A 72089-nucleotide genomic window follows, 5' to 3' on the forward strand; every position below is an offset into this window, starting at 1 on the left:
ATTGCAAAATAACAATGGACTGGGATGCGGCCCGAGTAAGTACCAGTGACTGGGATTAATTCAAGCATTCCATCCATCACTTTTTGTATACTTTAGTATGTCGACCTGAGTGGGACAGTATGCCCAGACATAGGTCTTGTGCACAGTATGTCACTAGAACCAAGCTATTCACAGATGATGAGCCCTTAACAAGGGCTAAATCGGTCCTGGGTTGCTTGTGTTCCGCTTCTGAGAAGACCTGCGTTGGCTGTTTAGGCTTGACTGTTCTGATTGTAGCAGAGTCAATAAGAATTTTCTTATAATTTATGTGGCACGGTGTGCAAAATAACCATAAATGGGGGTACAACCCAAGTAATTTCTAATGGCTGAGATTGATTCTAACATTTTATCAATCACTTTTTGTATACTTCATGGACTCAAAGTGCCTGGCTGCAGATGGATTATTAACTCCCACCCTGTACACCACCATTAGGTGTCATGTCACAGACACAAGGGGCCCAACTAAGGAGGGGCTGGTAACTTCTACCTTGTAAACAATCATCAGATGCTAGTTTCACCGGCTCAAAGGACCTGGCTAAAGAGGTACTAGTACTGCATGCCCTCTACACTACAACTAAGTGTCCTCAAGGTGCCAGGCTCTGAAGGCAATAGTGCAAGCTTTATGGGCGAGAGGAGCCCACCTGCTGAGTATCCAGTTCTGTAAGCCAAGTATACCACCAACAGGTGGAAGGTTGACAGATATAAGTGGCCTAGCTGCAATGGGGCCAGTACTGACCACCCAGTACACCACCATCAGGTGCAAACTTTATGGACATTAGGGGCCCGGATGAGGAGATGCCCACTTGGTACCCCAGCACAGGTCTTAAGCATTGCTTACTCAAGGGACCTGGCTGCTGGAGTCGGTAGGATTCTCACTCAGTATACCACCACTTGGTGCAAGCTTGACGAACTCATGGGGCCTGATGCTGAAGCACTAATACCCCCTGCCAGATACATCACTACCAGTTGTAAGTTTCAGAGACTTATAGGGCCTGGCTGTGAAGGTACTAGTCCCATCAACCTATACATCATCACTGGGCGCAAGCTTCATAGTCTAGTGGAGCCCAGCGTGCTGAAGTGGTGCTAGTTCCCACCGCCTGGCACTCCCAAAGGCGGTACCACCAGGCTCTAGTCAACCCAGCATATCTACACCAAGACAAGCTTCAGAGACAGAAGAGGGACTGCCAGGTCTGCAGACCACCCCCTGCTAAACATGGCCGAAGTCTGTCTGCATTATGAGCTGAATAGCCAAAGAGGGTGGGGTTCAGGTACTGGCCAAAGGGCCTGAACAGTTTCCAAGCCCTGATGCCAGAATATGCAGTATAAACCTGTGAGACCATCCGTCTCACCCTCACAGCAGACAATAAAAGGCTGTGCAATGTGATTGTGAAATGCAAACAAAGGATGGGTTGAAGGGACTGGCCAGAAGCCACACATTTTGCAACACCTTTCGCTGCACAGAGTCAGAGGTCATTCAATGACATTGGTGCTCAGTCCTGGCCTGCGAGGCACTGCTCTCTACTCCTACTTCATGCAGTCAAAATACACAGTGAAGCTGTTGGCATAGGTTTGAGAGCAGCTTCTACACACCCTATCCCTGGTGTAAACAAGATACAGGGCCTACCATAACAACCTAATATGCAGTGAACCTTTGAATCACATGTCTACAAGTCATGTCGTGTAATAGATAATTTGTCTATAAATGTTTTCTAAATTGATGTCAGGTATTCCCTATTAGTTATAGCCAAAAATGTGGCCACTCCACAACAATAGTCAGACTTTAACTTAGGTTGAAATTAATTAAAAAACATCATAAACTCATTAACAAAAAGCTTAAAGTTTAAAGTGAAGTTATGGTAAGGTTTGCTGAAAACTCAATAAAGTGAGTTTACGGGAAAAAACTCTGATATTCACTTAAAAAGCCACAATTAAAATGCAGTTATGCACTGTTTTTGACATCACATATTACATAACTCATGACATGTTAAATTGCATCATTGGTGACAACGCTGATGACATCTCAAATGACTTAGGGCTAGATGTAGGTAATTTAGATTTACCGATTCTAAAATACCGAATTTTACCGATTTGGTCTTTTAGAATCGGTAAATCTGATGTGGGTAATAATTCGGTATTTTTTACCGAGTCTGTAAGATTCGGTATTTACCGATTCGGTAAATACCGAATCGGTATTTGCTATTGAATCCTATGGGCCTTGAAGCCCATGGGATTCAATAGCAAATACCGATTCGGTATTTGCCGAATCGGTAAAAATACCGAATTGCAAAGGGGGACAGGGTGTCACTATGACACCCTGTTGCACCCCTGTAACTGGCTTGTGCGCCATGTGGCACACAGACATGCCCTCAGGGCATGTCTGTGTGCCACATGGCACAGGTGTACAAGCACAGATGTGCATGTACACAAGAATTCGTAATTTACCATGCAATTGTATTGCATGGTAAATAACGAATTCTAAAGGCCCTGTAGCACTGTTAGAAGTGCTACCTACATAGGAAAATACAGATTCAGTAATTTTACTGATCGGTAAATTTACCGAATCGGAAAAATTTACCGATTCTGTAAATTTACAGAATCGGTAATTTTACCGATTTGGTAAAATTACCGATTCGGTAAAATTACCGAATCTGTATGTTTTCAGTGCCCCTACATACCAATGTCACAATACCGGTCGGAAACGGGCGAAAATCGGTATTTTCGGCCAATTCCGACCGGTATTTTGACACCTACATCTGGCCCCAAATAGATATACTTTCATTCATTGATCTATTCATCTGTCATTCATATAGTGTTTCTTCCCACCACAGAATAAGATAAGGTCCATTGGTTAGCCCACTAAGGCCATTTGTTCCTTTCTCTGTGAGAGTTAGCATTCTGCCCATCAACACTGTTGTACATCAGAGAGAAAGTAGTACCTTTCAGTGCCAAGATCCTGTGGCCTTCTTTACATTCATTTTCTTTACTTATTTTTGGTTTGTACTGTATGCTGCCCAGATGCACCTACTGGGCCCTCGCTGGTGTACGCACTGCGTCATGTCCCACACACACTTCTTGAGCTGCGTTGTTTAGAAATCGACTTTTAACCTATTCCAAAATTTTCCCCCTCGTGTGCATCAAATGCACAAATGGGTTGTTATCTTGGAATGGATTTTCTACCCATTCTAAAAAGGCTGCCCCAGAGTGCGCATGTGTGTACGTGTGCCCACATGAGCAGACATTTTTTAAATGTTTTTCAAAACTTAATTAGTAAACCACTGAAAGACATTGGCCAATGTGAGGGCATACTTGCACGCGCAAAGGAGGCCATCTTAAATGTTTTTGCTGAATTTTATTTTCCAAAAAATCCAAAGGAGACCTATGCATCCACACGTGTGCATGCATGGTCAGCCATTTATTTGGACTGTTTTTGTAATAAAAGCTTGTAAAAACATCAAAAATAAGCACAGTCAAGCAGCAAGCAACCAACAACACACCAACTGGCTGTGCTGATGCCTTTTTAAATAATGATGAAGATACAAAAAGACTGTACTGCTACACAGTATATTTTTTGGGAAACTTGGTCTATAAGTTAAACTAAAATTTTGGGGCAGATATTTAAATAATGGTGGTTGAGAGAGGAAACAGGACTGTGCATAGATGCAGAATGCCACTTAGATGAAATCATGTTTTTTAAAACTCAGACTATGTTTTTGTCATGGGAAACCCCAGAAAAACCTCCTAATGATCGAAGAATGTTTTTTAAAATGCATATGGTAAGGCAAATCTCTCCCCCAAAAAGTTTTGCGGGAACATTTTCCTATAATTTTGCACACCCCTAATAAAAAATTACCACAACTGAATTACTTTTTATATTATCTGAACGGGAGTGCTGCAGATCAGTAGATTGAGTGTTTATTAAAAAACAATTTCCACAAAACAAAACAAAATAAACATGAGTTTTCACATGTACAAAATATGGCTATAAGTGAATTCCACAGCCAGAGTTCACTGAATGAGCATCCTTAATTTCTCATTTGAGATCCTCCTAGTAAAATAAAAAATAAAGACTACATGACTCCTGAAGAAATGTATGACGTTACAACGCATACATTTACAATGCATGCCTTACAACACAGCTTTTTACGTTGGAATATCCTTTACAATGCATTCTTTTACATTGCATGCCATTACATCGCATTTTAAGAAACTACCTGTACAACGCATTCCATTACATCGCATTATACCTCTACAACGCATACCATTACAATGCATACCATTACGTTGCATTTAAGGTAAGTGTTGGATAGTATAGGGGTAATAATTACTATTCTAACTCCAGTGAGGGCAACAGTAGGGTAAGTGTTGGATGGTGTAAGGGTACTATGCGCTGTAATGATATGCATTGTAATGACTTGCGATGTAATGCCTGCATTGTAGTGACATGCTTTGTAATGACATGCATTGTAGTGACATGCAATTTAATGGCTGCGTTGTAATGACATGCGATATAAAGGATGTTGCGATGTAATGACTGCGTTGTAAAGGTTGTTTCCCCTCCTGAAATAGTAGAATACCTAAAAATCAGACAGAATGCCGATAGGGATGTCTGATAAGGAAGAACGGTCAAATGTGTGGCACTTATTGATTGAAGGACAGTTTGGCTGATGGTAGACCAGTGCAGGGAAGCCAAAATGGAACAAGTTGAGCAGCAAATAAAAAGAAAAAGTGATTGAAAAAAAACATTAAGCCATTATTCTTACATTTTGAGACATAATAAAATACTTTATCTTGCACAGCAAATGAATTTGATATTTGCCACTTTTGCCCTTTCTAGTGAGAGAAACCTTCTGTGAGAGATGGGTGTCTACAAAGACAACCAATGACATTGTCAGAGTAAGTAAGAAATTGGACTCTTCTTTCATTGTTAAATCATGTAGGTAAGAATCAAATGAGAATAGACTGGGAAAAAATATTTTAGTCTTCGATGGATTTAGAAGCAGAGAGAATGAATGCATCCCATTCTCTGAGCACTGGAGCAGTGAGACACCACAGGTGTTAATGGGAGACAAGTGGATCTCAAGAGGTCATTCTGAATAATCTGTGATCTACCAGAGCTTCCAGTCACAACATTGAAGATGCTTCTTCGACTGGAATTTCCATGCACTTTGGACAACATGCAAAGGGATGCCCCTGTGTGTACCATGTACAATAGCTGCAAAAAGTGTACTTGTACTAACTATAAATCAGTAGGTGGGCACCTCATAGCCTTCATCCGACGCACATGGAATCATTCGCTATCATGAGTTCCGTTCTCTGTATATGACACATTAGGCTTTAAACCCAAACTGGGGCATCTCCTAAAACATCTGGATTCAACTACATTTTGGGGTTATTATCCTTTCCTGAAAGTATTGCTCGACATTGGGTCTGATCTCTTGTGTCTGACCTGCAGTATTTCTGGTATGTTTTTATTAGGTTGGAGATCTTACTCGATGAGTAGGTGGAAGGTTTAAGGGAAGACTGATTTTTGCAGCAACCCAAAAAGGGCATCCTCTTAAAACTATGGCTTATCCTTTGGGCATGCGTTGAGGTGCTTTATAGTAGTTTGAGCCTGGATGATGAAATAGATAATTGAGTATGTGCCATCATAATAATGAACTGTTTTTTAGAAAATGCTTTCCGGCTTGTGGCTTGATGCATCCAATGGAAATCCGCATTCCTTAAAGTCAAGTTGAATGATCCAAAGTACTGTGTACAAAGTTATGATAAATAATTAGAAACGCTATTCTGGTTGAGGTGAAAAGGCTGCCTGTACTGGGTACTGTGGGTAGGGTAAGGCCAAGTCTGGTAGCGTCGCATAGGCAGGTGGAGGTTCGTGATATGGCACAAACCCCTCTGTTGATCCTGGATATGGTTGATTGGGCACGAGGGGTACTGGGTAAAGTTGGACCACTCCTTGTTGAACTGGGTATTGCTGGACGGCTCCTTGTTCGACTGTGTATGGATTTGCCATGATCTGTGTAGCTTGGCCAGTGACTGGCTCTGGCTGTGCGAGCAGCGCTGGAATTTCCTTCTTAAAAACGTAATAGCCAATAATTCCTATAGGCAGACACAAGATTTGAGTTAGAAAAATTAAACTGAGAAAGAGACATATACAGCTAAAGGTAAAATATAAAAATAAAATCATAGCAGAGAAAACAAGACTGGTTACATCATTGCATCATCGCAGCCCCCAAAAGCCACTTTTTAAAAGCATTTAATGTATGCTTATGAACAGGTAAATAGGAATAAATAAGAGTTGCACAATAATACAAAGAATGCATCAACAGTAGATGTTCACAGTAAAGTTTGTGGACATGCTAAACAAAGGAAGGGAGGACATGACATGCAATGTAAATTCAAACTAGACTATCCCTAACGCTCAGAATCAGCCATCTATGAGTAATTCCAAGAAACAAACCATACTTCTGGCTACTAGCTTGGGAGTAATGATGTTAACTTGTTTGTCATCAACGAATGGCGCCCAACCAAATCAAATTTTACTTGCCTATTTAGACTGGACAAATGAATAAAGTTATTTGTTTGCATTACACACATTCTAGATCTAGTTTGTTTGTACCCAGTAATACCTACCAATTACATCATAGAAGGCAATCACAATGGATTTAAAAGATATGTACAATTTGTAATCCCAAAGAATTTAGCTGATGGAGCTATTTTGTAACTCTTCAGTCTTACACTCCTCAGTGATATAAGCACAGTTATGAAGAGCTCAAGCTTGCAGTGACAAGACTGAAATACACCGCACACCCCCAAATACCATAACCAAAGCATCTTACATACAGCACTCAGCAAACATACACCCTTCAAGCAAGGCACATTAGTCCCTATGATACATGGAATATCAATCCAATAATTCTTGTTAAATCTGTCCTATTTGTTCATTGCTTGCCGATGAAGGTACCCATAAAATGTACCCCAAGGTAAGGTGATCATGAGAAATCCAAATTGAGTGAGATTGGAATGGTCCTGTGGTAGTCAATCACAATGTGCATTAAAATGCAATATAGAAAGATTCTATGGAGACAGTAAATGCAAAAAACAGAAAGAAGTATGCAGTCAAATGATACCCAGGCATACCGATAGAGGATTGGAAACATTCTTCTAGAATTATTGGATAGGATTACAAATAAAACAGTTCTTCCAACAATGTTTATATTTTAATGAGTTAGCCCTGAAGAAGCCTCTTCAATAAGGGAATGTAACGCATTGGCTGATGATTTTCATGTGGAAAAAGAAAAATACAAATAGAAATTTGAAAACCAAGCAACATTCATTATTCATTCTGCTTTTTGGTGCATGTATGCTAGCTAGAGTGCATACTAAGCACACTTTTCAGAGAATTTAAAGTATTCAGAAACAGCATCAGTCCTGGGCATGAATGCAGTAAAACATTTTAGCAACTACAACACCATGAGACCAAGAATGACTTGTCCATCTCTTGTTTCTGAGAATGTCATCCTTCCATGTACCCTGCTGAATCCTCTTACAGCGATGATATTTTTGTCGTTCATTTATCGAGGGAACCCATTGGACCACTGAATGAATGTTTATGCTATTTCTATAGCACAAACCTAGCCAACAGGCAGTGGAGTACTGTTCATGGTTAAAGATAAGCTTAAAGTCAATGAGTATTAGGAGAGGAATCTGGTATGCGGATGGTTAATGCATTGTGATGTAGTGTTCTTTAAAGAAGTGAGCCTTCAACTCTTTCCCAAATTGGAGCAGTATTGGGGCTTAATGAATACAGGGATATTGTTCCAGATGCTTGCCAGTATTTGGCAGCATCATCAAGGTGTAGGGTAGATTTCCTTAGACGTGGAAGGATCTAGCATATTGATAGAGCTTTTGGAAGAATGCCTTGAGAGAAGGCTTCATTCACAGAGCTAAGTAGGGGTAAGAGGTTGTTCCAAGAGGGGGCAGAATGTATCAATAAAGTCCTTTTTCTTTCAGGGAGGCCTGTAACTGAGATCAGAGGTGGCAGTCTGAGTTGTAGTAAGTGGGAAATGGCATATCAGTAGCTCCACGGAGTTGAGTGACGCTGGCTTGCCTAGAGTGCAGCACCAGCAGGAGGTATGGATGACAAATGAGGCACTTCTCTTATTAACATCGCCAAGAATCCCAAAATCAAATGCTTGAAAGCCGATAAGGGAGGCGCATTAGTCATCCTTAACACTGACCTCTACAACCGTAGAGCCAGAGAACACGTCCTTGACACCAACACCTACCAACGAATACAAAGCCGTGTTACTCGACATTATTGATAAAGCTAAGGAACAGGATGTCATTGATGACAGAACTAAGCGATACCTCACAGTGAACCATCCAAGGAGTCCCAGTTTAACTATGCTCCCCAAAATCCACAAAGATTTGATGGATCCACCTTTCCGTCCCATCGTTTCTACACGAGGCTCAATTCATGAGCCAATCGGCAAATTCATTGACCGTTACCTGCAGCCCATGGTCACCAATTTAAAGAGCTACACCAGAGACACCAATGACTTCATCAACAAGTTAAATTCCATTCAAATCAATGAGGATGAACAAATTCTACTATGCACTGCTGACATCAAGAGTTTATACACCTCCATTCCCCACGCTGGTGGAATTGAGGCCATTGAACTAGCGTTACTGAGATCTGACATTACAGACTCTTTGAAGTCCTTCATTTTAGAACTTATGATTTTCACTCTGTATCACAGTTATTTTTCTTTCGAACAACATTGGTATTTACAGATGTCCGGGATGGCAATGGGCAATTGCGCCGCGCCTACGTACGCTAACATTTACATGGGTAACTTCGAACTAAACCATATTCTTACCAACACCGACTGGAATGACAACCTCAAACTATACGCACGTTACATAGATGATTTATTTTTCATCTGGAAAGACTCTCGAGATCATTTGGAATCAGCATTAACTACTTTGAATTCTAAAGATGACCGGATTGAACTCACTTGGAACATCTCTGACAAAGAAATTACGTTTTTGGACGTACTAGTAAGAATCACCCCTGAGGACATTGAAACCGACTTGTACAGAAAACCCACTGACCGCAACAACACCTTGTTGTATAGCAGCTTCCACCAAGACTCATTGAAGAGACATCTACCGTTTAGCCAGATGCTGAGAGTGACTCGGATAGTATCCAATGATGAAAGAAGAGACTCCCAATTACAAACCATGGCTGGCAGGTTCTCCACTAGGGGGTACCCACAAGAAATCATTGAAGAGGCCCGGGATAAAGTAAAGATGATCTCTCGCTCAGAAGCCTTAAAAAGCAAAAAGAAGGATCCGACTTCCAGAATGGCACTGGCCTCCAGGTATTCCACCTCGAGCAAAATCTACAAGAAGACGATATTGAAACATTGGCGGATTCTATTGTCAGAACCAGACTTTGGTGACTTATTTAAAGAACCACCTATCTTTGCTTACAGCAGACCCTTAAACATCAAAGAAATTCTATCCAAACCAACTGTCATGTCAAGAAAGCACACTGGCACACGTCCATGCCATCATTGCAACAATTGCAATAATGTGATGGGAGGCAACACCTTAAATCATCCCATGAGAGGATACAACATCAATCTCAACGTAGACGCCACATGCGATTCAGCTAATTTGATTTATTTACTCAAATGCCCATGTGGGAAAACCTATGTGGGAAAAACCAGCAGAAAAATCAAGATTAGACTTAATGAACATAAGTCAAACATCAGAACTAAGAACACCAAATCGAATGTGGCCGTCCACTTCAATGAAGCACACCACAGTGTGGCACAACTGAAGTATTTGGTACTTGAAATGGTTGCCCACATTGAGGGCAGAGACAACAACAAAGTTCTCCTACAACGAGAGACCTCGTGGATATATCGTCTCCAGTCGCTGAAACCTTTCGGTCTTAATGACCGGACCGAACTCAGTTGTTATTTATAATGGTTTACAATGATTCTATTTAATACAATGTAACCCGTTCTGCATATGCACCTCACACCGTTCACTTTCCTCCACTACAAGATGGCCGCCCCCATCTCTTTCCACCTGGTGTCCCTCATCTATTTTAACTTCTACACACTCTCCCTCGTCGAACTCCGCAGTAACTCCGCGAAGCTCGTGACACTCGGTTCACCGCTTGAATCTTTCCACAGTAAGTAATCACAACCGCATGTCCTCCACCTTCTTAACCCTGCTAGCTTTTGGCAACATTAGTTAACGACCACGTTCTGTCTTTTGCAGCTCTGATGTGAGCGCCACGCTGTTTTTGCAAGCGTAAGATCTGTTTCAACCTCCACCTTTTGATTTTTGGATCACTTAGACGGTTTACCGTTCACGAATTTTCCCCATCACCTTTTTTCTTTTTAAAAAAAAGCATGCTCACAGACTGTAGTTCCAAACGCACCCTCGCGTATTAGATAAACGCATGACCTCGTCTTGATTACCTCTTTTAATGCACATTATGGGGTTGTTTCACACATTCTTTCACCTGTTAACGCATGTCAAACACACACTGTTTTTGTCACCGCAAGCTGAGACACTCTCTCGCACTATGCTTTTGCATTGGCATTTATTTATTGTTGATCTAAGTTGCATTTTTTGTATCCTTCCACAGCGCTCCTTGATAAAGGACCACTGTTAGTCCGAAATGCATTGGAGCATGCCTTGAAAATATCGTTGGATTGTATTCACTCGTTTAGCGTGATGTAACGCTTTAATACAAGATTTTGTGAAATCACTAAACAAAACTATATGATGAAACCTTCGTATTGACTTTTCATTAACTTTACTTTATTGAACTTTATTTGAGTCGGTTTATCTGAACCTCTTAAGTGTGCCCACCTTACGGGGATGTATCTACGTACCACGTAGCACACTCACCTTAAAGTATCAGTGGACGCATTCGGCCAGTTGCTTTGCCCGTAGGAGCACCTTTATCAACTTCTAACCAACCACCAATTTTCTCAATTACCATACATTCAACTTGATGCTGTGCGCCTAAGCCTCATTTTCTGATTTTGTACATCTTCTCTTATTGTCTCATAATCAAGAAGGGGAAAGGATCACTAGTCCCGCTTAAACCAAAGTTTTGCAGGTCGGTAGTTCGGTATCTCCCAAAAATTGACCCTCATACACGTGTATGTTGGAAATGTCTCTTAGCGGTATATACTGTGTCCCCGCTTTTCTTTACACGTGCGTGCGTAATCATTGGGTCGTTTTTTGTATGTGCACCCTCCACCAGGAGGTTTTACTTTAGGTTTAAGGCAGTAGTGATCATAGAACGGTGAGATGGGTGGTGATTTTAAAAAGTCCGGACAGCCAGAAAAGGAATTTTAATAATTCTGGATTCGGACAACTGTTAAGAATGTACGTGCAGCTTTAGAATAAGTACGGAATTCGAGCGCACTTCATTTGAGATTTAAAAAGAGGTCAACATGTTTCAGCCTTGGGTTGCCAGAAGATCGGTAGGCTTTCATCAGGACCAATGGGGGTGAAAACGTGAAAGAAAGTGTGAAGAATAAAAGTATATTAACCTGATTCTTCAGGAAGTGAAGGCATCATTGTACCTGTGGGATGAAGATAAACAGACATACACACAACATACAGGGAGATTGGGTATGGGAAACATATAGTTAAGTACAAAGGTACTCTTACGAAATCTAATGATTTCGAAAAGGAACTAGAAAATGGCAATGCTTATCAATGAACCACACTCATATCTGGCGCCAACTCTCCCATTGTCATACTTCGGCGGGTGGAGGTGACTCAGGTTATACTGTAGTGATGTGCCCATAGTTCTAAAGTTCGCTGTGACTCGCTTAATATATTGCGTGGTCTATGGTGAGATGGCTTGGTGGTATTCGATTAAGACGCCTCGTGGATTGCGTTTATAACGCTGCATACATACAGTGCTCAGGTGTTTTTTCACTGTTCGTGCGTTCTTCATCATACAATAGTGCTCCTTAATGTGCATTTATTAATTTTATTTTTCGATATTATTCTAAACTGTGGTATTGTTATGCGGGATCTGTATTGGTTACGTTTTACAAAGACACGTGACTTGATTCTCACTGTGCTCATAATTGGTACGTTATTGGTAATTAAACTGTGGGGATTCATAGCGTACCTTTTTTATAAAGAGCAATTGCTTCATCGGGGGATGGGGCAGGACGAGAGAGGCCTCACTGTTGGAATTATAAAGGGAGAAGGAGTTTAGAGAAGAGGGTTTGTTACTTGCGGTTCTGTTGTATAAAGAGAACGCTGTCTCTTCCGATACCTGGGTTCCTTCTGCTCCGTCCCTGGAGCATGTGCTGACTCTGCCTCTCATCTCCCGGAAATCATAGAACGATCATTTCCGGGTTGATTTGTACTGAGAAACCATAGCAATGGAAGAAATACTCTAGCGTATATAGATACAATGAGTTCTTCGCGCTTGTTGAATTCCATATATAAAGGTTATCTGCTTGGTAATTTTAAGGATATTGATGCAGATTCAGAGCTAATAATTGGTATTTACAAAGGAATTAAGTTAGAAAAATGCTAATGTGCAGTTTTACGGGGGTGTTGGAAATTGGTGGTGGGAGGGGGGGGTCTGGGGGGAAATATGATTGTTGAGAATATGATTGTTAACCACATTTTATAGAGTTAAGGCAGCCTGAGGGTTATGAGAGTACTTGGCTTACCCGTTGCGAACTATGATAAGGGGCTAATATTGTGTAGATCAGACAGCTATTTGCGTTAATTCTTTTGTCCATTTGGGCAAAAAAAGGGGGGATTACTCCAGAGGGCCTAAATGTCATATTTTGGACCATGTTAGTTTCTTGGTTATAGGAGCACATCAAAATTCTCAGTAGTGGTGTGTTAAGGAAGTGGACACTTAAATGAGTTTATCTGTTTAGAGATAACCAAGGAGTGGAGTCGTTGAGGCCCAGAGTATCTGTTTTGAGTCTATGGACCCAGCGTTGTTCCTTCTCAAAAAGGATTTTTGCTGCATTTCTGTCCACTGTTTCTAGCGTCTCTAGGATTACCCAGTGGAGGTCATCTATTGTGTGACCTAGTTCTTTGTAGTGGGTTGACATCTTGGTTGTTGTTTTCTTGCAATTTACATTGCTCCCGTGCTCACAGAGTCGTTGTTTTGCCTTACGGCACGTCATCCCTATGTACCTCAAGCCGCAGGGACAGGTGATCATATAGATGACGTTACTTGTATTGCAGTTGGTGTGCCTTCTTAACTTCCACACAAAGTTTTGGAGTAACTGCAGTTCTTTTGTAGGTTCTGTGGTTGCGCAGGCAGTGCATGTGCCACACGGATAGTGTCCGGTTACTGGGGTGGTGTTCCATAATCCTGGTTGTTCTTTCTTTTTCTTTGGTGGTGGTCTGGTATGGACCAGTAGATCTTTGATGTTTCTGCTTCTTCTGTTGGCAAATCTTGGTTTAGACCAGGTCAGGGTGTTAGATGTTATGATTTTTCAGTACCGGTTGATTATTTTCTTTACTTGGTTTGTAATCGGACTGTAAGTGGTGACACACGTGGTCCTGTTGTCAATCGGTTTTGGATGGCTTTCAAGTAAGGACTTTCTCGGTTGGTTTCTGGCACGTTTTTTGCAAGAGTTAATCACTTTTCTGGGGTAATTTCTGACTGTGAGTTTTTCGCATAGATCGGTGGCTTGGGTCTTGTAATCTGCCACGGAGCTGCAGTTTCTCCTTAATCGTAGAAACTGACTGTACGGGAGGTTTTCTCTCAGTGGCCGCGGGTGAAAGCTGTTGAAAGATAGCAGACTGTTTTTTGCCGTTGGTTTGAAAAACGTTCTTGTTTGCAAAGTGTTGCCTTCTGAGAAAATGGTGATATCCAAAAAGTCTAAACTTTTTTCATTGGCTGTGTATGCAAATTTTAAGCATTCATCTTGACTATTCAGCCAAATATGGAAATCTTTTAGGGATGCTGTGTCTCCCTGCCAGATTAGCAGAATATCGTCGATATATCTTTTCCAAAAGAGTATATGACGAATGAAGGGGTTGTTTTCGTTATGTACATAGTCCTGCTCAAAGGTACTCACATACAGACCAGCCACGCTCGGCGCGAACGTGCTTCCCATTGACGTGCCATGTCGTTGGAGGAAGAGGGTATCTTTGTACTGGAAGAAGTTCTCCGTAAGGGCCAGTCTACAGCACTCCAGTACAAAAGGCCTAGGAGTTTTGTAAGACCAATTGGTACTGAAGCGTATTGTTTTAAGGGTCTCTAGTGTTTTCTGTTGTGGCAGGCTGGTGTAGAGGCTCTCGACGTCTAAACCTACCAAGAGCATGGTGTTCTCTGAGTACTCAAAATTGAGTAGCATGTTAATCAGATCCCGCGTGTCTTTTAAGGAGGTAGACGTTTTTTGGACCATTGGTCTCAAATATTGGTCTGCAAATTCAGATAGAGGCTCTAGAATGGAATTTATTCCAGAGACGATTGGTCTTCCTGGTGGTGGCATTCTTCCTTTATGTGTTTTTGGCAGAGAGTAAAAGTACGGGGTTACTGGTGCTTTTGTCTCCAAGTATTCAGCCTCTTTTTTGGATAGCCAATTGTTGGCTTCTGCTTCTTCAATCATTAGGGCTATTATTCTTTGTAGACGTGCTGTAGGGTCTGTCGTCAATACTTGGTTGAATTTAGTATCTGCCAATAGGTCCATGCATTGTCTGTCGTATCCTTCTGTTGTTAGATTTCACAACGGAGATTGAAAGGATTCATACTCTGACTCCCCCCTCCTTTTGATTATACATCTTCTCTTATTGTGCAGTCTTCACAATGGATACTGCAGCCTGTGGGAAGAAGGACGTCAATGATGTGTGAAGGTGTGGGCGTGAACCATGTTTATGTAATAAAGAGAGTGTCAAGCTTGTGATTAGTGATGTGATCTCCAATGTAAGGTGTGTGGAGTACTGCATATCAAGACTTAATGAGCAGTAGTTGCAATGGGTCTTCTGTATTTTGATGGTGTGTGGTAGCCAGTGGAATGCGTATGAGGTTGAATCTATATGTTAGTCTTATGCTATGTGCGAGTTTGGGTCATCTACATTTTGATGTGATGTGGGGATTGGCGGCTAAGTGAGGCACATGATTTGATATTACCTTGTAAGTTTTACTGGAGCAAGGATTCTGACCCAAGGCCTTTCCAGGTTTTAATAGACCCAAGCAGGCAAAGTCGCGCAGCGGCCGCGCGCAGGGGAGCACCTGAGACAAGCCAGAGAGAAGCCCGTCTGCGCCCGTCCACGACCGGACGGGGCCAGGGGCTATGGCATTAACATCTTTGGAAGTAAGTGACCCAACTAAGGTTAGGGTGACCTATTCCTCTCAGGCTTTGATGTGTTTAAGGATGAACCCACAGATAACTTGTGGGTTAGAAGAACATACCCCTCCCGAAGGGCCGTTTTCGTGTAGGCAATGCATTTTCAGGCAGTATGTTATCCAACTCTTCGGACTACAGACCTAATCCAATATAAGATTACACATATGGTCACTGAAACTATTCAGGGATGGGAAGAACTTGTTATGTAACATAAGGTCTCTTCCCAAACACTATATTGAGGTTTGGGACCTTATCTCTACGCACGAACCTGATCTGTGCTTTCTCACAGAGACATGGCTCAAACCCCACTCGATCCCTGTCATCACACTTGGGATCCCGGAAGGGTATAAGATCATTAGACTGGACCGACCGAAGAAAGCAGGTGGGGGCATAGCTGTCTCTATTGTAGATCAATGTTGCAACTCTGCTTTTGAAATGATGGTTTTTAAAATTGGCACGTCTACCAAATATAGCAGGAAGGGAGCGCTAGTGTATCGCCCTCCAGGCCCTGTAAAAAAAGTTTCTAGTTCTTTGATGGAAGCATTGGCCCCGTATATTGAAACAGACAAAGAATTCCTACTGCTTGGAGATTTTAATATCCACAGCGAGATAAAAGATAATATGGAGGTCCAATCTTTCCTGAATGATGTCTCCCTGTTGGGGTTAAAACAGTGTAATAGTGGGCCCACCCATTTGGCGTGGCATACCTTAGACTTGATCTTTTCCAATTTTCCTGACGTTAAGTGCTATGCGCCTAGACAGACTAATTGGACAGATCATTTTATTTTGGAATTTTCAATGCCCAAAATTGATGTACCTCTTAGCCGCTCTTTGCAGATTCCGGTAAGGCGAAGGCAATGGCATAAAATATCTTATGAAACCTTCAAGGTGGTATATATTGCCCCGAAAATCCAGCCTATTGAAGATATTGATTCTGCTCTACTCAAATATGAACGTGCTATTCACACTGCAGTAGAACAGATTGTCCCACTTAAAATATTTAAAAGCCATCCTGCGAAAAAACAGGAAGTCTGGTTTTCCGAAGAGTTGCGGCGCCTTAAGCGAACCGCCAGGAAATATGAGAAAGTCTGGAGAAAGTCGCACCTGGAAGTGGATAAATCTAGCTACCAGATGGCAATAAGTACCTACCATAAAGCCATCCGAGCTGCACGTAAGAGCTATGTCACCTCACAACTGGAGGCGGCAGGTAATGCTCCTAAAGTGCTATATCAAATTTTAAACACCTTTCTTAAACCGGTGGCGTGTTAAAGTACGGATATGTCGTCCCAACAACTATGTGACGACATTTCAGGTTTTTTCACTGTGACGTTATCTATGAAAAAATTGAGGCATCTATTCCTCCTACAAGTAATCATGGTATTCACACGCCGGCGAAAGTAGTAGGTGCTAATCGTGACATATTTCTTAAATTTCCGAACATCACCCTGTTAGAGGTAGAGATGTTGATCGATAACATCAAAAGTGGGAGCCCTTCAGATCAACTACCAGCGAGATCAATTGGAGTGGTGGGGAGAGTGCTTGGTCCGGAAATTCAGAACCTTGTGAACCTCTCACTCAACACGGGACGTGTCCCACGAGAGTGGAAAAAGGCTCTAGTTAGACCTATTCGGAAGAACATCTCCGTTCCATGGACCAATTTGTCCAATCTTAGACCTATTTCCCTGCTGTTTTTTTTGGGTAAAATCATCGAAAAGCATACTAATAAGCATCTGTCTAACTTCCTGGAACAACCTGGAAGCCTCGATCCCTCACAGTCCGTTTTAGGCCGAAATATAGTACTGAAACGGCCTTGCTGTCGATAACTGATGATCTCCGTATGTACCAGGACAGGGGTATTTCTGTTGTCCTCGTGCTACTGGATTTATCGGCAGCGTTCGATACCATTCCTCATAAGATCTTGATCGAACGACTGACTGTGAATGGACTGGGTGGCAAGGCACTGGACTGGATAAAGAGCTTTCTCTCCGACCGCACTCAATGTGTCACCATGTGTGAATTCCGGTCGGATGAGGTTAAGATCACTAAGGGGGTGCCACAGGGCTCATGTTTGAGCCCAAACCTTTTTAACACCTATGTGGCCCCCTGGCAAATATAATGAGAGCTTTTAGTTTCTGTCCAGTGTCTTACGCTGATGATACCAAGCTGCTTTTTCCATTTAAATCTTTGACCCCGGAGGTTAAACAATCCTTCTCCGAGGGGATGAAAGCAGTATCCCAGTGGATGTCCTCCAACTTTCTTCAGTGTAATGTTGGTAAGACTGAGGTGATGCTTTTCGTTGAGGCCAAGATACTATGGTCCCATGATTGGTGGCCATTAGACCTGGGGCCAGTTCCCGAACCAAAACAAGTAATCAAGATCCTTGGGGTTCGCCTGGAGCCGGAGCTGACCTTGAAACAACATGGAAATAATACGGTGGGGTCCTGTTTTCATGTGATAGGACTCCTCCGTAAGGTATTCCCGCTCCTTCCGGACTCCATTAGAAAGACTTTGGTTCAGGCTCTAGTGATCAGCCGGCTTGATTACTGTAATGGTCTCCTGGTGTCTGCTAATGAAGAGGTGTTGAACCGACTGCAGGTGATACAGAACACCACAGCCAGGTTGGTCCTCAATGCTCCCCCCGGGTCTCCATCCAAACCTCTGCTGGAAAAACTTCATTGGTTATCTGTCCGCCAAAGAGTGAAATTTAAGACATGCTGTATAGTACATAAAGCACTACATAACCTAGGACCTTCTTATTTGGCAAAAAAATGTGTTCCATATGTTCCCACACATACCCTCAGGTCAAGTGATCAGTTGCTTCTAAGGGTACCCAAGATTAGCAGGACTAGACTGGGTGGTAAGGCTCTGTCAGTGGTGGGTCCTATTTTGTGGAACAATCTCCCCTTCCAACTCAGGCAGTGTTCAGATCACTTTGCCTTTAGGAAAAAACTGAAAACTGTTATGTTTCAGGTCTAACCAGTTAGGTCATGAGGTAGTCAAACATGAGTCTTAGTCCTGTATTATTATTGCCCTGGTTTTTGCTTCTGTTGTCTCTGAGCGCGGAGATACTCCTTTGGGAGTTTATTCAAGCGCTCTATAAACTCGCAAATAAATAAATAAATAAATAAATAAAAGTCCATATTGGTGTCCACCATTGCTGCAGATGTCAGGGCAATGGGATTCACTGAAGATTTGGCTCAGGTACTGAGAAGGCAGGAAGTGATGCCACTTCCTGTACAGGTTGATGATGGAAAATATGATGGGAAATAAAATCCTCTTTCTTGGCTCTTCCTTTAAAGCTGGTTTATTTGGAAAACAGGTTGTCATTTCATGTGCAGATGGATGATGGGAAATCCAGTGATGTCGCCCCCTTTATAGATGGATGATGGCTAATGTATAGGTATCACTTCCTGTACAGATGGATGTTGAATGAAGTTCTCTTGTTCTCTTTCTGTCACAACCCCCTTCCTGTGCCCCTACATAGTGGTCTAGTGTACAAGGTTCATGTTGCTTTATTCATATGGCACTCATGACTGATGTTTACCCAACACCCTCATGACTGATGTTCCCCAGCCCCCTCATAACTGATGTTACCCCTACACCTTCATAACTGATGTTACCCCAACACCTTCATGACTGATATTTCCCCAGCATCCTTATAATGGATGCTCCCTCTGTACGCTTATGATCGATGCTTCCCCAGCACATGTAATACCATTGCACTTGAATTCCTGCAAGCTTCCCCAACATCCTGTGAGCCAATTGCAAGCCTTGCTCCCTCTGTTGCTTGAGCCTTGGTATTGTTTTTCATGATGCACATTCCAGCGAAAATGATACATTTGTTTCTTGTGATTTGGTTCCATTCACCCAATTTGCATCTGGTCATTCTGTAAGCGCAAATAGTGTACTAACACGTGGTTTCTCCAAGGTTCGAGAACCTTCCAGATAACTATGTGCTCACGTTCCGTACGCAAACTAGCTACATCCATTGAGCTTTCGAGAGGGTATATAAACCCCGTCCAAACCTGAATTGTGACTTTGCCTCACTCCCTGCGGAACAAGCTTCACCCTTCCCACTCACCTGAAGAATCTTGACTGAACTGAGATGCAATCCAGTCTCCTTCAAGTCCATCCGAACCTATGCGGCACCAGCTACCTTGAGGTCTTCCTCCTCACTCCTTCCTGCACAGCTACTCTGGGCCAGCTTGCGACTCCCTGAGTCAAATACTCTAGATCTTCTAAAAACTTCAGTCAAGTGGAAGAACTAGGTTAAGTACTTTATATCAGGTTAGTGGACACTAGACCTCCTATTGTACTAAACAAGACTGAATATCCCCATCTTAAAGGACTATAGACTTTTCCTCCATGTCCTCTTTGTGATTTACTCCAGCGCTTCTAGTGTGTTTATACTCTGTGGTACTGAAAATTCTGAACCTGTGTTTTAAATATCTGATTCTGTTATGAATTTGGTAACAGCATACCGTAAACAGTGATTTCAGCAAGTACGAGTATTTTCGTCATGTTACACCAATGGATTCACTGTGTATTTGAAGGTTTTGTTATGAACCCTCGGGTTCCATCTTGTGCATAGCAGCCATTTTGTGGATTGCCCTTACAGTAGGCCTTCACTGTGGCAGAACAAGTATTTAAGGACATAACCTTAGCATGGGTTTGTGCTGACTCCTGTATGACCTGGCGAAAGCTGACCCTGTTGCTTGAGGCTAACCTTGCCAAACCAGTTCCTGCCCTTTAGCTGATCAAGATTATAGATCAGAGCACAGGACATTGTAAAGATTTACTACACACAAACGTGCCTATCTTAATTCCATCTGTTCCTGTTCCTACCTCCACGAGCTATTTATGACATGGGCTGTGTTTTGGGTTTATCCGGCCATGTAAGCCAGAGAATGTACGCATTATGTGGACATTGTTTATGGCCTGGACTTATCTTGAAAGTGGGTTTTGCATTTGTGTGCACGTCCTGGGAATGACCAACAATAATGTACTTCAAAGAGAAAATGTGTGCCTAGGGCATAATAACTGGTATAAAAGGTCTGTGCGGAGACCATTCAGCAGGCTGCCTCCTTCAGTTGCTTTAGGTGTGACTGGGCGACGTAGCCTCACAATTAATTATAATAAAGATGTCTTTTCATATTTCAGATTCTCTGTTGATTTCTTTGCTGCTTTTGAATGGACTACTTATTGGTAAGACCCCTGAGTAGGAGTTTGAGGATTTTTAGAACTGCAACTCTGCACCCTTCCTACAGCCTTGGTGCTAGAACTATCACTGCACTAGGTTTAAAGACACTAGCTCTATGTTCCCCTGATGAGCAGTAGTGCTAAAAGAAAACACTTAAGACTCTTTGATATATGCACCATCCTTTTACCCCACCCTGTGTTCCGAGTGTATCCTTGGGAGTGCAAGTAAATCCTACCTTTGTTCCGAGTTTATCCCTGGGAGTGCCAATAACTCCAATCTGTATTTCAAGTTTATTCCTGGGAGTGATACACTCCAATCAGTGTTTTTGGTTATTCTGCTCTCGTGTCAAGTGGGAAATAGCATTTGCAACGCTGTCTCCAGAACGCGGTACCTTTACAAAGTGGTTGTTACAATTACTGCGTTGTTATCATGCGTACCATTACATCTCAAGTCGTATCAGCGACTTGCTGTAGGGGGCGAGCAACACCAGGGAATCTGTTGGATTTTAAATCCAACACCTTCCCTGCTGTTGCACAATCTGGAATAGGAATAGTAAATTATACTATTCCTAAATTTTTAGTGCGCCCCCTACAGCAAGTCATCGTAATGACTTGCGATATAACGGTTCACATTGTAAAAATGCAGTCCTGGTAACGATCGCGTTGTAAAGGCATGCGTTGTAAACACATGCATTGCAACGTCACATATTCATGTCAAGCTGCTGATGAAACCTGTAAGTTTGTGTCACTGAAATTAATGCATGACATTGTATGAAGAGACCGGTTAGTGTACTGATGATAACTGCCTCCACTTGTTATTTCCAGGAAAATCAGTCACTTAAGGATGAACTGGTCAGGTGTCCCCCTCACCTTGGACATTTGAGGTGGGGTGGGGACTTTGGCGGTCACCAAGAGCACACGTTCTGCTCCACAACCTCCACACTTTAGCGATTAGGGAAATCTAACAAGCACCTCCACTACCGAAAACGCTAATACTGTTCATGCCTTTGGCCCCGCTTAAGCCATTTTATGGGGACAGTCACAATTTTGATGCATTTTGAAATAAGTGACAGTTGCAGTTTCTTTGTAATCCAAGAATCTTTCCCTCAAATACTATTACAATATCCCATCTCAGGGGTACAGCCGCTGGTTGGGCTATTCCACTCATTGAAAATAATGACCTGGTTTTAACTGATTTTGAAGGGTTTAAAGAGGGGACAAGTCATCTCTTTGCTATGCACACTTTTGTCTAGGTCAGGGAGAATTAGTTGCTTATCCTTCATCTGGACAGTACGGACCTCCTTACCTACATTACTGATTTTTGTAAGCTTGTTGTTGAAACCCAGTGGCCTGAAGAAAATAGGACTTCCCTCTTTTATAAGAGGCTAAGGGATGACTCAAAGGATTCCCTGGCACACATTGTAGATTTACACTCAGATTGTTCCGAGGTCATTAACTTAGTTGTCATGCTTGACCGTAGATTAATGGAATGTCCCTGAGGGGAGCCAAGACTGCTATTTGTGCAATCTGAGCGGAAAGAGTCCAAGTCTAAGAATCAGTGTAACACAGAACCCACGCAGATCGGAGGCTTGCGCAGTCCTTTAACTACGGAGGAAAAAGAATGAAGAAAGAAAATAAACCTGTGTTTGTATTGTGGCGAAGCAGGACATTTTGCATGAGAAGGCCCTGCCAAACTAAAGGGAATTAGGTAGGCTACCACCTTGATTTCTGACACGATGCTGAAAATTTAGAGTGCCTATTTGACATAGGTGTCACTCAGTCGGGTGTGGTTCTTGAACTGACTCCCATTTACCTGGCTAATACCTCACATAAAGTACCACGACATTTAACGATACCAAGCACCCTTTGCACTGCACACCAACAGAAGCAGGTTTTACCCATGCTTGTACATTCCGGGGCCACAGGAAATTTCTTACATCTAGCCTTGGCCACTTCTTTACATATTCCATGGTTTAGAAAAAGTGAAGCAGAGCCTGTTAGAGCCAAAGATGTCTCAGAGCACTCTTCTGGGTTGACTGTATTTCAAACTACTCCGCTATCCTTAATATGTGAGAAAAGGCACACTGAGACTTTGACCTTTGACATCACTGACCCATCTACCTTTGGCGGTATTTTAAGAATTCCTGGGCTTCAGTTGCACAATCCTGTTATTGACTGCTGCCTTCATCCAGTCACCACTGGATCCTATTACTGTCAGACTCATTGCTGTAATAAAACTCCCTCAGAGCCTGAGATAGAACATTATCTTTTTGCCAAATTAGATAGAAAAAAGTTACCTTTTGAGTGGTCCCAGGAGACCACTGATATCTTTTACTTAGTTAAGGAGAGATGCACCAAAACCCCAGCATTTAGACATCCAGTCTCCAAGCAGCCTTCTGTCAGGGAGGCAAATGCCTCTTAGGTACAGTTGGATGGTATATTTTTGCAACTTGATAGTACAAGAGAATACATGCACCGATTTCTCTTTTTTTAATCAAACGATTATTGTCGATAGAATAGTGTTACTCAGCTGCCAAACTAGAGTTATTGGCCTATGAATTATGCTTTCAAGAATGGCAACACTTACTTTCGGCCATGCACACAACAGATTGGTGATGTTAGTTATTCTGCTCTAATGCTGCACTGCTAATAAAACCTGTAAGTCTATGTCACTGAAAATAGTGCATGTTCATTGTATGTAGTCGAGCTGTTAGTGTACTGATGACAACTGCCTCCTTATGTTATTTCCAGTGCATTGCATCACCACAAAGCCAGAGGTTCTGATCCGGTGCACATCTAACTCACAAATATAGAAGGTCTCATAGGAGACAAATCCTGTTATGCAGTGTTGCACAGCCACTGAGCAGATCCAGTACTGCAAGTCTCTCTTTTCCTTTTTTATCATAACTCCCCTTCCCCCACACGGGACAGTGTGAGATCAAAGGTTCTTGTCCCCTGACCTGCATCCTCGGGATGTATAGGAGGTCCAGGTCCAGGTCCTCAGGATTTGTTTCCACCTGCTAAGGCAAGCGTAAAAGCCAAAAATTTGGGTATTATGATTGACAATGATCTTTCTTATGGGCCCCAAATATCTAGCCTGTCGGGGAAATGTTTCGGCATCCTTCGGATGCTGAGAAAATTTTTGCCCCTGATATCCACCAAACACAGACGGATCATTGTTCAAGCACTTGTAGGGTCCAGATTGGACTACGCGAATGCCCTCTACCTAGGGCTTCCAAAGTACCTGGTGAGGCGGCTTCAAGTAGTCCAAAATTCAGCTGCCCGTGCCATTTACGGGCTTCCTAGACGTGCAAGTGCCTCTGTACTGTTGCAAGAGCTGCATTGGCTCCCTATAGCCAAGAGAGTTCAGTTTAAGAGCCTGACGCTGACTTTCAAAGCTCTTCATGCCACTGGCCCCAAATATATGAGGAAACGTTTGGCTTTCTATAAACCAAACAGAGCCTTACGGTCTGCCTCCCTGTCTACGATGGTAGTCCCGGCCATCAAACGAGCTAGACAGGGCGATCGCTCTTTTCACCATCTGGCTCCCCGTGCGTGGAATGAGCTCCCGCTTTCTCTAAGACAGATTCCCTGTCTTTTGTCCTTTAGAAGGGCTCTAAAAACTTGGCTTTTTACTAGATAGGCTTGCCATTTTCCTTTGTGTCGTGTTGTGTTGCCATATTGAAGGTTTCCTTCGCCAAAGCGCCGGGACACTCCTTCGGGAGTAGCTGTTGCGCTATAGAAGAGCCGAAATAACATAACATAACATAACAGTATCGGCTCCAGTGTTATCTCCACGGTTACAATCAGGGGAGTGCATGACAGCTTCTTCTTTTAAAGATGGTCTTGGTGAGAAACCAATGATGTCACTTCCTGTGCAGATGGGTGATGGGCAATCCAGTGATGCAACTTTCTGTGAAATGAAGTCCTCTTGCTTGGCTTCTTCTTTTAAATTGGGTTTTACTGGTTTATCAGTAATGTCCCTTCCTGTGCAGATGATTTATTGGGAAATGCAGTGATATCACATTTTGGCTGGAAACCACTGATGTCACTTCCTGTGCAGATGGACGATTAAGAGTGGGCTAAAGAACGGTGATGGATTAAACCCAGATCTTTTGACTGGGTGTGAGTGTTTGATTGATTCAGATGCTCCGTCCATCACCACCTCCTTTTGTACAGCTTTTGGCCGCCATAAGTGTGGCAGGATATGCTCAGACGTGAGTCCCTTGTTCACTTTGCCACTGGATTCAAGCAAGCTGGGCTGAAGACGGCTGGAATGCCAGAAACCGTTCCGGAAGCTTGTTTCCGTTCCAAGGAAGACGTGGCTTGGCAGTTCGGGCTGGACTGTTCTAATGAGGCACAGGGTCAGACTGATTTGCATATAGCCATGGCTGAACTGGGGTGGCAGAGTGGGCTAAAGAACGGTGATGGATTAAACCCTGATCTTTTGACTGGGTGTGAGTATTTGATTGATTCAGATTCTCCGTCCATCACCACCCCCTTTTGTACCCCTTTGGCCACCATAAGTGTGGCAGGGTATGCTCAGACGTGAGTCCCTTGCTCACTTTGCCACTGGATTCAAGCAAGCCGGGCTGAAGATGGCTGGAATGCCAGAAACTGGTCCGGAAGCTTGTTTCCGGTCCGGGGAAGACATGGCTTGGCAGTTCGGGCTGGACTGTTCCCATGAGGCACAGGGTCAGACTGATTTGCATATAGCCATGTCTGAACTGGGGTGGCAGAGTGGGCTAAAGAACGGTGATGGATTAAACCCTGATCTTTTGACTGCGTGTGAGTATTTGATTGATTCAGATGCTCCGTCCATTACCACCCCCTTTTGTACCACCTCGCATAGGTTTGAACACAAAGACCTGTCAAAAAACGATAGGTAGATCTTTGCACTAAGAAATATCAACATCCATAGAGCTCTGACCACTTTAGAGATGTGCACAACTCTTTAAACCTGTTCTAAATACATTCATAGCATGTCTCTTGTCCTAGCAAATGCTGAAACTGTCATATCCAGCTACATGCTCAATTTATCCCTTTTGATGATTTTAGGGAGTATGCAGATCTTCTCTCTTGGTTGAACAATTGAGTATTGAGTATAATCTAGTTCTATTTCAGGCCTTTTGGGATCTTGAAGAATTTTTTTTAATTGGCTTTAGATGTGCATAATCAGAACTTCATTTGAAATTGGTTTGGGAATTCCTCTGAATCTAATACACCTTTAAATTGATTACTTTTCATCATGTTACTATTTCGCTGGTAGTACAGGTTGTATTGTATTTAAGGTCTGGGCATAAAGTCCTAGTTTAGCTTTATCATGTGCATTGTCTGTCACTGTGGTTTGTAGGTCATCAATTCTGTTATTAGCAGCCAGAAAATGTTTGGCTGTTTGTTTGGTAAGCTCTGTTTCTGTATCCCCTCTGGTTTACACTTTGTCTTCTGAAAGGGACAATTGTTTTCCTTTCCTACTTCTCAGGTTACCTTAGTTGATATTTTATGTTGGAGGTGTGCTTCTGCACAAACAGTTATCAAAGTTGTGCAACCTATTGAGAAAAACTATATAGATTCTCGATTCCCTGTCTGTAATAATTACATTATTATCTATTTATTTTTTATTGACAGTCTCAAAACTCAAACAATCCCAAATCATAAAGGTAAAAGTATTCATTCTGTAGCTCCACTGGGAATCAGTAGAGTTGCCCTGAATTAAGCAAAGGAGCAAGAAACAATGCTCACAAGGAACGCATTTATCAAAAAAATTAAACAACTTCAGCAAGAAAATACAACTTGCTTGAATTAATCAAAAAGACATAAGCAGTCAAAATGAGACCTTATTTAACTTGGGTGAAGGCAATATGCTTAAAAAATGTTTTCTATATTTTAAAAGATTTATTTTTAAATACCACACGACAAACTATCAACGTAGTGCTCACTTCAGCCGAAGTGAGGTTTAATTTAGTAGTTCCAATAATTACCACAAACAGTATTTCCTGAAGTACATACCCCCAGATTCATCATTGTCATGTTTTGCGAGTCCTTAATAGCGATTATTAAGGAATCGCTATTAATGACTCGCAAAACGGGATTCATGTAGAAATCGCAATATTTATTGCAATTTCTACTGCTTCCTTATTTGCGATTCGCTAATTGCTAATCGCAAATAAGGAATGGCTTTCCCATGAATGGGGACATGTGTGTGTGTAACATAACTAAAGTGCATTTTTCTAAGTTTTCGCTATTTACCACGTAGTCAGACTTTGCTGTAAATAGCAGCCCCAGATTGCGAATTCGCAAATTTAAAATGGTTCATGAATTGCATTTAAGGAATCTCAAATTGAGATTCCTTCAATGCAATTATTCGCAATTTAGCGATTTCTAAAAATGTGATTTTTGCATTTGGGTTGACGAATCCCAAATGCAAAAATAGCGCTCGCAAAAGGCCAGATTCTCAAAATCTGGCCCTTTGCGAGACGTTTTGGGCTTGGTGAATCTGGCTGTAAGTATTTACATTATAAACAGTTCATATGTGATTTGAGGAGCCCCAGTGAAGTGACCATAACCTAACGTGGTGAAAACGTCTAAGTGAAAAGCGATGGGGAGAACAGGTTATTAGTAGTAGTCAAAAGGAGGAGCTTTAGACAGAACACAATATTTGGTTTTCTTAGGCGCTCTCTTTTGTTAAAGTCTGAATTAAGCAAAGGCCTTCACTGAATATCAGCCCCTTCTATATCCACCCCAGGGCATAGCAGGATTAAGGTTGAAGACTCACCTGCCACAAGGCTTACGCCTGCTGAGACCCAGCCCAATTTATAGGACCATGCGTAGTAATCTGTTCGAGGATTGATGCCAGACGTCGCGGTGAACACAGACATGGCGATCACAGTAAACACACCTGGTGGAGAAAAGGGATCTGATCAAAAGTCAATCTTTTCTGCCCATGTGGGTGGTATCAGAAGAGCCCGCAAGCACATTATACTCCTGGTTCTTCGACTGACCGATAGCGCCTCTGGCGGACCAGCTGTCCCACCCCCCCATACCCAGCGCCTTTGGAGACCCTCATTGGTGGTTAGTTGTGCTATATAAGAAACCTGACTGATAGACCAATTGGTGGATGCAAATGAATTTACAGAGGTCCCTTGTCTAGTTCATACACCAAAGGACAGTCTGCTAACCTGCACAGGTTCTTGAATCCACAGCGACTACACAGATACACATCTAAAAAAACACAGCCAGATTAAAAACCATGCTGTCACCCACGAGTTTTCCATTTGAGCCAATAGAAGTAGAGACATCCACCAGTGCTGGGCTCTCCTACAACACAATGTATTTTTACAGCAATATAATAGGCTTAAATATGTTGAAGATAAACGTAGATTTACACATAGAGCCTTGGAGATGAGCATAGAAGCCACAAGATGGCCACCATGTTTTCCTCCACATAGTGACATGGTTTGGCTATGTTCCTCCTCCATGCAACTGAGGAGTCAGCATTGTGGGTTCTCTCTGTAACTGATGTGCTTCTTGAAGACATTTCTAGGTACTTCATAAATGCACAGGTTATTTAAGAGGAAGAAGTCTGTGGAAGCAACTGAAACAGGTAACTCTAGCTAAGGTGACTTTTGCACAAGTAGATGTATGCACATACCAATGCTTGAATCTCTGCCTAGACTGAATTCAAAGAGGTGGTGACATGAATGCATATTCGTAGACCCACATGCCCGACTCTCCTATAAAACGTGGTTAGAATAAATAAGTCTGTGGAGTTATGGCTAGCAGGACTTCTGTCATTTCTAGGTGTAAATTAGCCAAATATAGTTCTAAATCTCATGGACAGAGATCTATGCCAATTACATCTGAGGAAAATAACACACACCTGACAATCACCATAAACCAACACACAAAAGTAGAGCTCACACCCTGGGCTTGGTTGGCCCACTGCTTCTTTTGCTGTGAGATGTCGTGGAGTCAGATATCAGGTACAGTTGTGTTGTGTAATATCGTGACTCAGAGTGTTTGTGTCTGTTTGGGAGATTCAGTGTATTATGATGTCTCTGGGTGTTTAGGCAGCAGTATATTTTTCTTTCTTTTTTTTACATTGCGTGTGCTGTTGAATTTGTGTGTTTTGTACTGTGATTGCGTAAGTGGGTGAATGCGAGAATAAGTATTTGGGAGGATGAGTAGATAGATAGGTGTAAGGACGAATGACAGAATGCGTGTTTGTTGACCTACTGCGTGAGTAAACCCACCAGTGACTGGAAAGCTTTCATTTATAAGCAAGACATGCTGGCTTTGCAATGCTTGTTATGTTTCTATGACAAAGGCTTCACATATACACACTGCGGCATGCATGTGGGAACCTTCTTATCCAGCCCTCCTTCAAATATTGGCGGATAAGCCTTCTGGATCCAGTCTGCTGGGGCACTCTCCCACAAGCATCTACCATCTTTCTTCACATCACCCTGGATTCACTCCACCTGGAGACTCCTTTTTGTGTGCACTCTATTACAGTTATTAGCATAACATTGAGATACAATGCAGAAAAGGTGGGTCTTTGGGATTAGGGTACAGGTTTCAAGTTGCATCATGAGCTGATATACCTGTTCCCATTAGCTCTGTCTTAAACCTTACTTTACCTAGACCAACACCTTATGTGAAGTTAGCATTATTATTACACAAATGTTAATGTGATTTGTGTTCATTCTGCCAAAGAAAGCCTTTGGTTTTTCAGTCCCAGGGATGATAATTTTATGACACTATCTATGAGAAAAATGTAGTAGAGTAGATAAAACACTTATTTGTGTTTTCTCTTTTCTTTTCAGGTTACACTGTACAGCACTTATTGAGGTCTTGCAACAGCTTCAACCCCATTATAACACAGAAAATAAATAAACAACCAAAACTCATATCAGTATACCGCGGTGACTTTAAATAAACTCACAGTCATCTGTTCCACCCCATGGTCCATTATATGCAAATGTTCAGTATTGAGCCAAAGACGTTTAAGGGTTTGTGTAAAAGAGGCGTGCCTTCTTTAGTCCTTTCTAAGCACTGTAAAGTGCTCTGCGCAAGTGTGTCTGATTCCTGCATTACTGAAAGGGAGTGATTCTTGTCAGACTGTGGGTGGGATGGTGCCGTGTGCAAAAGCATATTCCTGCAACAGTGGTGCAGCGTGTCAGGGACTATTTGCAGCAGGGGAGCCGGGTTTGGGTCCCAGCATTTGAATATAAAGCAATGGAGAAGGTCAATGATATAGCGCCTTGCTGGAATGCACGAATATAGCACGGTGGTGCAATACACTGATGGCAGCGCCTCAGGTTAGGGGAGGAACACATTAGTAGGACAGTATGGGGGACTGACAGCACATGAAAGGCCAGGAGTTGAACAAGGAGGTCCAGGAACAAAGTACTACAAGGCTCTGTTGTTTAAGAGGAGGTGAGTGGAGTAGTCAGTAGTCTGCTGACCCCAACAATGCAGTATTTGCAAATATGTTAAAAAACACTAGTCCAGAATCAAACATGCGGCCCTGTAAGGGTAAAGATGAACGTTTATATTTTATACTCCACCTGCAATGAGGGACCAGGACCCCGCCTGCTTCTGCATGTTCAGTTTCCCTAGTAAGTTGTGACCCTTGATTGCAGAGATCTGCATGCTCACGGCCAGCATCAGTAAGACAAGGGAGATGACGAGGAAGTATCGGGTCACATTCAGAAAAACTGCACAGAATAATAAAAAAAAAAATACAATTATAAAAGATGCTCTATCGCCCCATAACATTAGATTTTCAGAACGAGCGCATGTGTGAAAAATAGAAGGAAGGGCCAAAAGGTTAAATAAGGTTTTTGTCATGATAACTTCTAGTTTGAAAGAACCGATTAAACGTTTCTTCATCCCAGACAGAGTGGGTGTGGTATTGGGAAGGTATCATTAACTGTTGTGTTGTTTATCTTGAGATTTTTCCAAAGGTGGGGAAGTGTGGCTCAATGGTTAGAGCCGCAGACCCTGATGCAGAGGTCTAGCCAGGGATCACGTTTCAATTCCCTCCTCGGCAGGGTCGGTTATATGTTCTTACAACGAATTCCGTTGCAACGCATGCCTTTACCACGCATGCGTTACAACGGAATGGTTTATCAACGCATAACTTTTTCCTCTGATTCATGCGTGGTGACGTCGTACTTCGTTAAGAAGAAACAGAAGTTTCATTCCGTTTCCTCTTAAACGACGACGATTTCAGGTGAGGTTTTTATTTGGGGGGGAGACCCCCCCAAGTCCCCCATGTTTATTTTGAACCTTTACCACATATGCCTTTACTACATACCTTGTAGTAAAGGTATGCGTGGTAAAGGCTTTCGTGTTAACCACGCATGCGTTGTAATGCATGCGTGGTTAATGTATTTGTGGAAACGGACGCGTTGTAATGGCCGTTTCCCGGCAGGGTCTTGGGCTCAATTTCCTCGGACGTGATATTTCTCGCCTCGGTGCCTATTCTAATCATGGGTCCCACTCTGCAACTCTAGGCAATAGCTTGCTTAATCTCCACAACAGCCCCAACGACGCTAGGATGCCTGGCTTCACCTTGGGGGTGCCCAGGAGTCGGCACTTCACATGGAAAAGCCAGGAAGGGTTCCACAGGGGTATGCGTACAAGTGACTGAGATACCCCTTCGGGGGTCGATTCGGGCGCTATACAAGTACTATTACATTTACATCAGATGGACTGGTGTGGCACGACATGTGACTGACTCTACCCAAGACCTCTCGGCCTTTCTGAGGTAGAAGCCAGGTGGAAGAGCTCCTATTTTGCCTCTTGGGCACGTCTTTCTCCTATGCCAACCACACACCTACTCCTCCAAAGGGCTACTGCAATGTTTTAGCAGCAGACAAACACCTGGGCTTAGATATGAGGGTAATTCACACAAGGAAAGCCATTTTTTTAACTCTTAGGAAATGTATTGTAACTTCAAATACATCTTTTAAATATACATACATAAGGAATAACCATTTTGATGTGAATTAATCTAGTCAATCAAGGAAAGCCAATACGTACCATTCTTAAATCTAATCCAAGAAGGACATTGAAATCCAGCAGCCATTCTCCAGGCACTCCACCCTGGATGATTCATGCAAGTAATAAATGTTCAGGGCTACCATAGCCACAGTCACTTGTTGACTAACATCTAGTCCTCAAAAATCCAAAACCAGTGACCTAAGCCAGTGTATTTTCTAATATGTGGCTTTGTTTGAAAGAATAATATGCATTGGGTAATGTAATTTCCTTCAACTGCCTTGCCCACGTGGAAACAAGCACTGGTAAGGCCAATCTGCCCTTTTAAAAAAAAAAAGGCTGACCTATTAGCTTTGCTAATTATTTTTATGTTGTCATTTGCATGCGCATACAAGCATCATGACTCTTGCTCACGCATGTCTGGCAATTTTGGAATATGTTTTTGGTTAAAGAGAACCCATTACACAAAGGCCACTGGTGCCTACAAACGGGTCACAATGCACAGCACTCACTACTGTAAGACCTATCTCTTCCATTGGATAACACTGGGTTATCCTATTACATTTAATACATGATAACTTTGGATTGCAAGCAGGTAGAGATATCATGTTTGCACTCAAATTGTAATTTAAAATCCTCTTTAACCCGTTGGCTGCTTCTAACATTCAGCGCCAGTGCGGAACGTTCAAAGAACGGGTGGGGCCGCGACGGCAACGGACGTGTGCAGCACTACCTAGGTAGTGCTCGCGACACCGTTGGCCGACGGCAGCAGCTAACGGGTTGATTGTAAAGGCAGATTCTAAATCACAATTCTAAAAGCTGCTTTTAGAATGTTGACATTTTCTTGTCCCAACCATTTGGTGCCTGCTACCAGTGTCCTGGGTCACATGACTATGATTTGCTCTTGAGCTGTATATTACTCCCAGACAGTGAGCTAAAATGGGACTAGGTGTTGGCAGGAGGGACCATCCTGCCAGGATGGCTGGGGTTGGAGCTGTTCCCTGTCCCACTTACACCTCCAAAGGGCTTACCTCCAGCACACACAAAAGAACCAGAAACTAGTCTTTTGTCACCCCAAACATCTTGGAGCCTTGGCAGGGGTAGGAGAGAACTTAACAGAACCAGATGTGGGGGTGGTATAGGGAGTCCCCCCACTTCAAAGGGTGGCATCAGATATAAATACTGGACCCTCAGGACACCTTTAAAGTAAACTACTGATCCTGTGAAAGAATTCCTGAACCCCCAGAGGATTGTGCTGCTGCTACCATGCTACTTCTCTGCTGCTAAAGGCCTGCCTTGCTGCTTGAAGGAGAACTGGATCATCTCCTTGAACCAAGGACCACCAGAAGTGACTCCAAGAGCTAGTTGGCTGCCCTCCTGAGTTAGCAAAAGGAACAAAATGAAGTACATTGACGTTGAACCCTGCACCTGGCCTCTGATGGAGCGACTCCTAGCCCCCCAAGTGGTGCCTTCAGTTCCTGAACTTTTGAAAGTGATGTTAAAGGTGCTGCTCCTGTCAAACCCTAAAAAACGTAAACTTAGAAAGATTTTCACCAAAAACTGTCCTGAGAAACCACGGAAGGCCGGGAGCCTACATGCCAGCTAATCTGCCCGTGGTGCATCACAAGTCAACCTGTCTTTGCCGCAGCTCCTGCTACGTTCTTCTATTCATTGGGAAATCACGGTCAGTACGATCACTCAACAATGCTATCCATCCTCGTGGAGTCCTTTTCAGCTATAGCCTGAAGCTTCATCCCACTAGAGGTTTTCAACTTTCAAAAGGCTGTTTACGTCCAAAAGTAAAAACATTCACCCGGCTTGACGGCAACCAGTTCCCAATCGACCACAACAACCATTTTGGCGTGGAAATCCGGCTCCTCCTTCTCTGCTCTTTTTCCAGCTATAGTCAACAGCTTTACCAAGACTTCGTCATGTGAGCCCAGGCCACAACAACTCCTTCTTGGACACAGCCTGCTGCTTTGATCTACTGAAATCTACTTTCTCCTGAACTTTTTGGGATCACTCCTCATCACCCAGGCTAGCTCGACTCCAGTGGCATGAAGATCATGGGACCCACATCTGGCCATAACCGTCCCACTCGGGGTGACAAATACAAAAGGAACAATTGATGGACAGAATCCTGAAAAATGTCAAACATTCACCCCAGTACAGAGATCTGGGCCTAAATCCATAATTTCTCATTTTATTTGCTCCCCATGATATTCCAGTTTAAACCCAGCCATATGCAAATCAGTCTTGAGCCTGCTCCCCATAGGAACAGTTCAACCCGAACTGCCAGGTCAGGCAGTTCGGGCTGGACTGTTCCCATAAAGGGTAGGGTCAAGACTGATTTTCATATGGCTGGTTCCAAACTGAGGGAGCCTAGTGAGCAAAAGAATGATGGATTAAACCAAGATCTCTTGATTAGGAGTGAGTGGTTGAAAAGTTTCAGTACTCTGTCCACCGTCTTGTTGTGTTTACGATGTCTGCCCTAAGTAGCCATTGGTATGCCCAGACGTGGGCCCCTTGCTTGCTGTGCCACTGGATTGAAGCTGACCCTGCTGATGGGGGGGCTGATACTGCAATGCAGGCACCCTTGCACCATGGCGCAAGGATGTCTGCGTTGGCGCAAGGCAACTTTTTTAGCACAGGTGAAAGTGAAAACACAGAGGTGTGCCGTTTTCTTTTGTTTTTTATATGTCGCAGTGCGGCACAGCTAAATTGCTTGCAGCGCTGCACCATTTTGTTGTAAATATACCCATTGGAATTGTTAGTGAATTTCTAAGGTTTTTTAAATTCAATTTCCTAACAATAATGTCCCTGTAACCACTGGCTTTTTCAACACCTGGGTGTAAAATTCTAGTCCGCTAATGAAGTTTGCGGGATTCTCCAACTCTGCGTTTCACGGAGAACATGTCATTTCATGTGCACGGGGAGTGCGACGAGACTTAAGTGGTTGAAAGGGGGGTGGGACCTCCGATGACGTTTCAGCAATCCCGCTGTGGAGGACTTACTTGTATCAACAATTGGGATTCTTGGCCCCCAACCAGTAGTATGCCAGTAGGCTCTGGTGCAGAGTGATTGAGAAAGGGGGGTGGGGCCTCTGATGAAGGCTCAGCAATCCGGTTGTAGGGGACCTACTTATCACAACAATATGGGGTTCATGGCCCCCAACGTCCCACAGCAGCCAAGGGGAGTTCATCCCTCAACCTGTAGGACACCAGAAGGACCCTGAGCAGGGTGGTTGAGATAGGGGGTAATGCCTCTGATTCCATCTCAGCATTCCAGCTGTGGGAGACTTACTCATCTCAACAATAGGGATTCTTGGCCCCTAACGACCCTCAGCAGCCAAGAGGACTTTATCCCTCAAACAGTAGTGTGCCAGGAGGCCCTTGTGCAGAGTGGTTGAGAAAGGGTCGGGGCCTCTGACTACATCTCAGCAACCCGGCTGTGGCGGCGTACTTACTTGTCTTAACAAAAGGGGTTCTTGATTCCCAATGATCCTCAGCAGCCAGGGGGAGTTCATCCCCCAACCAGAAGTATGTCAGGAGGCCCATGTGCAGAATGATTGAGAAAGGGACCTCCGATGATGTCTCAGCAGCCCGGCTGTAGGGGACTTACATGTCGCAAAAATACGGGTTCTTGGCCCCCTACAACCCTCAGCAGACAAGGAGAATGTACCCCTCAACCAGTAGTACGCCAGGAGGCCCCTGTGCAGAGTGGTTAAGAAAGGGGGAGGGGCCTGTAACAATCTCAGCAATCTGGCTCTGGAGTACTTCATCCCCCAACTAGTAGTATGGCAGGAGACCCTTTTGCAGAGTGGTTAACAAAAGGGAGCAGTCCCCCTACGACATCTCAGGAATCCATTCCCCGGGCATGGCCATTACCAAATGGGGGAGGAGGACTACCTGGGCCAATTTCAGCCCTGTGCGCCCCATTCCCCAGGAACTGATCTTTTATTTTTTTGTTTATTAATACAGGAGGGGGCCATGTGGCTTTCCTGGGCCGTTTTGGCCTAGAGGACCCCAACCCCCCGTTCTCTGGGTGCCCTATGGGATTCTATGGACTGCCTTGCAAAAATACAGGCTATTAAATGGAAAGATAACTATCTTATGTCATTAACAGTTGTCTTTTCACTTTACACCTCAATCAGACATGAGGATGGTTTAACAGCATGCCAATATTTTCTCAGAGCGTGAACAATGACTTATATCGAGAACTCAAAAATGTTGATTGAAATGCTTAGTTTCTTCTTCACCCATAATGGATTTATCTTTGATGGAACCCACTATCTACGAAAGTGAGGAACAGCTATGGAGACATCTTTTGCCCATACTTATGCAAATCTGCTTCTGGGCTACTGGAAAGCAGGAACAATATGGACTGATAAAAATCAGAACATGTTAGATCGTATAAGATTATGGACAAGGTTTATCGAGGACCTCTTCCTAATCTTGGAAGGACACAGGAATAATTTGGAGCAATTAATTTTTATCTTTGAATCAGAATGCTTATAATCTGAACTCCATTCATGCTATCAGTTCACAACAGGTAACCTATTTTAATGTTGAGATTTTTATCAAAGACATGAAACAAAGTCCATCGAAAAGCGACATAATGCAATAGTATCCTTCACAGTGCACACCTGAAGATGTTGTAATGGAGTATCCCTTTTGGAGAAATGTTAAGATCCAGACGTGATTGCTCGGAGAGAACGGTAATTTTAAGGAACAGATACAAGAAATGCAAATGATGTTTCTGACTTAAGGAGACCCACTTGAAGTGCTTATGAATGCAGCAAATAGAGCAATAGTCGGAAAAGAGAAGAATTCCTAATTGCTCGCAGAAAGGAAACATTGGTGGACAATAACATCTTCATAATCATGGATTACAACTGTAAACAATGAGAATTAAATCAAATACTAGACATAAAATGGAAAATTGTTCAACTTGATGAAAACCTGAGGGATATGCTCAGAGACGACCCTAGTGTAGCACATAGGAAGGTGAATCTTTAGAGATCTCTTAACAGAAAGCTATCTATCAATCAATCAATCAACATTTGTTAATTGTGACTATTCACCTGTGAGGGTCTCAAGGTGCTGGCAGGGGGTGGAGGTTGAGGTGGGGGCTGCAGGTCCCACTGGATGCTGACGTTCAGTCGAATAGCCGGGTCTTGAGATCCTTCCTGAATTGGGTCAGCGATGGTGACAGCCTCAGCTGGAGAGGCAGGGTGTTCCAGGATTTGGCGGTGATGTAGAAAAAGGATCTTCTTCTGGTCCTGGTCTCACGGATCCGAGAGACGTGGCAAGGGCCACTTGGGCAGAGCGGAGGTGTCTGGTGAAAACTTGGAATGAGAGAAGGTGGTTCAGGTACGCTGGTCTGGCATTGTGGAGGGCATTGTAGTTGTGTGTGAGGAGCTTGAAGGTCACTCTTTGTTGACCCGGAGTCAGTTGAGTACTCATAGGTATTCAGCGATGTGGCTGTGGCAGGGGTTGTTGAGGACCAGTTTGGTGAGGCGTTTTGAACATTCTGTAGTTTCCTGAGGAGTTTCTGGATGAGGCCTGCATAGAGTGCATTGCCATAGTCTAGTCTGCTGCTGATGAGTGCATGGGTGATCCATCTGGAGGTCTTTTGAAGCAGACGAAGAGTGTGGAAGCATAATGAGGAGATGGCGTTGATCTGGGGTTCATAGTAAGGGAGGAGTCCAGTATGATGCAGAGTTTCTACTGTGGTCTGTGGGTTCCTAACGTGGTGGGCCACCAAGAGTCTTCCCAAGCAATGAGGACAAGGACTTCGGTCTTTTCGGAGTTCAGCTTGAGGCAGCTGTCTCTCATCCAGGTGGCGATGACCTTCATCCCATTGTGGAACTGGTTTCTAGCCATTGTGGGCTCCTTTGTGAGGGAGAGGATCAGCTGGGTGTTGTCAGCATAGGAGACAATGTTGAGTCCATGGTTCCTAACTATGGCAGCGAGTGGGGCCATGTAGACGTTGATGAGAGTGGGGCTTAGGGAAGAGCCCTGGAGGACTGCACATCCGATCCCTGGAGGTACTCTGACTCTCTGTGTTCTACCAGAGAGGAAGAAACAGATCCAGTCCTGGGTTTTGTTGTGGATGCCGGCATCATGGAGTCTCGTGCGTAGGGTGTGGTGGGAGATGTGTCAAAGGCCGACATGAGATCCAGGAGGATGAGGGCTGCTGTTTCTCCCTGGTCGAGGAGGGCTCAGATGTCATCGGTGGTGGCGAGGAGGGCTATCTCAGCAATGTGGTTGCTTCGGAAGCTGGATTGAGAGGAGTCCAGGACGTGGTTGGCTTCCATGAACCCGGAGAGTTTTGCAATCTTGAGGTCTGTCCGTTCAGTGGATGGATTCTTCAGCAGGGGGCTGATATTGGCGTGTTTCCAATTGTCAGGGAAGGTGGTGGTCTCGATGGAGCAGTTGATGATGCAGCGTAGTTCAGGAGTGATGGTGGCTCTGTGGAAGATGTAGTGCAGGCAGGGGTCTAAGGGTGCTCCAGAGTGAATGCTCATGATGGTTTTGAGGGAGTCGTCTGTGGTGAGCGGGCCAGTTGAGCAGGATCTGTTGAGGCCATCGTCGTCACGCGTGGTGCTGGCGGGAGTGATGGGTGGGTTTTGGGTGTCGAAGCTGTTTCAGATCTGCTAGATCTTGTGTTCGAAGATAGTGCTGAGTTTGTTGCCAAGGTCTTGGGAGGGTGTGACATCTGTGGTCTCGCAGCTGGGTTTGGCGAACTCCTTTATGATGGCGAAGAGTTCTTTGCTGTTGTGTGCATTGGAGTTGATTCTTTCTTGCATGGCCGTTTTCTTTGTGGTATTGATGAGGATCTGGTGTGCGGTGACGGTGGTTTTGAAGTCTCTGTGGGCTTCTGGGGTTTTGTTGTTCCTCCAACTCTTCTTGAGCCATCTACAGTTGCGTCTGGACGCGGTAAGGGTGGCAGTGAACCAACTGGCTTTCTTTGAGTGTTGCTTGCCAGTCACTTTCTTGAGGGGCACTAGTGCATCAGTACAATTGGGGATCCATTGGTGGAGGTGGCATGCTGATGGATTGGTGCCTATGGATGTCAGCGGTGTGGTTGGTGGTGTCCAGTGGGTTTGGTGAAGGCGAAATGAATGCAGTCGTGGTCAGTCCAGAGGAGTTCGGAGGTGTGGCTGTAGGTGATGTTTTCGCTGACAGGGAAGATGGGGCCGAGCATATGTCCTGCTGTGTGGGTCAGAGAAGTGACGAGCTGCTTGAGTCTGATATTGGTGAGGTTCTCCAGAAGGGCTGCAGCGTTCTGGTCATTGGGGTTGTCCAGGTGGAAGTTGAGTGTCGCGGAGTAGGATGTAATTGGTAGATGCAAGAGACTGGAGTGCGAAGAAGTCGATGAAGCTGTTGGTGAAGGGCGGGCTGGGGCCAGGAGGTCTGCAGATGAGGGTGCCGCGGAAGGTGGTGTTGGGGTTGATCTAGACCAAGTGGAAATGTTCCATGGTTGTTGTTGGGTCATCCAAGTGGGTGGTCAGACTGAATGCCCGGTAAAATATCTTAGCTCTAGTACAAATGGCTCCTCAAAATGTACTAAATTCAAGGCATGCAAGCATATAAACTCATATGATGGGGAAAATAAGAAAATAAGGGAACACATCACATGTGAAACAATATGTAGTTTATATATTGCAATGCACATGAACTATGTTGGGAGTGCCAATAATAAAGTGAAACTTAGGGTGCTACTACATTTACAGGCCATACAAAATTGTGACTATACCTACCCCATAGCAATACATTTTTTGGACAAACACAATGGTGACATTGAAGAGCTACATTATTACACATCAAAGCAAAAAAAGGGGGGTAACCAAGAACTGACCTTAAAAGAATGGAATTATCTTATCATTATGATGGGAACAGAAGCTCCCCTGGGACATAATTTAGATGTAGAAGGTTATATTTATTTATGAAGTGTATTTCATAAATTCCAACCTTAATAGAATAACTTCCCTCTTTTATATTCTACGTCTTGTTTACATTTTATCATGAAATTTGAATTCCTGTAATTATGTGTTGTTTTTATCCAAAATAAGGAAAGAAAGAGAGAGAGAACTCTGCAACCTGTCAAGTCACGCTGCACTCTAAGTATTACTAGAGGTCCCTTTCAAGTAAGATGCAAAAGCATTAGAATTGTTTCAGAAACCTGCAGTTGCACAAGTCATTACTAGAGGTCCCTCACTAGTCCGAGGCAACTGTTCCAATGACCTTCACCAAACTGAGGGGCTGTGACTTTACCACAAACACAGGGGCATAGGAAGAGGGGTGCGGTGGGTGAGGGCTGCACTGGGTTTCATCACTGAGGGGGTGACAAAATGGCAAAAATATGTGTTTTTAAAATAAAAATACATTTTTGGGGCTCACTACACTATATAATAAAATTTAAAAATGCAATATTCAATGTGTGGGGGCGGAGGTGGTGACAAGAAATTTTCCGCAATGGGTACCACCTGACCGTGCTATGCCACTGTATATACCTACACACTTTTTTAATTCAAATGATTTGCACTTATTTTCCGTAGGATAATTTAATTTGCCAAAGAGTGTTTAAAATAATGAGTCAAAATTACAGATGTCAATAAACTTCTTTATTTGTTGACAAAGTAAGTAATACTACCCACCTATATTTAGGAACTAGCAGTCTCTGGTAACTACAAGTGCCATTAAATATTTAATTTCAGCTCTATATATTTAGGTGGGTGTGGAAGTATGAGCAATCAAATCTTTTAAAGTGAGCATTACATAGTTCCAGGTTAAATACTAGGAATTCTTTTTTCTTGGGAAAAACAGATGTAAATTAGGAGAAAGTAAACAATAAAATTACAAACATTGACTTTAAGGAGAACTATAAAGTTATAGTTTGAAGGCAAAGTTTTAAAACCAGCAGTTGCCCTTATTTTATTGTGTATCTCTATGACTTTTCCACAATTCGGACAAATGACTATAATATGAGAAAGTTGAGAATTTTTAAAAAAAACGTATTAAAAAGGTGGAAAAGTCTCCAAAACCTGCCCAATTTCCTAATGTCTCATTATTTACAAAACCTTCTTTCAAATCAGAACAAAGACAGCATTCTATCTGCTGGTACAAGATTTGTGACACATTTTATGTTAAAATAAATTGACTTGTTTATTCAGACAACTCCAGTGTTTTGTTGCTCGAACCTCTCAAAATGTACAAGATATTGCTACCTTTCCAACAAAAACTAAAAGTGAAACAAATCTCTGTACCCAGGATCCGGCCCAAAAGCTCAATATGTAAAGAACCCTGTTTCAATAGTAAACAATCCCTCTGAAGAACAGTCAAAGAGTATGTGTGAAAGATGGCAGGTCTCAGAGACAAAACAACAGAAGGATCTAGCAAGGATGATCGTTACCTGATGCCTATACAGTTCCAATATGAAAAAAAGCTCTCTAAATCAGCAGGATGCCCAAGAACAGTCTGTGCAGCAGAGGACTTGTTGAAAAATGGCACTCTCTGAATGTTCCTACTATTTTTCTGAACTTCTTTTAATTGGCCTTAGGATTCTGGGCCATCACCTCGGCTGACCAGTGCTGAAGTGCATGTGCTTTTCTCCTAACCATGGTGACATTGGTGTATGCTCAATTGACATATTTAGTTTACTTGTCAGTCCCTTGTAAAGTGGTATACAATATACCCAAGGCCTGTTATCTAAATGTTTCTAGTGGGCCTGTAGCACTGGTTGTGCCATCCACACAAGTAGCCTTTCAAACCTGTTTCAGGTCTGCCATTGCAAGGCCTGTGTGTGCAGTTTACTGCTACTTTGACTTGTCATTTAAGAACACTTGCCAAGTCTTAAACTCCCTGTTTATTACACCTACATCACCCCTAAGGCAAGCCCTAGGTAGCCCTAAGTGCAGGGTGCTGTGTAACTAAAACGTAGGACATGTACTTTAGGATTTACATATCCTAGTAGTAGTAGGTAACTTTATTTTCACTACTGTGAGGCCTACTCCTCTATATGTCTAGCATTGGGAATTCCTTAAACCACTTTAAAGCTGTAATTCCTGATTATAAAGGAGTAGCTGCATTATGTTTTATATATTTGGAATGGTAATGATAAATCCTCTTTAATGGTAATATTGGGTTTACCATTACTATTTTAAACATGGAACTTTTAGAAAGTGGGATTTCTCTGCTGTTACTGTTCTGTGTGCATGGCAGCATGTCTCTACATGTCTTGGGAGGGTGACAGGTACACTTTGTGCATTCCCTCTAGACAGCCACACACACACAGGAAGGGTCAGTGTGACAGAATTCATCTGCATTCTGATAGCTCTTCTTGGGCAGGTAGAGAGAGGGGGAGCTGACACTTACAGCTGAATATGTAGTGTCCTGTTTCCCATACAAAGGGCTGATTACCCCTTACTGATAGTCTGGAGCCAAGGCTGGGATGAAAGGGAAACATGTGCACTTCAAAACCAGCTTAAAAGTCACCCCCACTTCAAAGTCGAATTTGGGTATAAGTACTGGGTCTCTGACCCTACCAAGATAAGACACCTCTGCATTTTGTCAGAAGGACTGCCATGCTGCATAAATGACTCATTGCTGGACAGCTGACCTGTGATGCCTGCTCTTCTCCTGTGTTGCTCTGCTGCTCTCTGATTCTGCTGAAGGAGAGCTGGACTATGCCCTTTTCTCCAAGTGTGCTCCAAGTGCTTGTTGGCTTGCCTCCTGTTTCTAGAGATTCAGTGATATCAAAGTCTCTATCCCTGCTCGTGTGCCTGGTTCACTGGGAGATACTTGAAACAGGCATTGACACATCTCCTGTCTGTGTGTAGCAGAACCGGCGCCTTGAGAGGCCAATGCATCTGAACGATGCATCACCACTGCAGCAGCTCAGAGAGATTGTGGCATCCCTCAACTGTGTGAAGAAACCCAGGGCATCACTCTACGGTACCGACACATCTCAGCCTGGTATCTCGCCAGCAGGATTGATGTATTGCCATCACTGTGTAGAGAAAAATCAATTCATCTTCGACCTGTGGGGTTGACACTGATGAATCTCACAAGTCACCTGGCTGTTGCAATGTTGCAACCAGGAAAGGTACCTTGTTCACCGGGGCTTCAGTGGGTCCTGTAGTCAGCTGGTGCACCATTGCAGTCGGCCCGAGTTTTGACTTTGCTCCAGTCCAGCCCGACCTCAAGTAACACCAAAAACGCTATTTGCTTCTAAGTGCTATTTTTCACTTATTCTTTTAAAATTCATAGCTTGACTTTTAGTTATTGGATTTTTTTAGTTTTGGTCTTGTTTTTTACAGAATATAATAGTCTATTTTTCTAAACCTGTGTGGAGTCTTTTGTGTTGTTTTGATTATGCTACTGTGTGTGTGTGTGTGTGTGTGTGTGTGTGTGTGTGTGTGTGTGTGTGTGTGTGTGTGTGTGTGTGTGTGTGTGTGTGTGTGTGCATATGTGTGGGGATGTGTATGTGTGTGTGTGTGTGTGAGAGAGAGTTGCAAAAATACTTTACACATCGCCTAGCTATCAGTGGGTGAGCATAGGTAATCTCCAACTCTGTATTATACAGGGTGCATAGTCTAACCACCAGAAGCCCAATTTCTAACATGACTCCATGATGCAGTTTGTATGGAACTATGGGAAAGCCCACGAAATGTGTAAATCTATGAACAAACTGATCAGAGAGCTATCTGTGTAAAGAGCCATCACATATGAACTTATACTTTAATGTATTGGAAATAGATTGCACAAAAAATAAATGAAGAACTCTATGGAGGATTATAAACTGCATAAAAAGCCACTTGTATTTCACCATCAACAGATATCCTGGAAAGAGTGCCAGAAAACTGCTTTTAACAAATGTTCTGCATAGATACATATAGTTCCAGAAAAGTATGAGCCCATGAAAATTGGAAAATTAACTATTGGTTGGGATGGGTATTGTACATTGATATAGATGTAAAACCACCAGGGATTAGCCTGTGAGAATTTGACCTGATATGCTGTGTCATTACAGTCAACATATGGTGGATTCCTATCCTCTACTTGCTCTGGCCCACAATGTGCTGCCTTGCACCAACACAGGCCTACCCTTGTGCTGTAATGCTAGGGTGCCTACGTTGTATGCAAGATTGCTTTTGTGCAGGAAGGCACTCCTTCTGGCACTAAAACAGTCATCTGAGGCTTTTTCCTCTTTCAATGTGATCAGCAGAATTCAGCACACATAGAAAGCGGGGTGGGCGAAATATTCTGTCCTGCCTGAAAAAATGGGTGGAATTTTGGTGACTCCGCATTACTCTAGTAACGCAGAGTTGCAGACAAATTCTGCCAATCGCCACATAGGGGAATTTTGTTTCTCACATAGTCGACAAATCAGTAAATTGGAGAGAACAAACAAAATTTTACATCCTTCCACCATGATTTTTGGTTGCTATGAGGCCACCCAGTGTGATTTCTCCAGCACAGGCTATTGGGGCAGTAGTGCCCGTTCATGGTCAGAAGGCTGCTGCTCAAGTAGATAATCTAGTCGAGCAGCAGCAAAATCAAGTTGAGTAGCTGCACCCTCTAGCGTGCCTTGCGGTGCAATTCATGATTATTTCTCTGCGCAAAATAGGCTGCCGGAGCTAAATCACAACACCAGCAGCACAAAGTGCCTATTTCCTTCCATTGGCAGAACTTTGTGGAATCTTGCAGGGTATTTTATAATTTAGCAGAATTCCATAGAGTCAAATTCTGTGAGTTTTGCACATTCCTATAAAAAACGAGGAGAAATAAACATGTTTCGTTGCATTTTTAACCTTCCCAGGTTTACCACTGATGTTAAATCTGGGAATGTGCCAAAATCCATAGGTGGATGCGTGGGAACACTCACACCCCACCCATGAAACACTTCCCTGGCACAGAGCAACGCAAGCCAATGATTTGCATTGCCTTGCATTACTCCAGATTAACCAAGCACTGCAGGGACACCAAGGTGACCTTGCGTGGCTTGGTAAATGTGACTTTAGTGGTTTATTCCTCTTGAGTTACCTTGTGTGACGCAAAGGCAATGCAGCACTGTGATAAATCTGCCACACTGCATGTGTACTCATGTTTATATACCTACTGGAAATATTTAACCCCCTATGGATATTACGCACTACTATCCCTTTTCTCCTCCTTACCCTAAAAGACTATCCCCTAGATTCATCAAAGTCCCGTTTTGCGAGTCTGTAATAGCGATTATTAAGGAATCGTTATTACAGACTCGCAAAACGGGATTCATGTACAAATCGCAATTTATTTAGCGATTCCTACAGCTTCCTTATTTGCGATTAGCTAATTGCTAATCGCAAATAAGGAATAACTTCCCATTCATTCCTATGGGCCTAAAGGCCCATAGAAATGAATGGGAAGACATATCAATGTGCGAATCGCTATTAGCGATTCACATTTTGAGTTTGCGATTTCAAAGGTGCAGGGGTGTCCAAAGGACACCCTGTTGCACCCCTGAAATGATATTGGACGCTGGTGTTACGCACACACATGTCCCAAGGACATGTGTGTGTGTAACATACAACTTAGAAAAATGCACTTAAGTGCATTTTTCTAAGTTTCCGCTATTTACCACGAGGTTTGACTTCGCGGTAAATAGTGGCCCAAATTTGCGAATTCGCAATTTTTAAATGTTTCATGAATTGCATTTAAGGAATCTCAAATAGAGATTCCTTAAATGCAATTCCTCGCTAAATTGCAAATTCTATAATAGCGATTTTTGCATTTGGGATGATGAATCCCAAATGCAAAAATTGCGCTCGCAAAGGGCCAGATTCTCAGAATCTGGCCCTTTGCGAGACGATTTTACATTGATGAATCTACCTGTAAGTTTTCTCACTGCTGTCTAAAAGTAATATTCAATGAAAAATTCTTGAAATTAAAACATTGCATACAAATTGGAAAACTGATTAAGCTTAATATGTGATGTGAATATAATTGCAAGAAGACACTTGCTCTGGCAAAGTAATGGCTTGGTTAGATTTCAATTCTAATCTCTTCTGGTGAATAATCCCTCAGTATCTCTGCCCACCCCTGAGACAGTGTTGAGATCTCTGATTATACTCGGTACAAGTTGTGACTCACCTGAAACACTAGGGATGGATGTACAAAAAGAATCCGTACAAGCGACCCAAACACCAAAATAAACATCTGGAGTGACGACCCATTGATTCGTCGCTATGGAGACGATGAGAGCAATGGTGCTGGTGAGGGTGAGGAGTAACCCGGACACTTTCAGAGCAATCATCGTCAAGGGATGAAGTTCACTGTGTTCCCTTCACTGGGCACCTGTAAAAACACATATGGATTATTATAGACATGTAGGGAGCGCTCCTGGTGCTGCAAAGGATTAAACTGGGAATGTTCTTTGGCAGGGTTATCTGTGAGGAACTACTTCGAGAGCCCGGGTTTCCTAACTTAGAATTAGACCCGAATTTGTTTCGGTTTAAGTAGTTTTATTCCACAATTTAGTAGACTGTAAAATACTATGAAGAGTTATTATGAGATAGCCTACCTTTTACCAAAATAATGTATTAATCATGTTGATCTGATTTGAAATTAGTAATCATAGTGAATAAATAGTGTCTTTCCATGACAACTCATATCTCTTTGGTGCTCTCACAATGATAAAGTGAGAAGCGTATATTAACAAGCATTGACAAAGCTGCTGGTTTGACTTTTGTGCAGCACATGCGCACATTTATACAGCCACACAACATGTACAGATTGACGAAGATGACACATGAGAATATGTAGCCTACATACCTACTTTTATACATCTACACACAGACCAGCAGTTGCACACACACTCCCGCTATACAGACCTACAAGAGCCCAATCAAACTACCTGCCATGCACTCACCCATCCACACATAACACAAGACATTTATTATGCTACGTTATTCTGGGTGTTGTGTGTAACATGCTGATCTAATGTCTTCTAAAATGACTGATTATTACAAGAGCTCGGAAAGGAGAGAACAAGAGAGGGAGTGAGCAAGGGCCCTTATGAGTGAAATAGCTTCGAACTATAGTCATAAACCAGACCAATTGTTTTTTTCTTTACACACATTTTTATTGGTTTTTTTGCAGATTATTTAGTACATTTGCAGTTTTTTAGGTTCAAAAGCAATTTATGTTCAAACTATTTGGTTGTTGCAATGAAGATATAGCAGATTTCTATTATCCAACTCGGCGTCATCATTCAGCCTCGTCAGTTTTGATGCAACTTTTTATCATATAACAAAAAGGAGAAATCAAAGCAAAAAGAATCCCCAACTCCTGCCTCCCTCTCCCTCCCCCTCTCGGATGATGCCTGTCCTATTGCCTGATCTGTTTACAAACCTTTCTTGCTTCCTGGGTCTTCGGTGTGTCTGCCAGGAAGGAATGAAGGGCGTCACATGCTGGATGAAAGACAGCTGCTTGAAACTCAACTCGGAGAAGACCAAAGTCCTCATCCTAGGACCCTCCAACTCAGCCTGGGCCAATACCTGGTGGCCACCCACCCTCGGGATCCCACCCACCCCTACAGACTACACAAAGAACCTCAGCATCATCCTGGACTCCTCCCTCACCATGACCTGCCAGATCAACTCCGCCGCCTCCACCAGCTTCAACTACCTTCGCATTCGCATCCTCCGTAAGACCTTCAAATGGATACCCCCCCAAATGCAGAAAGACCTTCACCCACACACTCATAACCAGCAGACTGGACTACGGCAACAGCTTCTACGCCGGAATCAACAGAACCCTGCTGCAAAAGCTCCAAACCATCCATAACGCCGCGGCAAGACTCGTCCTACGGACACCTTGACACGAACACATGGCCCAACACTAACAAGACCTCCACTGGGTCCCCGTCAAGAACAGAGTGACCTTCAAACTTCTCACCCATGCTTACAAAGCCCTTCACAACATCGGACCCAAATACCTCAATGAGAGAGCCTCCGTCCACGTACCCAAAAGGAAACTGCGTTCCGCCGACTTCGCCCTGGCAGAGACCCCGTGCTGGCAGAGACCCTGCGCATCTGCAGAAACCGAGCTGATGGACAAGCCTTCTCCTACATCACAGCCAAGACCTGGAACGGTCTCCCAGCAAACATCAGACGCTCCCCGAACCTGCACACCTTCAGGAAAAACCTCAAGACCTGGCTCTTCAACTGTCCCGGAGGTGCCATCCTCCCCTTCACCCACCCCAGCGCCTTGGGACCCTCACGGGTGAGTAGCGCGCTTTATAAGCCCCTGATTGATTGATTGACGGCCGGGTGGGGGGGCTTCTGTTAATCCTAATAATCTGAGGTATCAAGTGCAGGTGAGTTCAGGGAAATGTAAGGAATGGATGCCAAATTTCCCGGAAAGTGTCAATCTCCGACTTAGCAGCTGATGAAAGGCGTTGCATACCCAATAGTCCACAGATCCGGTGTAGCCAGTTAAGCCTAGTCAGAATTTTATCCGGAGCCCCAGAGTGCTAGTTTAGCTTGGTGTGCTGCTCGAAGTGCTAGGGTTATCTGCCTGCCTCTTCGTAACTTGAGTGGGTAGGTGAGTGGATTGGGAAGGCCTAGGATAATATAAGGGAATCTCAGAAGCTGGGTAGAGAAGTGTGTGTCTATTTCTGTTAGAATTCCCTCCCAGAAGTGTGCCAACTTTGGACAGTCCCAAAGTATGTGTGCCCTCCTCTGTGAGACATCACTTGCTATCCTGTGCGGGGTCTATCTTATGTAAATGAGTTGAGATTAGATACAAATAAGAAAATATTTTCACTACTGTTTCGGTGCTTGAAGTGTTGAGGGCTGATCGTCGAGCTCTGTAATTCATTTCTCTCCACTACTTCTGGGTCAATTCTCAACCCAGCTCCCTCTCCCAGCATTGTTCAGCTGCCGATTTTGTCTCCACCTCTGGGCCCATTACATTTTTTTACAAATCCGCGACTAATCGCTTATATGAGGTTCTACTAAAAAGCCATTTGTTAAACATGGTTAGATGTCTTTGTGCTGCTTCTCTAATTCCTTGATTCATAACCCAATGTCTAAGTTGTGTGTAGTGAAATCTTTCTACCTCTGGGAGTATGCTGTCTGCTCTCAGGGAACTGAATGGAACCATCCATATCAAATAGATGGCCCATTAATCTGCACTCAGGTTTCTGCCCGACCTCAAATTCCCTGTGCTGCAATCGAGCAGGGGTCAGAGGAGACGGATACGATGTGAGGTCCTTCATCATCCCTACTGAGTCCCAAACCTTGAGAGTAGGGGCAGTGATAGCTGAGAGATAGAGGCTGGGGGCACATCTAGTCTTGTATAAGAAGGAGATCTTCCATATTGAGGAGCCCCCTAATGCTCTATCTATAAACAGGAAAAGTGAGAGTATGGATTATGCACTCCTGTATTTGAATTTGAATATGCACACTTACCGATAGAATGTTTCAAACTTTAGTGCGTGCTACGTGTGACCAATATCTGCCTTTCATGTTAAATGTCGTATACTTGTAAAGCGCACAGCTGCCCCAGCAAAGGGGCGTCCCATCCCGGCGCTGTATACCACTGGGGAACCCGTCCTGGCTTTCCCTGTGGGATGGTCCCTCCTGGGAATCCCCAAGGTGGAGCCAGGCATCCCCGGCGTTGGTGGGGCCGTTGCCGAGTGGGACCCCAGGTTAGAGTAGGCATCAAGGCGAGAATTGTTGAGTCTGCTGACCCTGGTCCACGACCCTGCCGCGTCGGGAATTGAACCCTGGTCCCGGGCCGACTTCTGCTCCCGGGTCTGCCGCCTCTAACCAGTGAGCCACACCACTCCACTACGATATGTATGATATCGGTAAAAGTGGCTAGGGCGCCGAAGGGCGGCCTGGGCTCAAACGTGCACAGCCAAGAGGGGATAAATACAAAATAGATTTGCGTTTTTTACCTTAAGTTTTCACAATCAATTAGATGCTTTAACTACTTATGCATTCCATTTAATGCTCATTGAGTAATCTTTTAATAAATCGTACATTCCAACAACTCAACTGATCAAACTTCAGATGATCATAATTAAATATACATTTAAATTTTGCAACAAGGAATCATCCACCCTCATATTGGGCTGTGGATCACAGCTTTGACTCTAAATTCGCCCCTGACGAAGAGACAAGGCGTCCCGAAATGCATTGGGCCTCATTTTTTTGCAACATCTGATTGATTGTGAAAACTGAAGGTAAAAAACGCAAATCTATTTTGTATTTATAACCTCCTGGCTGTGCACGTTTGAGCCCAGGTTGCCCTTCAGGGACCTGGCCACCTTTAACTTTCCATAAACAGCCACGTTTTCTCAGATTACAGCGGGACTATTAAGCCTATTATCTAAGTTGGGCTGCCTGGAAGTGGGTGACTATGGATGGGATTCCCAGGCCTCCCTCTCCTGGATCTCTAACACTGATCTCCCTTCGCATTGGGGACCTTTTGTTTGCCCATGCAAAAGAGTGGAAAGCTTGCTGCAGTTCTTGGAGGACTCCTGGCAGAAGCCAAAGAGGCAGGGTCAAGAATATATACAATATTCTCGGCAAAGCTGTCATTTTTAGGGCTGCGATCTGCCCCAGCCATAACAGGGTGGCCAGTCTGGCCAGATATGCTTTTGTTTTACTCACTAGGGGGCATATTATCAAGAATGGCGTTAAAAATTATTGCTGGTTTAGTGGCAGAAAACTGCCACTAAAGCGGTGATAATTGGCTTGATAATATGCCCTTGAGAATTCCAATAGAAGTCCATGTTCTGGTGTGAACATGGGCTTCTATTGGAATTCTCCTGGGCATATTATCAAGCTCATTATCGCCGCTTTAGAAGCAATTTTCTACCGCTAAACGGGCGATAATTTTAACGCTGTCCTTGATAATATGCCCCCAGGTCTTAATAGTTGATCTTTGTAGTTTCTCGTATGGTTGGTGCTAAGCGAATCCCCAGGTACGTGATGGTTGGTTTCCACATGATCGAGTGTGTCTGGGTCAGGTGAATTTGCGTCTTTGGAGCCACCAACAAACTCAATGCCTGTGATTTAGATAATGTTGAACAAAGACAGGTTGCTACATCTGTTCCTTTAACAGAGAATATACTAATAGGTCCGCTATATCTGGAAACAATGTAGGCCCTTAGAAACTACAATCACTACAAGTGTCAAAACTTTTTCTGAGCCAGCTAGTTCCGCAGGAGCTCGCTGTTTTCTGCATATTCATTTACAGTAAATATTCACTGTATTGTTCATGTACTACATGATAAATGATCTGCATTAATGAAATAATAGATTTGATGTGTTTAGCGTTATTACTATGCAATAATATTGTTTTACTATGCTTAGAATTTTAATCATTTAATTGTAATAACTGTTTTTTATACTGTGGACTGATAAATTGAATTGTGATTTTTGTCTTACAATTTCGTGACATGAATTGTTTTCAGACTAGTCATATAAGTAATAAACTACACAAAGATATTCGCTTTTTAAACAAAATGACTGGCTTTTTTTGTCTTCTTTGTTGAGATTTGGAAGGAATGTCCTTGTGTTCACCCATTAATGCATTTTATTTGTAGTTTCTAAGGGCTATATAGTTTCCAGATATAGCAGGCATATTAGAATATTCTCTGTTGAGGGGACAGATATAACAACCTGTCTTTGTTCAATATTACAGGTGCATATTTGGGCATTTTTTGTGGATTTTTAAATAAAATTCCTTTGTCTTCTAAAGAAAATGATGTACTTCTTGTTCTTGGTATATATACCCTGTCCCTTTTCTGTATAAAAGGGTAAATCTCTTGAGATTGTACCATATCTATTGTATGCACTGCCTGCTGCACCTGCCCATAAAGTGGTCCAACAGTGTGTATGATTTGTGTGTATGTGAATAAAATGTATAGTCTCTCGTCTCATGATGGGACTCTCTCCAAAGGGCTCTCATTCCTACTTCCTGTAACTACCGTGCACCTTCGTCTATGATCGCCCCCGTCCCTCCCTGCCTCTGTGTTGAGTGATCTAGATCATTATTCAATACCAAGTTCAGGTCCCCTCCTAGCAATATCAAGTTATGCTGAGTCTCCAACACCTCCCTCATTGCGTCCTGGATGAATAGCTCTTGCCTTTCGTTAGGAGCGTACTTAGATCCCACCAATAGCGTGTTTGTGCCGATGTGAATGTGGGATGCCCTGAGGCGGCCCCTGATCTCTGCTACTTTTGCTCCTACTTTCCCTTGAAAAGATTGAGAGAACAGTATAGCTACCCCTGCAGCCTTCTGAGTTAGGGAGGACAACAAATTTTTGGAAAAGCTTTACTCTTGAGTATATGCCAGTCCCGTGCAGTAAATGTGTTTCCTGTAGGAGGCATATGTCTGTTTCTGTGTTTTCGAGGTAAGCAAGCATCGCCTTCCTCTTTATCGGGCTATTCAGCCATTTAACATTGAGTGTAATGACCCGTAGAGTTTGTGAATCTGTCATCATATATGTATATACTTGGAGAGAGTCTTGTACCCCACATTGCAAGCCCCCATCCTGTGTCTTCTGCCCAAGAAGGTATATTCCGACTGAAATGCAGGAGTGTAAACAAACTATTTAGCAGGCCCCCCGAAAACAACCCCTAAAACTAAACCTTTTGTAAGCCAAAGTCTCTGGGTTGGGGACAGCAGTTGGTTTGCCGGCCCCTTACCAGCAAGAAAGTCTATGACTTGGGGGTGGTGTGGTACATCCTATTGTCCTCTGCGCCGTCCCAGCCCCCGTCACCCACCTGTTCTGTCTGCTGTGTCACCTCAGGCCAGATGGTTGCTACACGTGTCCTCTGTCAGCTTAGCCAGGAGTGCCTTCCTTTCATTCGCCATCGTTTCGGGGTCTGGACCAGCTCCTTTGCTTTCCACTGGTATTTTCTTCCATCACTCTCTGTTGTCTTGCCTTCGGAAGTTGAGGGAGACATTCAGCCAGGGATTGTCTTGAAATTCTATTTGTTGGATTGGTTCCTGCCACTTGAAGATCAGACAGATGGGTTGGCCCCAATAATAAGGCACTTTCTGGTCGCGGAGAAAGCTTGTGATTGGCTGGAACTTCTGTCATTTCAAGACTGTTAAGACTGCAAGATCTTGATACAAATTGATTTAATGTCTTTGGAATTGAATATCAGATTGCTCACGGGTCTTTTTCAAGATTGCTTCTTTGAGTTGAAAGTTGTGTACACATGTGGGAATATCTAGAGTCCTTGCTCTCCCTGAGCTCCAGCTCCCCACTCTGTGGGTTTTGTCTAATCGAATGGGCGTTGCTGTAATGCCTCCGAGGATATGTGTAAATAGCTCAACAACATATGTCTCAATATCGTTCACTTCTGTGACCCTTGGGGCTTCGCTGATGCGAATGTTGTTTCTCCGAGAGTGGTGTTCTAAATCCTCAGCATGAGCTTGGAGGTCCACTTGTTGTTCTGGTAGCCTGAATATTTCCTGTTGCAGTTGATGGATCTCTTTGTCCCGTGAAGTGCCCTGCTCCTCTAAGGTGTCCGCTCTCTGACTAATGTCCGTCACCTCTTTGCAGGCCGTCTGTAGTTCGCTTACTAAGTCCCGCTTGACCGCAAGTAGATCTTCTTGAGCCCTAAAAATAGAGCTTCAAGGTATGGGTGGGTAATGGGGGCCTCCAGATCTTCCTACGTTGGGGAGGAGGCTCTGCTTTGTCCTCACTTGGTCCAGCTTTCCTGTGGCCCCCCGGATTTTGCAAGCATGTCCTTTCTGGAGCCCCCCTTTTTCGTTCTTCCAGTTGCCATCTTGTTGTATGCCGAGCTCTATCCTGTGATATTCTTTACTAGCTTTCAGCTCTGACCCTTGAGTTGGGATGGTATTAGTTTTCATTGGGAGGCTCCACTTTTCCAGCCAACTTCTGGTCGTTGCTAAGGACTCCCAAGATGGCTCTCACTTCAAGCTTTTCATCTCTCTCAGTGCCCTTCGTAGTTGGTGTCTTGACTCAGCTTTCTTCAGACAGTATTCCTGTTGCCGTCCAGTCTTTGCCTCTCACTTGTAGGCCTCTGTAGGCCTCCCTTCTTCCAAGGTCTAATCTTGCGATTGGGGTCGGTTCTCCAATATATTGATGCCGGCCCTTCCGTCCTATCTGACAACGGTGCACCCTAGTAACCCCAGGGTAGTTTCTCTCCCTCCTCTTTTATCTGTTCCAGCTCTGTAGCTCTCTGTGGGCCTCTCTTTGTGTATGGCCGGTCCCCTCTCCCTTGTGTCCTCGTGGTGTGTTGGACCGTCAATAGGGTTTTCTTTTGGGAGGGGATGGGTGCGCTCCGTGTGGACTCACACTACAGCAGCCCTGGACCAGCACTTATGGGTGTGCAGTGTGGTGAGGGTGTTTGGCTCTCCCAGTCCACCTCTGCTGGTGCCACTCTGTTGGCCCTCCTCTTGCTTCTATCAGGGCCCGAAGTACAGTGAAGGTGAAGGCTGTGCCAATCTGGAGCTTCGTTACTGCTCCTGGAGTGTTCCTTGTCCCACCCTGGTACTGTCGCTGCTAGAAGTCCTTCCTACTATCTTCCTGGCTTGAGATGGGGTGGGTGTGATAGCTCCGTTGCCCCTGATCATACCTTCCACGCCGCGCTGGGGCTCGGACTGCGATGGGAGCAAGGCTTTCATCTCCCCTTGTAGCTGCTGCAGTATCTGGCCTATCTCTCCCTACTCCGCCTGCTCTCCCAGGTGGTGGCTCGTTCGCGCTCCTCTCGGGCATTCAGTCGGGTATCATTATCTCCCCTAGAGTTGCTTGAGGCTCCAGAGTCTGCGTCTCCTGCCGGGGTCCACCTTTCTTTGACTCCATAGGGGGCCCAGCTCCTCGCCTGCAGACTCAGTTGGCTCGCCCGGCTTCCGCCTTCACTTCCGTCCTGGGACTTCTGTGTTAAGGATCAGGCCTTCCCTCTATGCTCTGTCCCTGGCTCCAGCTTGGGAGTTTCAGCCGGTTAGGTTGGGCCAAATTGAATTTCTTTGTGGCTGATTGCTTTACCTCCACTTCCCGACTATCGGGCTCGGTTGAGGCAAAGCTATAACCAGGGCAGGAGGAGGTTCAGGCCCGGTGAAGATGGAGCGGAGGAGAGATGTATCTCACTTCATCACCATCTTGGCCATGCACCTCAACAACAATTTAGATTCATTTGCAGTCCCCCCTTAACAAAACAATCCCCATCCCTCCCCCTTTGAGTCATTACTTAGTCCTATATACATCATATCTTGCACCCTGCTCTGATGCTCTGTTGTGGTTTGTGAGGAGACAGGTGTGCCACCGAGTGCTATGAGAGGGAAAGTATTCCTCTAGTTCTCTGTAGGATCTCGGGATAGCCTTAGCTGTGCAAGGGATCTCCCTGGGAGACAGTTGCTGTTGATTCCGTGGGTGATGCAGTGGGACTGCTAGAGTCAGGATTAGTGAAACTATCTACCAGTGAGTCCCATGCTCAGGCTGCGTCAATGGAAGTTGGCAAACTTGAAAGAAAGTCTTTGTTGTTCACATGTTCTTGCTGTGCTCAGCCTTGGCTCCAGACCCACTCCAGGTGGGGTGGAGAAGACAGTATTGTGAGAGGACAGGTGCAGCCCTATTCAGGTGTCAGTGAAAATTCCTCCCACTTCTCAAGCCCAGGAAGACCCATCAGCCTGGTGATGGCTCATCATAATATGCAGGGTATACCCTAAGCTCCTTTCTGTAACTGTCTAGATTGAATGCACAAACAGCCCCTTTCAATCTAAACCAGACGTGGATTTCACAGGCAGGCAGAGACATAGGATGGTTAAACAAGAAAAATGCTTCCTTTCTAAGAGTTCCAATTTCAAACAAACAATTTAAAAACCACCTTTACTAAAAGATGTATTTTCTAAATTCTGAGCTCAGGGAGCTCAGACTCCAAATGTATATCTCTTCCCAATCGAAAGCCACAGTTGTAAATGTTACAAGGCAGCTCCAATGATAACTTATCAGTGAGGGATGTACGTCATTACGACGCACACTTTTACAACGCGTTCCATTACAACGCGGTTGTAACAAAGCAAGTCGTTACAACGACTTGCGTTGGGGGGTGCAAATTAAAAAAATTTAATTTACTATTCCAACACCAGTCCCCGTGGATAGTAGGGAAGGTGTTGGGATAGTAAATTAAATGATTTACTATCCTTGAGCGCCCCCCAGCGCAATTCGTTGTAACAACTTTCGTTGTTATGACCGCGTCGTAATGGAACGGCGTTGTAAAAGTTGCGTCGTAAACGTCGCATACCATCAGAGAGACAGGCCTTGGAATATTGAAAAAAGAAATTGGCAGTATTTCACTCACAGGACATGTGAAACACACCAGCACATATACTACCTTTTACATACACTGCACCTTGCCCATAGGGGTACCTTGGGCCTACCTTGTGGGTGCCTTTCATGCATAAAAAGGGAAGATGGGGCCTGGCAAGTGGGTGCACTTGCCAGGTCGACAGGGGATGTTAAAACTGCACTCATAGACACTGAAATTATCACGTGGTCGCTAGAGTCATTGTCAACACCTTTAAGTTAGCATGAGCTCGATAGCCATGATGCTGCTTTTTCCCAAGACACTGCATGTCTTTATTTTTGTAAGACTCTGTTTATGCCTTTCACATGAGAACTCTGCTGTGCTCATTCTCTGCCTGTTCATGTAGTTTGGTCTAACCATTGTGAACAAGGTCGATAAAAACTGACTCTTCTTATTATGTTCTGGCCAGGCCCTAGCACTTAGACAAACCATACCAATGCACCTGTTTTTGCTGGAGACTGGCACTTTGATATTATGGGGATGCATGTTTAGGTAACAGACACTTGGAGAGGGACCTTTCCAGGGAGAAGAGCACCCCGCACCTGTGATGTAAAAATACGATCTCTGGCCTGAGGTATGGGATCTGCTGACAAAGCCCAGAGATCTTCTATTATAGAGGGTGATTAGGCCTTTTAGTCCTTTATCCACAGCCTTTATAAAATGACATTTCCCTTTATGATATATAGCCTTGCTGCAATGCTAACTGTATTGATATTATGTATTTTGCTGCTGGTGGTGGCTCGTAATCTGCATTTTACAGCCCGTTAGTTAAATAAATATTTTCAACTATTTCTGTGTCTCCATCAGATCTTATTGTGGACAAGACCGAGAGTGTGAGCGAAAGGGTGTGTCCAGTTACCGTGATTCATGAGAGATTTAGGAGTGATGTGATGTGGGGTGTCTAATCATTGGTTTCTCTGTTTGTGAGTAGGAGAGCTAGTGAGACTGCAGCTAGTCGGTCCTGGGCTCATGGGCACTAAGGCGGTAAGAAGGCTTAACCCCTATACTCCAAGGTCCCATAATCCTGCGCATAGTTCTGTGTATGTACAGAATCCCTGCACCACAATGGCAGGCATGAGACACGTTTACAGAGCTACTCGTGGGTGGCACAATCAGTGCTGCAGAACCAATAGTAGCATTTGATTTACAGGTCCTGGGCACACACAGTGCACTGTACTAAAGGCGTACTAGTAAATCAAATATGCCAATCATTGATAACCAATCAGAATTCACACAGGGAACACTTGCACTTGAGCACTGATCAGCAGTGGTAAAGTGTCCAAAGCATCTAGACCAGCAAAAACGAAGTCTAGTACATAATCAAAAATACAGGAGATAGAGGCAAAAAGATTGGAGAAACCACACCAAGGACGCCAGATCTAACACACCCAAGGTGCATCCCTGATCCACCTGACATCACAGTAGTTTCTGCTACATTTTACTCCTCAGCAGCAAATCCAGTCCAGCAGCTCCTCTTCCCATGGGTATTCAGCTTCATGGAGCCCTCAACAGCTACAGAATGATGCTTTACCCCACTGGAAATGTTTGACTTCCAAAAAAGGGACAAAGCCCAAATGTAGAAATCGTCACTGCAACTTCATCCGGTGGCTCCCCAACAATGACGTCTCCTCCTCGGACACCACTTGCTGCCTTGTCTCACTGAACTTTACCTTCTCAGACATTTTTGTTACAACATTCTTCTAAGTCTGAAGGTTAGCTGAGACCGGGACCTATCCGCTTTTTGTATCTGAATGGCACTTCATCGCTGTTGGCAATAACTTTTAACTTTGCCCCGGGCTCGTGTGACCAGATGGCTAGGGTTGGCTCTTTGATCTTTTATGCACTATTTTTCACTAAAAACTTTAGAAATTCCTAACTCCGGTTTTACTGATGCATTTAATATGTTTTAATGTCAACTTATTTATTGTTATATTGGTGGTGGGTTTTTCTTGTGTTGTGTTTCCTCTTTATTACTGTTTGTGTGCTGCATAAATTCATTACACATTGCTTCTAAATTAAGCATGACTGATTTTGTGCCAAGCTACCATAGGGTTAAGCACAGGTTAATTTAGTAACTTTTTGTGGTCAACCCTCACAGGTATTCTGGTTGTTGCTTGGGAAGGGTTCACAGCCCCCTCAATCTAAACCCCAATGTCCTACATATCATCTAACAGAAATGGGAGCATGTCTATGAATCATAAGTTGCATACTCATGCATCTCACACCCAACCGCAAGCTGACACACTCATGCAGTGACACCTAGCATCATAACGCAACATGAAGTGTCCTCCATGCAGAATGTGTTGTGGGCACTAATGCTTCCAGATCTCTCAAATATTCACAGGCCAAAGGCTGAGAAGGGCCCCAGAAAGGTGCCTCTCTCCTGTGCTGCAGGGGCTTTAGGGACCAGTGTTAAGCCCCTGTGTGCGCCCTTCATGCGTGTTGCAGGCATGGCATTTAAAACAGGAGAGTCCAGAAGGAATGTAAATGTAAATGTGTTTGTATTTATATAGCGCACTTCTACCCAGAGGTCTCGTAGCGCTGTATTCATACCACTGTGGAACCCATCCTGGCTTTCCTGTGAAATGTCCACTCCTGGGCACCCCCAAGGTGAAGCCAGGCATCCAAGCGCTGCTGGGGCCGTTGTGGAAATTAAGCAAGCTATTGCCCAGAGTCACAGAGTGGGACCCATGATTAGACTAGGCACCGAGGCGAGAATAATCAGGTCCGGGGAAATTGAGTCCAAGAGCCGCCGAGGCGGGAATTGAACCCTGGTCCCGGGTCAGACCTCTGCATCAGGGTCTGCCGCTCTAACCATTGAGCCACGCTTCTCCAAGGACCCCTCCCAGGAGCACAGATATGACTCTCTGCCCCTTCAAAGTAACTACACTGCCAGCACGTTTACGCTCTCACTTGCTCTGGGTAACCCTCATTCTCAGAACGCAGGTCTGGGGGTTCATAAACAAACTGGGAGAAGCCTCTGAGGGTTCACTGAGGGAAAAGTAGCAGAGTCAATCTGCTAAGAGAAGGCACAGCTCCCTGGAGCCATGCAGGGGGCAGTGCATCAAAGTAACCAGGAACACCCGCAGAGTTCGTCTTGACACCCCATTCCATGACCAGGAGAGAGGATAGTCATTTAAGAAAACACAACTAAAGTTTCTACTTGTCTGCAAGAGCTCGTTTTTGACTCCCAAATCCAAGAAGTGGTGAAGAAAAGACAAGAAAATACTATTAAAATGTTGGTGGCTGTCAGTTTGGGGTTGCCTTGAGGAAGGGGTGTGTCCCCGAAACACGTGCTGACTGTGGGTATAGAGGTATCAATTTGGAGAGATGCTCTTATGAGAGAACACGATGAAGAACATAATCAGCGGGAGTGGCTGGTAATGTGAACTGGGACTTCTTTACTGTTCTTTACTATCACTGCCTCTTGGAGGGTTCAATGCAGGGGATTTAGACCCGGAGCCTTTCACAGCCTCCATGTCATTGGTAGCCGAGAGGGGGGCAGGCAGGGGGACTTCACCCACCAGAGGTACAAGAAAAGGCCCATACCTCTCCGAGCTGTTAGTGCCGCCTCAAGTCACCAGACTCTCAAAATTAACAATATACGCTTCTGTGACTGAGAAAAGACACCAGGTCATGCAGGATAGTAAGATCTGAGGCCGCTTCTCACAGGGTAACTGCTCCTGGGACAAACAACTGCATAAGGGAAGTGCAGCGTTGTTGAAGCCACATGGACGGAAGAGTCCACGAGGAGCCGCAGACAGGATGGGTGACTTTCAACCACAGGCACAGGCCCACGGCGGGAGCTGGAGAGGGGAAGTAGGGTTAAGGGAAGGGTGATTTAAAAGTATAGTAAATAAGGGCCATATGTAGGTGGCCAAATACCGGTCGGTATTTGGTATCTGAGATGTAGGGGACCCAAATTTTAACGAATTGGTAAATTTACCGAATCGGTAAATCTAGATGTAGGTGGCACTGAATACAGTGCCACAGGCCCTTAAGAATTTGTTATTTACCATAAAATACTATTTCATGGTAAATAACGAATTCCTGTGTACATGCACATCTGTGCATGAACACTTGTGCCATGTGACACACATACAAGCCAGAATCAGGGGTGCAACAGGGTGTCAAATCCCCCTGACAATTCGGTAATTTTACCGAATCGGTATTTACCGATTCGGTAATTGCCATTGATTCTTATGGGCCTTAAGGCCCATAGGAATCAATGGCAATTATCGAATCAGTAAATACCGATTCGGTAATTACCGAATCTTAACGATTCAGTAATTTTTACCTAATATTTACCTACATAGCATTTACCGATTTGTAAATACCAAATTGGTAAAATTCGGTATTTACGAATCGGTAAATACCATTTACCTACATGAGGCCCTATATAGATTAATTTAATACATAAAAATACATTTAAATGAAATTAAACATAATACTATTGTATTATTTATTTAACCATTTAAAAAATGCACTACACGACACATCCATGAACTTTAAGAAACCCTTACTATCCTTTAACACTACCATTCCCTGAAGCCTAAAACCTCTTTCCCAACCCTCAATGCTACCCTTCCCTGCCCCCTAAAAACCTCTTCCTACCCCTCAACGCTACCCTTCTCTGCACCCTAAAAACCCTCCCTACTCCTCAACGCTACCCTTCCCTGCGCCCTAAAAATCCCTCTCTACCCTTCAACGCTACCCTTCTCTGTACCCTAAAACCCCCTTCTTATCGCTCAATGCTACCCTTTCCTGAACCCTAAAACCCCCTTAGTACTGTTTAACGCTACCTCCCTCAGATGTGAAAAACGAAGATGTAAAGGGGCTCCCGATGGACACACCTTGATGTAATGACACCCAATATAAGGGTTAGATAGGAAAGAACAGACAGGACCGTGGGCACAACTACAGAGAGCAATAAGCAAAGGTGAGCCAAGGAGCGTGACACTCTCCAGCCCATGAATCTTTAAAATATGAATTAGAAATACAAAATACCATTCTCTGAAGGATGCCAGGCCAAGGTGACTCTGATGTTTATGATAGAAAGGGAAGGGGGTCTCTGGGATTTGAGCACAGCAACACATTCCTCCCGACTGCCCTCCTCCCATCTGTGCTGCTGTCGACGAGGGGTGTGTGTCTGTGACTGAACAGACTTAGGCCAAGCCCCTGTTGCAGCACTGAAGCTTGACTTGATAACCAGCCCTGGTTCACTGCAGCTTGATAAACAAATGATGGCAGGTGCTTGAAAGGAAGGCACTCTTTCTGTGGAAGCACACACGTTTGGCAAATCAAAAGCTGTACTAAGGCGAGCCAACATCTGGGCGGATCCACAGTCCCTCCCTGTAGCACTCCCAAAAGCTCTTTTTTTATTCCATCAAGTACAGCTACAGCTAAGGCAGACCTATAAAGGTTGAAATGTACTTTTTCCCTAGTGTGCCCCTTCTCCGTGGAACTCCCAAAAGCTCTTTTTAATTACATCAGGTATGGCTACAGAGTACAGATGCACTGCTAAAGCAGACCTATAAAAGTTGAAATGTACCTTTTCCCTAGTCTGCCCCTTCTCCCGTTTTGTCCCTTGTCTATGTTCACCCTCTTGGCCCCTCGCCTTGTATGCTCGCTAAACTGCTGTTGCCTTGTGTATGTTCAATGTATGAGGGACGCTTGCACTGTTAGTGATGCACGAAAAAAACCCTCTCATTTAAAAAAAAAAAAAGAAAATACCATTGGCTTTGTCAATGCTTGTTTGTTAAACAGCTGACTGCAACTCCGAGGTGCGATCAATGGAAGTTCACACCTCAGCCTCCACCCGTGCACTCAGTATTCCCTGACACGGGGTTTGCACCACTCCTCACACACAAAGGAACAGCCTCGGGGTTTGCAGATCAGAAAATACTGTGCAGATATCTAGACATATTACCGCGCTCTTCGACCCATCGACAATCCTTCAGCTGTGCAGGGGCGGAAGGCGGAAGGCGGAAGCCCACCTCGGGTACAATAATCCCCAAAACCCAGCAATGCGGCTGCAACAGGCTCCGCAGTGATCGAAGGAAGAATGGTGTGAAGTGGACTCTGGCTACTTGCATCGGAGCCTTTCGCCACAGCCTCGCGGACTCCATGGAGCCAGCAACAGTGAAACACCGATGATGATAAAATGAATTGAGAGTCAATACAACAAAAGCAACAATAATAATAATACTTCTATATTGGGCTTCACAGGGAGTTCACAGTGAGTTTTTTTCACCATGTTTCATCTAAGTGATGCTATGGAAGGAGATACTATCACCCAGGTCAATAGAGGTCTTTAGATCACCTCTACAATGATAAACGTCTGTGTTTGCCACACTGAAAGCATAATAACAACTTGTGTTTCATATCAAACGTTCTTTGAACTTTAACCAGCAGGGTTGCCCTTGCCTCATGCAATGCTCCTTGGCGTACCGACCACGGAAGGATGGAAGGGTCAACTGACCGATGCATGGGTTCAAATATGTGAAGGGTGCAGCAGACGTCAGCAGCAGGCTCTCAACCGACTGAGCTGCACTGAGGGAATCGTAAGGTGACAGGATCCGAACAGATGTTTGCAGCAGGCGCTCTAACCCCCTGAGCCGTTCTAATACAGGTGTATGCAATGCTCGATTATTTACCTCTCTCCAAAGGATGTCCGCTCGCGGAGGGCTTTCAGCCGATGAAAGGATGTCCGCTCGTGGAGGGCTTCCAGCCGATGCTGCCGAGGGCTACGGCTACCGAGTCCAAGTGACGACTAACCGCGGCCTAGGGAGGCTTTTTAGGTGACTGGGCAGGGTGAAGAAATGTCACAAAAAGGAAGCTGCGCGTGTCGTGACTGTGGTTGAGGACAGAGGATGCCAGTGCTTGGGAAACAGGATCCCCCCACACCCAAGGGGGTTACGCGCTGCGGTCTGTCCTACCCGGATGTCGTGCTTTGGAGCGCATTTCTACAGTGCAAGGGAAACTACAGGGCGCCCACCTGGCAGGGGCGTAACAAACACCCCTGCAGCCCCCGCGGTGCGTGGGGTCCCCCAGTCTTCAGTAGGTGAAGGGGGCCCCTCAGCTCTTTGGTAGAGTCTGAGGTTTAAAGAGCAGCGTGACGTGGGAAGAGCAGCCTTAAAACCTGCAGGAAAGTGAAAGCTGCCGTGCGTAATGTTGAGAAAAAGCCTTTGATGATTAATTGTTCCAGAGAGACACCTACAGGCCAATTCTGGGTCCCAAAGGAAGTTCTGGTCTTCTGCCAGTGGCAGCGGGGCTCTCAAACCCTTGCACAGGTGTAACACCAAGGGGTGTGTGAACAGTTCACCTCGGAAGCTCTAGAGAGCCTGTGTGGGAGAGGTAAGAATGAAAGTGGGTAAAAGAGACGGCGCCCTTGTTACCCAGTTCACCTGGGACAAAGTGTCACAGATCCACAAGAAAACACAATTGCGACTTTAAAAATTCAAAGTGACTATGGATTAGTGAGGCTGGAGCTTCAGTATTCAAAACCCCAATGCCCGATCGAATCTGAGAACCAGAGAAGAACATGCCCGAGAGGGAGAGTGAAAGGGAAGCAGTGTGGTGAAAGGAGGGTGTGATCGAGAAAATGTGAAGGTTAGAAGGGTGAAAGGAGGCGTGAGTAGGATGAGTGAATGAAGTTAAGAGACAGGAAGGTATGGGAGGGTGGTTAGAGGAGGGCGAGGACGAATAAGGTGTTTATGACTTAAAGAAAAGTGTCAAGGAAGGAGGAAAGGGTGGCACTGGGTAGAGAGAGCCGAGGGGTGCACACAAGGAGGTGTCAGATTGAGTGGAAGTTTTGAAGTACTGGAAGAGGTGAGAAAGGGAAGAACGGCTGAGTGCAGCTCCTTGAAGACGGGTTACTTAGGGGTGCCAATTGGGTCACAAGAGAGTGGCGTCTCCTTTACCCTGCAAGCAACAGATGTGACCCCTTCTGTCGAGGGGGGGTAGTACAAAAATGTATCTTCATTTCGGTTGGCAAAATCTTTTCACCGAGGTGGAAGGTGGGTTCAGAGGGTTTACTCGGTCAATGCGCTGCTTATTCTGCCGACACCATGCACCGCTGAGACAGTCACATAGATCCAATGATGCACTTCCGCCTGCCCCGCATACGTCTGCTGAGACAGTCACGAGGCTCCAATGATGCACCTCTGCACCGTCCTGCACCGCATTCGATTGCTGACAGTCAAGAGGCTCCAATGATGCACCTCTGCACTGGCCTGCACCACATAAGTCTGCTGAGTCATTCACATAGGTCCAATGATGCACCTCTGCACTAGCCTGCACCGCATACATCTGCTGAGACATTCATAATATCGGTCCAATGATGTACCGCTGTACTCTGCACTGGCCTACACACATAAGACTGCTGACAGTCACAAGGTTCCTATGATGTACCTCTGCAACAGGCCCGGCTCCAGGAATTTTTAATTGGGTGGGCCAAGGGCGCATTTGGGTGGGCCACTGCGGGCTCGATTTGTCGCATATATGTCTAGGCAGGCCTGCTTCAGGGCCCTCCTTTACCTCTTCTTAGTCTTACAAGGCCCAGTAAAACTCACTCTTTTCCAAATCTCTTTTTAATGTTATCACTCACAAAAAGTGTTTTTTCTATGTAATGTTCCTTTGATGGGAAGAGCAGGTTTCTGAGGTGGGAGTATCAGGCAAGTGACACTTCTCGGGCTCCCTCTGTGCAAGACTTCAGTGAGAATCCCTCTTCATTACTACCGCCACCTGACCACGGACTCTTCAACGCACTCCTTTACAAGCTTGATTAGCCACTATTCCTCTCCAGTGCACCTTATCTCACAGATGACCGTGGGCCCCAGCCTCATACCAGCCACCATCTCCCGGTAAAAACATTAGTAAAATCACCTTCATACTTAAAACATTGAATAGAGCAATAAATATAATTAGCACGCACTTTAAAGTATGTTCCACAGTGGCCCTTATGGCCCGACTGCTAATTAAATAAACAAAAACAGAAAGGCCATGACAGGGCCGGCTTCAGCGCTGATGCAAAAGTCTTTTTTGGCGCTGCACCAAAAACCTCTTTCTCCATAAATACCTTTACTACCACCTTCCAACAGTGCCCCTCATCCATCCATGGCCCCCCTACTGACCTCTTCCTCGGATTCACTCACTGCCACATGCCACAGGTGCCCCTCATCTCCCCATAGCCCCTCCCCTTTATGACCTCCTCCTCGGATTCCCTCACTGCCACCCTCCCCCAGTGCCCCTCGTCTCTCTGTAGCCCCTCCCCCTCATGACCTCCTCATCAGACTCCCTCAATACCACCATCCACCGGTGCCCCTCATCTCTCCCTAGCTCCCCCTCCACCCCATGACCTCCTCTTCGGATTCCCTCACTGCCACCCTCCACCAGCGCCCCTCATCTCTCTGTAACCCATCCCCCTAATGACCTCCTCCTTAGACTCCCTCACTACCACCCTCTATCAGTGCCCCTCATCTCTCCCTAGCTTCCCCCTCCACCCCATGACCTCTTCCTCGGATTCCCTCACTGTCATCCTCCAACAGTGCCCCTCATCGCTCCATAGCCCCTCCCACTACCTCCTCCTCGGATTCCCTCACTGGCACCCTCCACCAGCGCCCCTCATGTTTACGTATCCCCTCTCTCATATGCATTTAATTTGTTGTATAACGCTGCTCATATCAATGTAGTGTGTGTCAGTACTTTACACCACGCACACACTTACAGAGACAATGAATCATGCAAGTATGTAAATCAGTCTACAGGGAATGTCACATAAGCCAATGAGGATTACAAGGTGTAGGAATCATAGGTCATCCATTCTGGTGGGTAGTATATTTTAAGAGGGTTTGGTCTGGGGAAACACAACCTTAGGATTTAAAGAGTATTCCATGGGGGTCAGCTTTACTGATAAAAATGTATATCTGCCCAAACATACTCATTTTAGCAATATTAGAATAATGAAAAGACTAGGGAAGCTCTAACTATATCACAAATATCACAAAACAAAAAAGCGAAGTTCTAATTATACCATTCATGTTTGTTTGCAGCTCTTTGGTGGCAGTTCATTGTTCACTGCCTTTTGTTAGGATTGTAACTTCTGAAGTAACACAGGGATCTCTGTGACAAAGGCAGTAACCCACTGAGCTATCCACATAAAATACAGTGCGTCTGCATTTAAAAAATACTAACAGACAAACGATTGCTCTAAAGCAAGATCATTAATCACCAACTTTATCTGGGCATTGCCATTTTGTATTGTTTTATTGTTGACCAGCATCAGCTATGATGAAATGATAAAAACTGTTTAAATGAAGCACATACGAAGTATGTGTCCTGCTGGGCCTGTGCAGATTTTAAAAATAATTTTTTTTGTAACACATTCTCTTACCTACTCCATTAGTCATACTTTGTGTCACAGCCTTATGTGATAAGCAGCTGCAGGGGTCAGGGGGTGACTAGGAATAAACAGACCACTTTTCCCCTGCGCTGCATAGAAAAAGAAATATCAACGCAGCAGGACAGTAGGCAAAGGTTACCAAAGGTTACCGTTGTCAAAGAAAGGATTTGTCCCCTTTCACCATGCAGAGATGAAGGGGTGAAAAAAGTAAACAAAGCCTAGTTAACATGTTAATGGTCTTTTAAAGACCTGTTGAGTACTTTGGTGCGGCTGCGATCATTTTAAACTGTCTATGTGTGTGTGCGCCCGGAAGCTGTCTCCCCGGGCTGACACACACGGCCTGGGCGGTGCACGCCTGCCTTCAATCCCTCACTGCGAGGGCCAAGGCTCCTGTTTGGGTGGGCCAGGCTCATCTTTGGGTGGGCCGGGACCACCCGGCCCACCCTCTAGAACCGGGCCTGCTCTGCAATGGCCTGCAACACATAAGACTGCTGAGACATTCATATTGGTCCAATGATGTACCACTGCACTGGCCTGCACCACATAAGTCTGCTGAGACAGTCACAAGGCTCCATTGATGCACCTCTGCACTGGCCTGCAACGCATAAGACTACTGACAGTCAAGAGGCTCCAATGATGCACCTCTGCACTAGCCTGCACCGCATAAGTGTGCTGAGACATTCATATCGGTCCAATGATGCACCTCTGCACTGACCTGCACCGCATAAGTGTGCTGGGACAGTCACAAGGCTCCAATGATGCACCTCTGCACTGACCTGCACCGCATAAGTGTGCTGGGACAGTCACAAGGCTCCAATGATGCACCTCTGCACTGGCCTGCACCGCATAAGACTCCTGACAGTCAAGAGGCTCCAATGATGCACCTCTGCACTGGCCTGCACCACATAAGTCTGCTGAGTCATTCACATAGGTCCAATGATGCACCTCTGCACTAGCCTGCACCGCATACATCTGCTGAGACATTCATAATATCGGTCCAATGATGTACCGCTGTACTGACCTGCACTGCATAAGTGTGCTGAGACCGTCACCGGGCTCCAATGATGCACCTCTGCACTGGCCTACACACATAAGACTGCTGACAGTCACAAGGTTCCTATGATGTACCTCTGCAATGGCCTGCAACACATAAGACTGCTGAGACATTCATATCGGTCCAATGATGCACCTCTTCACTGGCCTGCACCACATAAGTCTGCTGAGACAGTCACAAGGCTCCATTGATGCACCTCTGCACTGGCCTGCAACGCATAAGACTACTGACAGTCAAGAGGCTCCAATGATGCACCTCTGCACTAGCCTGCACCGCATACATCTGCTGAGACATTCATAATATCGGTCCAATGATGCACCGCTGTACTGACCTGCACTGCATAAGTGTGCTGAGACCGTCACAGGGCTCCAATGATGCACCTCTGCACTGGCCTACACACATAAGACTGCTGACAGTCACAAGGCTCCAATGATGTACCTCTGCAATGGCCTGCAACACATAAGACTGCTGAGACATTCATATCGGTCCAATGATGTACCTCTGCACTGGCCTGCACCACATAAGTCTGCTGAGACAGTCACAAGGCTCCATTGATGCACCTCTGCACTGGCATGCACCACATAAGTCTGCTGAGACATTCACATAGGTCCAATGATGTACCTCTGTACTGACCTGCACTGCATAAGTGTGCTGAGACAGTCACAAGGTTCCATTGATGCACCTCTGCACTGGCCTGCACCACATAAGTCTGCTGAGACCTTCACATAGGTCCAATGATGTACCTCTGTACTGACCTGCACTGCATAAGTGTGCTGAGACAGTCACAAGGCTCCATTGATGCACCTCTGCACTGGCATGCACCACATAAGTCTGCTGAGACATTCACATAGGTCCAATGATGTACCTCTGTACTGACCTGCACTGCATAAGTGTGCTGAGACAGTCACAAGGCTCCATTGATGCACCTCTGCACTGGCCTGCAACGCATAAGACTACTGACAGTCAAGAGGCTCCAATGATGCACCTCTGCACTAGCCTGCACCGCATACATCTGCTGAGACATTCATAATATCGGTCCAATGATGCACCGCTGTACTGACCTGCACTGCATAAGTGTGCTGAGACCGTCACCGGGCTCCAATGATGCACCTCTGCACTGGCCTACACACATAAGACTGCTGACAGTCACAAGGTTCCTATGATGTACCTCTGCAATGGCCTGCAACACATAAGACTGCTGAGACATTCATATCGGTCCAATGATGCACCTCTGCACTGGCCTGCACCACATAAGTCTGCAGAGTCATTCACATAGGTCCAATGATGTACCACTGCACTGGCCTGCACCACATAAGTCTGCTGAGACAGTCACAAGGCTCCATTGATGCACCTCTGCACTGACCTGCACCACATAAGTCTGCTGAGACCTTCACATAGGTCCAATGATGTACCGCTGTACTGACCTGCAGGTTTAATTACATGAATCGTGCATTCTCTCTTGTGTTTGTCAGTGGGGTACTTCCTGACTGGTGCTACACATAGGATCAGGTTTGCCTTTGACAGGAGGTATGGTTTAGTGGGGTACATAGTGTAAATTAATGTTGGGGTGAGGAAACAAAAATCTAACCCTTTGTACATTTAATATTATTATGTGCATCATGCAGAGGATGAAAAGTAGCAGGAACGGCTTTGATGCCGTAGAGGCAAGCAGGAAGAACTTTTTTAGGGTGGTCAGTTGAAGAGATTGTTTAACATGTTTTAAACTACTACAGTGGCATTGGGGAGGGCAGCAGCTGAAAGGCTCTGTCTTTACTGGTAGGCAGCGGTTACATGGGGACCGGCCATCTGTCTTCCTGACGGTGGTGGACAGAGGAGCAGTGGGCGGCGGTCACAGGTTTACAGTGACATACGAGGGGTGGTTTTAAAGGTGGGTGGAAAAGCATAACTGCGGGTTTCGTAGGGGTGAGAGTAGAGTTAATGGATGCGTTAGTAGCAGGCATGAACGCAGTGGTCTAGGTTTGGAGGTGGTTAACTGAGCGGGCTTCGCTTGAAGGTGGGTCATCGAGTAGGAGGATATGTTTGATGGGCCGGCTGGAGGAAGGGTTATGTAACTTTGCTGGAGGGCGCAGCAGCAGTATTTACTGATATATGTAAATTGCACAATGAAAGGGCAAATGTGACCAACGGAGGAACCAGAATCCTTTTTTTATGGCTGGGGTGAGCCCCTGCAGTATGGCGGGTCGCTGGCCTGAGAGCTCGACTGATGCAGAGAATGGGGGGCCCCTCCATGTACTTTGCAGGGGGGTCCCCTCAAGTTTTGTTACGCCACTGCCACCTGGATCCGTGACTTATCATATCAACAAAAGGTAAGAGTAGGACAAAGCAGCAATTTGCACTGCGTTGCTTTACCCAAGATTTCTGAAGCCACTCAGGGCCACGCAAGGTTGACTTGCGTGTTTCATATATATCATCGCTCTTGCACCACGCAACATGGTGCAAGCGGGACACAAGCCCAAAATACGATTTATGAAGCCATGGAAGGCCACCTTGTGTGGCCTGAGTGGCTTCATAAAGCTGGACTAAAGCAAACACAGCACAAATCGCTGCGTTGCGTTACTCTGCTTTGGGAAGGCATTCCATGGGTGTTCCCACTCAACTCCCATGGTTTTTGATGTATTCCCAGATTTACCAAAAGTGGCATACCTAGGATTGCACCAAAAAGATGCACCTTCCCAGGGGAGGTGTAACAAGGAGACAGATCTTTATTTCTCCTCGTTACTTCCTCTTTCTATGTGTGCTGCGTTGGGTGTAGTAATATGTTGCCTGTCGCACCGGCACTTATTTGACAGGGCCGGGGCTATTGAAATATGCTCTGGTATGCGATTAACCTAGAAATGATTCTAAGTAAATGTACCTACCTGTTCTGCTTAGGCTGCATGTCTGCCGTGGATGTCTAGAGTGGCCCACAACATCCAGGCACATTTTGCTAGCGCCTGCTCTGCCACACATGGTGAAATCAGCCGCTCCAGCGGAGATTGTTTATTGTCTGAGATTGCTCTTCTTTCTGGCTCAGAATATCTAGTGGGCAAGATCGTTGTCAGCCTGACGTCAGCGGGCCCAGTCAGGCTGTGTTACACGTCGGCGCGCGGGGGACGTCACATCCTGCGTGGCGTGCTAGTGTGGGAGGCAAGAGGTTGAATTTGTGCGCCCCCAAACCAAACTTAATCATGGCGCTCGCAGCGTCCCACTGCAGCTGCTGGCAGGACAATTTTAACGGACTATCACTGAGGAAATCACCCAAATACAGGTTTGCCATTAACATTTGCTCTTTCGCTCACCTACACACTCGTTCATAACAACCATACACACCTCCAAAAACACACACAAAAGCTGCCAAACACAGTTTTACTCACACGCTGTTAAAACGAACAAACACACACAATCACATTATCAGACGCACCGAAAGCATGAAACACGCCCAACAAACACACACACACACGGTCACATACGTACACCTAGGCTACTACGAGAAACATATTCAACGCATTTTGCCTTCTACAGTTTCGTGTGTGGGCTATTTATGCGAGTGTGTGACAAGCCTAGGAGATAAAATGCCAGTCTCCTACCAACCTGTTATACTTTCGTTTGAGACTTTCCTGCTGTAAATGAAGTCACGTTCATGTTCGTACGAACTCTGTGTACAACACTATCTCATCTGTGCAGACCTACACAGGGCTGGCGGTCTGAGAAGTCGGTCGGGCTTATATTGCAAAGTCAGCTCTGCAGCCTTTTTTCGAGAGCTCCAGCGGGGCCTGCTATCTATTGTGCAGTCAGTTTCAGAGTTTTCTCTGACCACAGGGCGATGTTTATATTCTTCACTAGGCTAGCCCTGGGTGTTCGTCATGTATATCATAACCCCCGAGCTTGTTTATATGGAGTGTGACATGCACTCAACGCCTCAGAAAACGGACTAGACCAGAACGGTAAGGCATCTGGACACAGACCGCATAGCTGCCAAGATTTCAGATTGCTATGTGTGACATTTCCATAATTTTTGATATTATGTGTTTCCCTCATCTTCATTACTTTATTTCACTCGCAAAAAAGCATCACTCATATATGTGGAAATGTCACTCATAATTACACAGAAATTATGAAAATGTCACACATAGCAATCTGAAACCTTAGCAGCTATGGGCACCGGCCCGGGCCGCAGCGTGCTGTCAGCTGTGCTGCACCCTGCCGAATTCAGTTATTAACGCAGCCGACGGTGAAGGAGTCAGTGACCCTGTTTGCCCGAGCAGCCAGAAGTGAGGATACTGTTATGTTTTGGGCCCATGATCCGCCCCTGGCGTAAGGGGCGTGCAGTGTTGAAGTCATGTGACCTGGTATAATAAAGGGAGGCTCCGCACGCACGTACGCTATTCTGAGACGGGCGCACGGAGAGCCAGAAAGTAATTCCCAGTGTCCGACTCCTTTATTCCTAGGGTCACGTGTCAGGCCTAGTGCCGATTAGCTGGGCTGTTCTAATCACGCTACAGGACACAACAATTGGCGACGAGGGTGGCTGCTGAATCTTCGCTGGGTGAGGGTATCTGCCTTCTGCCCCGTGTGGCGGCCGCGAGCCTGTTCCTCGGCTCGTGGTGCTCGTGCCGTGCGGCGGACCCCACCCCCACGCGGACCGCCGGGAGGAGT

At 44.7% G+C, this 72089-nt stretch overlaps 1 protein-coding gene across 1 annotated transcript; it reads right to left on the minus strand.

Annotated features, from left to right (window-relative positions):
* Positions 1–4024: 4024 nt before the first annotated feature.
* Positions 4025–45966, minus strand: LOC144767662 (lens fiber membrane intrinsic protein-like). The gene is made up of 4 exons (XM_078651056.1): positions 45770–45966; positions 30194–30343; positions 27400–27522; positions 4025–6138 (listed from the first exon to the last, which is right to left on the minus strand). Exons 1-4 carry the CDS (start codon positions 45930–45932, stop codon positions 5822–5824), a joined length of 753 nt encoding a protein of 250 aa, XP_078507182.1. The 5' UTR covers positions 45933–45966; the 3' UTR covers positions 4025–5821.
* Between the last annotated feature and the right edge of the window lie 26123 nt (positions 45967–72089).

This window comes from Lissotriton helveticus, chromosome 7 (genome assembly GCF_964261635.1).
Source record: "Lissotriton helveticus chromosome 7, aLisHel1.1, whole genome shotgun sequence".
Taxonomy (NCBI): domain Eukaryota; kingdom Metazoa; phylum Chordata; class Amphibia; order Caudata; family Salamandridae; genus Lissotriton; species Lissotriton helveticus.

Excerpts from the sequence above, each read along its gene's own strand:
- LOC144767662 (XM_078651056.1), bottom strand. The coding sequence starts at position 45,932 with ATGATTGCTCTGAAAGTGTCCGGGTTACTCCTCACCCTCACCAGCACC. Across the intron at positions 30,344-45,769 it reads ATCCATCCCTAGTGTTTCAG|TTTTTCTGAATGTGACCCGA; the intron begins GTGAGTCACAAC and ends TATTCTGTGCAG. Across the intron at positions 6,139-27,399 it reads AGGCGTAAGCCTTGTGGCAG|GAATTATTGGCTATTACGTT; the intron begins GTGAGTCTTCAA and ends GTCTGCCTATAG.